Source organism: Neoarius graeffei, chromosome 28 (genome assembly GCF_027579695.1).
Source record: "Neoarius graeffei isolate fNeoGra1 chromosome 28, fNeoGra1.pri, whole genome shotgun sequence".
NCBI classification, from domain to species: Eukaryota; Metazoa; Chordata; class Actinopteri; order Siluriformes; family Ariidae; genus Neoarius; species Neoarius graeffei.
In genome coordinates this window covers 232,606-296,530 of record NC_083596.1, presented here as the reverse complement: position 1 = coordinate 296,530, position 63,925 = coordinate 232,606, and the positions used below count along the sequence as shown (strand labels likewise).

General features: G+C 44.9%; 5 protein-coding genes across 9 annotated transcripts; 1 reads left to right on the top strand and 4 right to left on the bottom strand.

Moving 5' to 3' along the window:
• Positions 1 to 6,469: 6,469 nt before the first annotated feature.
• naa38 (N-alpha-acetyltransferase 38, NatC auxiliary subunit) lies at positions 6,470 to 18,379 on the bottom strand. The gene is made up of 3 exons (XM_060912234.1): positions 18,272 to 18,379; positions 15,052 to 15,220; positions 6,470 to 8,584 (listed from the first exon to the last, which is right to left on the bottom strand). The coding sequence occupies exons 1-3, from the start codon at positions 18,302 to 18,304 to the stop codon at positions 8,475 to 8,477; spliced, it is 312 nt and encodes a 103-aa protein (XP_060768217.1). The 5' UTR covers positions 18,305 to 18,379; the 3' UTR covers positions 6,470 to 8,474.
• A 191-nt stretch (positions 18,380 to 18,570) lies between these two features.
• sat2b (spermidine/spermine N1-acetyltransferase family member 2b) lies at positions 18,571 to 22,081 on the bottom strand. Its single transcript, XM_060912885.1, has 6 exons — positions 21,667 to 22,081; positions 20,179 to 20,230; positions 20,016 to 20,099; positions 19,765 to 19,866; positions 19,626 to 19,666; positions 18,571 to 19,547 (listed from the first exon to the last, which is right to left on the bottom strand). The coding sequence occupies exons 1-6, from the start codon at positions 21,727 to 21,729 to the stop codon at positions 19,374 to 19,376; spliced, it is 516 nt and encodes a 171-aa protein (XP_060768868.1). The 5' UTR covers positions 21,730 to 22,081; the 3' UTR covers positions 18,571 to 19,373.
• Positions 22,082 to 22,256: 175 nt separating this feature from the next.
• LOC132875806 (transmembrane protein 272-like) lies at positions 22,257 to 30,094 on the bottom strand. 5 transcript variants are annotated; one of them, XM_060912881.1, is made up of 6 exons: positions 29,841 to 30,094; positions 29,683 to 29,738; positions 24,297 to 24,445; positions 23,055 to 23,105; positions 22,761 to 22,964; positions 22,257 to 22,663 (listed from the first exon to the last, which is right to left on the bottom strand). In XM_060912881.1, the coding sequence occupies exons 3-6, from the start codon at positions 24,427 to 24,429 to the stop codon at positions 22,452 to 22,454; spliced, it is 600 nt and encodes a 199-aa protein (XP_060768864.1). In that variant the 5' UTR covers positions 24,430 to 24,445; positions 29,683 to 29,738; positions 29,841 to 30,094; the 3' UTR covers positions 22,257 to 22,451. The 5 variants fall into 5 exon arrangements, with proteins under 5 accessions (XP_060768864.1, XP_060768863.1, XP_060768865.1 ...); XM_060912880.1 differs by lacking the exons at positions 29,683 to 29,738; positions 29,841 to 30,094 and adding an exon at positions 28,794 to 29,105; XM_060912882.1 differs by lacking the exons at positions 29,683 to 29,738; positions 29,841 to 30,094 and adding an exon at positions 28,794 to 29,092 and having other exon boundaries at positions 24,366 to 24,445.
• Positions 30,095 to 31,769: 1,675 nt separating this feature from the next.
• Positions 31,770 to 56,175, bottom strand: taf6 (TAF6 RNA polymerase II, TATA box binding protein (TBP)-associated factor). The gene is made up of 15 exons (XM_060912878.1): positions 55,975 to 56,175; positions 55,290 to 55,473; positions 52,945 to 53,031; positions 48,361 to 48,514; positions 48,041 to 48,097; positions 47,805 to 47,924; positions 44,835 to 44,950; positions 44,361 to 44,438; positions 42,024 to 42,125; positions 41,033 to 41,215; positions 40,876 to 40,950; positions 40,653 to 40,778; positions 40,259 to 40,432; positions 39,921 to 40,112; positions 31,770 to 32,304 (listed from the first exon to the last, which is right to left on the bottom strand). The coding sequence occupies exons 2-15, from the start codon at positions 55,443 to 55,445 to the stop codon at positions 32,053 to 32,055; spliced, it is 1,872 nt and encodes a 623-aa protein (XP_060768861.1). The 5' UTR covers positions 55,446 to 55,473; positions 55,975 to 56,175; the 3' UTR covers positions 31,770 to 32,052.
• On the top strand, positions 55,806 to 63,219 carry LOC132875805 (zona pellucida sperm-binding protein 3-like). Its single transcript, XM_060912879.1, has 12 exons — positions 55,806 to 55,829; positions 56,904 to 57,066; positions 57,246 to 57,361; positions 61,415 to 61,518; positions 61,592 to 61,760; positions 61,842 to 61,959; positions 62,036 to 62,112; positions 62,178 to 62,338; positions 62,449 to 62,607; positions 62,680 to 62,745; positions 62,848 to 62,944; positions 63,016 to 63,219. Exons 2-11 carry the CDS (start codon positions 56,914 to 56,916, stop codon positions 62,925 to 62,927), a joined length of 1,203 nt encoding a protein of 400 aa, XP_060768862.1. The 5' UTR covers positions 55,806 to 55,829; positions 56,904 to 56,913; the 3' UTR covers positions 62,928 to 62,944; positions 63,016 to 63,219.
• The last annotated feature ends 706 nt before the right edge of the window (positions 63,220 to 63,925 follow it).

Here is a 63,925-nt window from a genome sequence, read left to right as displayed (position 1 = left end):
ATCTGCGCCACCTCCTAGACCCGACAACAATCCACGGAGAGCCCGGCGGTCTCGCTATGTCATCTGGGATGTTATGCATGAAGATAAAGTTGCTCGAAACAGATACCTGATGTTGGTCACCGATGGCTAAAAGTGTCTGGCGGGTGTACTGGATGTTCGGAGAACTGATGGTGCACAAACAAGCAAGAAAGAAATACAAAAACAAATAAAAAAAAAAGAGCACTGAAAAGGAGAGCCGTAAGCCGCTGCAACCACATGCGCCGCCATCTACATCTACATTCTAAATTATGAAGTTAAATTGAAAATTTTCCCAATAATTTATAACAAGAATTTAAATCTTATTCCTTTTTGGAGTGTTCTTGGCTGTACAAAGATGTTGCAGATTTGACACTAGATATAAAATCACTGCTTGGGTCGCAGTTGTAGCTCCTCATCACACTTCATTTTAATTTGCAGATGTGCAGTTCATGTGTCTGCAGCTGTATTTTTTCTGTCCTCAGGATGAATTTCCCTAACCAATGAAAAAGCCCTCTCACTATCTGCATCGCTCTGTGGGAGGCACAGCAAAGCAGTAAAAAGTTGTTTCAGTGTTGGAAACCTGGCAACACCCAGAGCAGATTTTACATCCAAGACCTTTCCCCAATATACATCTATTATTTTCCTGGTCAATAAAAGAAAACCAGAGCACGGCAAACATGTAGAAGGTGTTAAATTGCTTCCATCCCCTACTACACATTTTAGAGACAGGTTACCAACGGTCGTTACCACCATTACTCTTCATTCAATACTTTCCCAGTTTACTGATGACTGATGGTAGTAATGAGTGTTGGTCATCTGTGTCTATATTATTACAATTATATTTATATTAAAATGTTTAGGGAAGCGAAACCAGAAATAGCCGGGTAACTACAGTTGCGACTCCCAGTATCGCCTCCCTAAATTATCATCATAATGGAGGAAGCTTTCCTACATGCAAACAGTAAAAACTTAAAAAAAAAAAAAAAAGCTTACCTGTGCAGTCTTTGAATCAGGAAACATTTTTTTTGCTAGCTGTGAAAAATGGTTTGCCACAGTTGGGGGGATGTTGTGTTCCACTAGAAATTGGCAGAACATAACTTCTGCAGCCATCACAGAAGTCTGGGCAGTCCGAGCTGATGTACTTAAATGACCGAGAAAACCACGGGCAACTATAAAACCACATAAATCAAAAATAATTCCATTTCATTGGGCATGCGCGTTTGAAAAAATAAATGATGGATGCTAAGAAAATTTTCTCGGAGTAACGGGAAAAATCTCTGATACAAAACATAATTTTCCCGTATGAAAATCAGTGTATGTCGTATTAGCCAAAAAATTGCATTTTCCCATACAAAATACGGGAAAACCGTATAACTTGACATGTATGCAGACTGAACAGAAAAACACAGATCAAAAGATATTAGTGAAAAATAATCCTCTGTGTTTTGCTCCTCAGCAGTTTTGGGCTCTGACAGAATGATAAAGTGCTCAAGTGAAAAGACTAGTTTCCCTCTGTGATGTCACCAGGTTTAACTGGGAAAGACATGAAACTTTATCTGGTTCCTGAACACCTCACAGCAATCTACAACATTACACTGTAGAGATCAGTGGGGCATCGACAAACATCTACCTGCACTGAGCTTCACTCTGAACCAGAGTTCAACACTCGAGTTCAATGAGGCCGATATTGTCACCTACAGAGCATTCATAACATTACACTCCATCTCCTCCACTCCATCTCCTCCACAACCCTAACCTGAACCCTCACCTGAAACAATTACATGAACACAAATTTAGCTTTGTATCAGCTGTTACTATATTACTATAACTCTGAATAAAGCCCTATTCGCACGGGATTAGTATTACCTGTGAACCTCTGGCGATTTGTAATAATTGCAGAGAATGTCTGAGACGTTGGTCCCGTGCGAATGCGCCATGTCTGTAATTTGTAAAGTAATAATTCTGCTGCAAATTACCTACTATATTTTGTCAAACACAGACGTCCAGTGACAATACTAGTCCCGTGCGAATACGCATGTCCGTGTTTGTTATTGTAATTGCACACGTTTTATATCTTTTCCGGTTACTGTGAGTAGGCTAATGGAGGCTACGGTTGAAATTGCAAGTGGTAGTCGTGCCCCATACCACACTACATGGACTCCGCTTCCCAAAAACAGCAAGAAATCCAAGAGGAGAGCTCGGAGATTTTTGACCTGGATGACTTGTGTGGCTGCTTTCGGTAAGGAACATTTTTAATATTTCATAGCTATAGCCAGGCCATATCCTCCTTGGACTAGGGATGCGAAAACTAAAAAAAAATCTTGACCAACCACCGAGCCTCATTAGCCGGTTAAAGTCGGTTAACCTATGAGTTTAAACAGGGATGCAAACGGCGCGCCTTTTTCACGGCTCGTGCAGATCCGATTTTTTTTGGGGGGGGGGGGGGGGGCATTGGAGTGTCTGAATAATTTAATCAGAGTAAATTCTGTATTAAAATTACTACATAAGCAAATGCCTTACAGTCCATGAAAAAGCCGTGAAAAAGTCGGCATCTGCGCCTTTAGTTTGTGTGGAGAGATGTGATCTGCAATAACATGCATTGTTGGCTACAGACCGAAACATACTTTCAGAATGCACTGGCCAAGGCAGGACTAAACTCCATGTGCCTTCTAATAATAATTTAAAAAAAAACAGAATAGTAGCTAATTTGTAAGCTAAAAAGCCTGTGTCTACACTTTTTTCTTTCGCCGAGTGGCAGCGGGAGGGCGGGACATGACTGACTGGGTGTTTCTGATTTGTCAGCTGTCTTTAACTGTGGCGGGAGGGCGGGACATGACTGACTGGGTGTTTCTGATTTGTCAGCTGTCTTTAACTGGGGCGGGAGGGCGGGACATGACTGAATGGGTGTTTCTGAAGTACAGGATGTTACGACATATCCGGTCTTGATGTCTGTAAATTGAGTAAATTACGGACTTTGCTTATCCCGTGCGAATGCAAGGGATTTAACACAGAGGTTGGGTGGGAATTTACAAATTACTATAGGTTCACAGGTAATACTAATCCCGTGCGAATAGGGCTTAACTCTACTTTTTTCCCCTACACTTGTCGTTCTTCAGATAAGGTGGGTCAGACACACTTCTTTGTGAACATCTTATAAGTGACTCTTTCATAACATTTTTGGTGTGTCATGGGTTTGATTGTCGGTCTCTGATGGTTGTGCATTGTCTTGTGTGTATCCTCCATGAACACCTCTATTCTCCTCTGCAACAGAACTCTCAGACACTGCAGGAACTTCAGATGGTTCTACTGGCATACAACCATGATAGGTCTGATCTCAGATAACAACGAGTCAGCCTACAGGGAAGAGGTCAAGAAGCTGGAGTCGAGACAACAACCTCGTCTTGAACTCCAAAAAGACAAAAGAACTCATCGTGGACTCAGGAGAGAGAAGCATGGAGGCCACCACTCCATCAGCATCAGCGGTGAGAATGTGGAGGTAGTCCAGAATTTCTGATTTCTTGGCATACACATCAGCCAGGATCTGTCATGGAACACAAACGCTTCGACACTGGCTAAAGAAGGTCTCCAGAGGCTCCATTGCCTGAGGACCCTGAGGAAAGCACAACTGCCTTAACAGCTGCTGATGAACTTCTACAGGTGCACCATAGAGTCAGTGATCACGTACTGCATCACTGAGTGGTACTCAGGCTGCACCTTGGAGGATAAGACGACCCTGCAGCACATCATAAAAACAGCTCAGCGGATCACAGGCACTACACTTCCATCACTGGAAGAAATCCATCACACCCGGTGCACCCACAGAGCCAAAAACATTATCAAGAACCCAATCCATCCTGGACACGGACTCTTTACCCCTCTGCCATCTGGAAAGCGCTACAGAACTCTGTATGCCCACACAACTCGGCTGAGGAATAGCTTTTACCCCATAGCTATCACACTACTGAACTCACAGCACCCCCACCCACCCCCAATCCGCAGGTCTGAACAGCACACGTCCACTCACTCACTGCTGCTGTTCTACTGTGCAATGCAGCCCATGGCATTTGGCCGGTTCTGTATATTCTGTGCTGTATATTATTATATCAACACTAGTGCAATAACATACTCATGCACTTTATTATATACATAATCTTACTCCTTCATTTGTGCATATTACTTCAATAATTCTGTTCTACCTCAATAATTTTACTGTGTATATTTGTGTTTGTATTACTTTTTTGTTGAAGTACTTTTATACTTTAATAAATTTAACTGAGTATCTGCTGGCTTGTTCTAAACAACATCTCACTGTACTTGTACAGTGACAATAAAAGCATCTTGTGTCTTGTCACTATTAGTGGTTCAGTGATCCCAGGTTCTAACGAGTTCTTGTCATCTGATCGCACCAGGATCTGATCTACATGTCTGCGTATGATATTATCATCCCCTAACATGACCTTTTAGGAAACTGTTCCTGTGACTTTGACAATAAAACCAGGGATCCACTTCGGCCTGGGACAGATGTTTGTTATGGAAACTTTGACCTGGTACTTGATTCTCATGATGTTTCTTTTGGATTCTCTGTTTTTATTTCACCCTTATTCTGAGGTCAGGGTGAACTTGGTCCAGCGTTGATTGGAACCTTCTACTTTGCAAAATTTCAGCAGGAGACATCCCCGTGGATAAAGACTGCCTGCATGTCCTTCATTTAGGATGCTACATCTCTACAGAAACACTCCCATAATAATCACACTTCTTTTTTTAACTCGTTTATGTGGAGTGTCTGCTGGAGTATGTGACATTTCCTCATTACAGGTGTGAATTTTATTTCCTGTATGAATGTGTTTTTATACTCAGCTGGTTTTAAAATTTAAACAAATGATCCATGTCTCAAATCACAGACCCTCATTGTATATTCACAAATATTTAATAATCTTGAAAATCCAGAAGACTCAAAGCAGATCTTTTTGTAGGCGTACACAATTAGTAGGCAAATCACTATTATGATCTGATCATTATTTCTATGCATGTTATCCAATTTTATAACCATATAAAACCTGAATGCTAACTGGATATAATTATTTTCAAGTGAAGTTAATTGTTTAATGAGGGAGGTTGAAGCTCAATTAGATTATCACCATTTTTAAAGGTGCACATAATTATTAGGCAGCTTTTCTACATCAGGAAAATGGGCCAAAAAAGAGATTTAACTGAGACTGAAAAGTCAAAAATTGTCGATGCAGCACACTATCGCCTATTGAGGCATGGCCACTGGCCAATCAAACGCTTTGTTATGAATACTCAACAGGGTCACAAAAACGTTGACTGTAAAAGAATAAACCATGAGATTACCAGGAACCTGTCAGCCACCAGTGCCACCATATTTCAGAACTGCAACCTTCCAGGAGGGTCCAGAAATACAAGGTGTCAAGTACTCAGAGACATGGCTACGCTAAGGAAGGCTGAAACACAACCACCACTGAATAAGACTCTCAGGCTGAAGCATCATGACTGGGCCAAGAAAGACCGAGTTCTCAAAGGTTTTATGGACAGATGAAATGAGAGGTGCTCTAAAGGGACCAGAAGGGTGGGCCACTAGTGGGCACTGAGTAGCAGTTTGAGCAAGCCAACAGAAAGATGGAGAAGGGGTGCAGCTGTGGGCTTGTTGTTAACAACAAGTTCATTGGACCTTTTCAGGTTGAAGACTGAAAATCAACTCCCAAACCTACTGCCAGTTTCTAGAAGACACTTTCTTCAAGCAGTGGTACAAGAGGAAGTCAAGAAGGCCGTGATGTTTATGCAGGACAATGTTCCATGCTGTCCATGATGATGGCTCATCAGCAAAAGCATCAAAGATGACTGAATGATGACCTGCCCCCTTTCTCACCTGAATTAATCCTATTGAGAACTTCTGGGACATTCTGAAGCATGAGGTTTACAGTGAGGGAAGACCATTCAGCTCTCTGAACTGTGGCTCCACGACTAAAACTGATCACGAACAGATCAAGAAACTGACTGATCCAATAGATGGAAGGCTCATAGTGGTTTCTGAAAAGAAAGGTGCCTATAGTCTTCACTGAATAGTTATGAAGAGCCAATTTTTATGTTATTTTCTTTAGTTGTTTGTTAAATAATACCTTACGATGGAAGAATAAATAAGAGAACATTTAAAAATGTATTTACCTGAGAAATACTCATACTAAAAGTTGCCTGATAACTGCATACTAAAAACTTTCTCTGAGAATTTTTTGTTGTTGTTCTGCTTTGATGTGAAAAAAAATTAGGATGAGACCGCTGTATTTGTTCACTAATAAAATTAAGCTGAGAAAAAAAAATTTTGCCTAATAATTGTGCATACAGTGTAAGTTTTTAAAATTCCAACTGTAATAAGAAAATTAATAATGTTAGTACTCCATCATGGTCTAGAATAGTACAAGTGTGCAATTCCAGACACAATGCTAGTTTGTTTATTCAGTTTCAGACACAGTGTTACATGGTGCTATACTGTCTCCACTATTTACAATCCTGTTTCAGAAAAAGTCAGGACTCTGTGTCAATAAAAACAGAATGCGATGATTTGAAAATCATGGAAACTCTATATTTCTCCAAAAATAGAACAAATACAACATAAATGTTGAAACTGAGAATTTATTTATTTATTTTTTAAAGTTCATTTTGAATTTAGTGCCCACAACAATTTAAACAAAAAAGTTGGGACAGGGGCAACAAAAGACCAAAAATGTTGTGTAATGTTGTTAAAAACAAACAAACAAACAAACAAACAAACAAACAAACAAACAAACAAAACAACTAATTTGGTTAATTATTAACAGGTCAGTAAGGTGATTGGGTATAAAAAGGGCATCTCAGAGAGGCGGAGTCTCTCCGAAGTAAAGATGGGGCGGGGTTCACCACTCTGTGAAAGACTGCGTGGGCAAACAGTGCAACAAGTTTAAGAATAACGTTCCTCAATGAAAAACTGCAAAGAATTTGGGGGATCACATCATCTATGGTCCAAAATATCATTAAAAGATTCAGAGAATCTGGAGAAATCTCTGTATGTAAGAGACTGGATGCCTGTGATCTTCAGGCCCTCAGGAGACACTGCATTAAAAGCAGACACGTGTCTGTAGTGGAAATCAGTGTATGGGCTCAGGAACACTTCAGAAAACCATCGTCTGTGAAAACACTTCATTACTGCATCCACAAACGCAAGTTAAAACCAGATATAAACAATATCCAGAAACCCCGCCCCCTTCTCTGGGCCCGAGCTCTTTTACGATGGACTGAGGCAAAGTGGAAAACTGTCCTGAGGTCTGATGGATCAAAAGTAGAAATTCTTTTTAGAAATCATGGACCCCACGTCCTCCAGGCTAAAGAGGAGAGGGACCATCCGGCTTGTTATCAGTGCACAGCTCAAAAGCATTCAGCATCTGTGATGGTATGAGGGGGCGTTAGTGCACATGACATGGGTAGCTTGTACATCTGGGAAGTCATCATTAATGCTGAATGATATAAACACGTTTCAGAGCAATATGCTGCCATCCAGACTAAATCTTTTCCAGGGAAGGCCTTCCTTCTTTCAGCAAGACAACGCCAAACCGCTTTCTGCACATATTACAACTGCATGGCTCCGTAGTAAGAGTCCGGGTGCTAAACTGGCTTGCTGCAGTCCAGACCTGTCTCCCATTTAAAACATTTGGCACATTATGAAGCATAAAATATGACAAAGGAGACTCCGACCTGTTGAGCAACTGAAATTGTATATCAGGCAAGAATGGGACAACATTTCTCTTTCAAAACTACAGCAGTCGGTCTCCTCAGATCCCAAACGTTTACAGTGTTGTTAAAGTAGAGGTGATTCAACACAGTGGTAAACACGCCCCTGTCCCAACTTTTCTGAAACGTGTTACTGGCATCAATTTCAAAATGAGCAAATATTAAAAAAAAAAAAAAATTCTGTTTCAACATATGTTGTTTTTCTACTATTTTCAATGAAATATAGGGTTTCCATGATCTGCATATTATTGCATTCTGTTTTTATTTACAGTTTACACAGCATCACAACTTTTTTGGAATTGGGCTTTTGTACCACATAGACAAGTCATATGGAGTTCTGAAGATTTGTAGAAAGCAATGTGCCAAATAATCATAGATAACGCCCATTATACATGCTAACACATTACTACTCCAGGAACTGCAGCTTCACACTAACGATGTTAATACGTGCGCACGCGTGTGTGTGAATAACGTCACAATATATCTGTACATCTACCACTGTTTTACACACACACACACACACACACACACACTTACTCTTATTGGGGTTTATTAACACACACACACACGACTGAGTGTGAATATGAGCCCCGTGTCTCTTGTAAGTGTCCACGTGTCCTCACACACATTTGACTCTGCACACAGAGAGTAAAATTCCATTTCCCATGATGCCCTGCTCAGAGGCCTTGACTCTGTAAACTCTCCGTCTCCACTTCAATTGACACCACATGATGACCAGGAATCATCGCCAACCCCAAAACACGTGGCTCGGCCTGAGAGAACGAGTCTGAAAGAGAGAGAGAGAGAGAGAGAGAGAGAGAGAGAGAGAGAGACACACACACGACACAGGGGAGAGGCATACAGGAGAGAGAGAGGACAGATACAGGAGCAAGAGATGGAGAGAGTTAAGGGATACATTCAAACACAGAAAGGTTGTTTGTGTTTATGTACATTGCACAAGTGTGTGTGTGTGTACTGTGTGTTTGTGTATGCAGTGTGTATTGTGCTTGTCAAGTTTATTTGTATCGTGCTTTTAACAATAAACATTGTCGCAAAGCAGCTTTACAGAATTTGAACGATGTAAAACATGAGCTAATTTTATCCCTAATCTATCCCCAATGATGAAGCCTGTGGCGACGGTGGCAAGGAAAAACTCCCTCAGACGACATGAGGAAGAAACCTCGAGAGGAACCAGACTCAAAAGGGAACCCATCCCCATCTGGGCAACAACAGACAACATGACTATAACATTAACAGTCCTAACAAAGTCAGCTTCGTTGATGCTATAAACCCCACACCAACGGAAACCCGATCGCAAAACCGTTCACAACAACCGCAGTCCCAAAGTCGGCAAGTCAACTGCAGTCCCCAGCCACAAAAGCACCACTGCAAGAGTCCAGAGCGTCCTCCAGGCGCGACCACCAACTGTCCACATGGGGCCGTCCTTCACAGGAGCGATGTGATGAGACTCCAACCAGACACAGGGCACCAGGATGGATCAGGCAGGTCCGAGGAGCAGAAGAGGTTCAGCATCTCGATCCCGGGACCAACATGTAACTCAGAGGGACACAGTTTGTGTATGCAGTGTGTATTGTGTGTACAGTCAGAGAGACAGAGATTGTGTGTGCAGTGTGTGTACAATGTGTGTGTACTGTGTGTATATGTACAGCATGTGTACAGCCAGAGAGAGAGCAAGAAAGTGTGTATAGAGTGTGTACAGTGTGTGTAGTTCGTACATACCGTGTATACAGTGTGTGTAGTGTGCGTATAACGTGTATACACTGTGTAGCATGTATAGTGTGTGTAGACAGTATGTGTAGTGTGTATGGTTCAAGTTCAAGTTCACTTTATTGTCAATAATGCCATCTGTGCAGGACATACAGAGAATTGAAATTGCGTTTCCCTCTTATCCACAGTGCAAACAGTAATAAACATGAAATATAAAATATAGGTACAAGATATAAACTATAAAAAGAGGAAGAAAAAAAACCCGGGGGGGGGGGGGGGGGGGGGGGGGGCGTTATTTACACACACAAGCTAAAGCTATCTAAGAAAAGACAAGACGGTGGCAACCCAGAAAGTGCAAACGTGGCAGTGTGAACAGAATTAACGATATAAATTTAAATGTGACAAACAACAATATAAACAGAATGAGCAATGTAAACGGGAACAGCAGTCTGACAGTATAGTAATTATCAGTATTAATATAAATAAATAAATGGCAGTATGAGCAAAATTTTCAGTGTAAGTATAAATATGGCAGATATGTATAAAGTGTAAACAGTGTTCTAAACAGTTTTTATATAGTGCAATTAACTTTAAAAAAAAAAAAAAACAGACCCCGTGTAGACAGTATTGTAAACAGTTTGAACGTAGTGCAATTTAATTCCGTTACAGTTCGTTAAAGTGGCTGGTGGCATTTGGTTTGTGTATTAAGGGAAGGGGGTACTGGCCTGGGAGGGAGTTCAGCATCCTGACGGCTTGGTGGATGAAGCTGTCTCTCAGTCTGCTGGTTCTCGCCCAGAGGCTTCTCATTCTCCTCCCAGAAGGCAGGAGGCTGAAGAAGTGGTGGTTGGGATGGGTGGAGTCGCCCGCAATGCTGAGTGCTCTGCGGGCCAGGCATGTGTTGTAAATATCCTGAAGGGAGGGTAGGGGGACACCTTATGAGCACCTGATGATGATCTCAGCTGCTCTCACTATGCGCTGCAGGGTCTTCCGGCAGGATGCAGTACAGCCGCCATACCACACAGTGATGCAGCAGGTCAGGATGCTCTCGATGGTTCCGCGGTAGAAGGTCTACATGATAGTGGCTGGTGCTCTAGCTCTTTTCAGTCTGCGGAGGAAGTAGAGGCACTGCTGAGCTTTCCTGGCCAGCGATACAGTGTTGCTGCTCCAGGAGAGATCCTCAGTGAGGTACACACCCAGGAACTTGGTGCTGCTCACTCTCTCCACAGCAGCACCATTGATGGTCAGTGGAGGATGCTGGGTGGAGGCTCTCCGATAGTCGACAACCATCTCCTTCGTCTTCTCCACATTAAGAGAGAGATTGTTGTCTCTGCACCACGCAGCCAGTTGGTTCACCTCGTCCCTGTAGTATGACTCATCATTGTTGTTAATGAGTCCCATCACAGTCTTGTCATCCGCAAACTTGATGAAGAGGTTGCTGTTGTGTGTTGGTGTGCAGTCGTGGGTCAGCAGGGTGAAGAGAAGGGGGCTGAGCACACATCCTTGAGGGGCCCCTGTGTTCAGTATGATGGTGCTGGATGTGTTGCTGCCGACCTGGACTGCCTGTGGTCTTCCGGTCAGGAAGTCCAGCAACCAGTTGCAGAAGGAGGTGTTTAGTCCTAGACAGTCCAGTTTCTGTATCAGCTGCTGGGGGATGATTGTGTTAAATGCTGAACTAAAGTCTGAGAACAGCATCTGCATGCAAGAGTCCTTAGTGTCCAGGTGAGTGAGAGCTGAGTGGAGAGCGGTGGAGATTGCATCATCAGTGGACCGATTGGCCCGATATGAAAATTGGTACGGGTCCATGGAGGGAGGGAGGATAGATTTGATGTGCTGCATGACTAACCACTTGAAGCACTTCATAATGATGGGGGCCAGTGCCACAGGGCGGTAGTCATTGAAGCAGGATGGAGAGGCCTTCTTTGGAACAGGGATGATGGTGGTGCTCTTGAAGCAGGTGGGGACAACAGCTTGGCTCAGGGAGGTGTTGAAGATGTCTGTGAGCACTTCTGTGAGCTCCTCTGCACAGTCCTTTAGCACACAACCTGGAATGTTGTCAGGTCCTACAGCTTTGCGGGTGTTGATCCTGGAGAGGGATCTCCTCACACTGGCTGGAGACAGGGACAGCACCTGGTCATCCGGAAGGAGTGGTGTCTTCTGTGCAGGCATGCTGTTGTTGGCTTCAAACCGTCCAAAGAAGTTGTTTAGACTGTTCAGCAGAGTGATGTCCTTGTCACAGGTCTGTGGTTGAGGTTTATAGTCCGTGATGGTCTGTATCCCCTGCCACAGGCTCCTTGTGTCTCTGCTGTCAGTGAAATGATGGGCTATCCTGCTACTGTACTGCTTCTTTGCTAGTCTGATGCTACGGGACAAGTTGGCTCTTGCTGATCTCAGACCAGCCTCATCACCTGCTCAGAAAGCAGCGTTCCGGACTTTCAGTAACTGATAGACTTCCCCCGTCAGCCATGGTTTCTGGTTGGCCTGTACTGTGATGGTCTTAGTGTCCGTGACATCATCAGTGCATTTACTAATGTAGGCTGTAACAGTGTCTGAATACTCCTGGATGTTGATCTGGTGGTTGTAAGTGGCTGCCTGCTTAAACATGTCCCAGTCTGTGATGTTAAAGCAGTCCTGAAGTGCTGAGGAAGCACCCTCTGGCCACACCCGTACCTGCTTCTGGACCGGTCTGGTGACTTTGACCTTCGGCCTGTATGCTGGCATTAGCATAACAGTGATGTGGTCTGAAGCACCAAGATGGGGGAGGGGTGAGGCCTTGTATGCTCTTCTCAGTGTAGTGTAAACCTGGTCCAGGGTGTTGTTTCCCCGTGTTGCAAAGTCAATGTGTTGATGTAACTGAGGAAACACTGTTTTGAGATTTGCGTGGTTGAAATCCCCAGCTACGATGAGAAGGCTGAAAACATATCTGTTTAGTCAAGCCTTTTGTTAATGGTGTTTATGAGGTAAAGGAGTAGATCTGGAGGATCCTCAGACAGAGTGTTTTGGTAAACTGGGATGTATGGATGCTGTCAGTCCCCACTCGCTTGCTCACTCGAGTTTGTTGACGGTGCAGTGGCTGGCTGCTTTATGTCCCGGGGCTCCCTCATGCCTGTGTTACCGTCTGGCTCTCTCCTTTTAGTTATGCTGTCATAGTTAGTTGCCGGAGTCCCTGCTTGTACTCGGTGCAATATGTATACTGTTCCTACTTATTCAGGTGACATTGGGCATACCTAACCACCTGTGTTTTCTTTCTCTCCCCCCCCACTCCAAATCTGTCCCTCTGAGTTACATGGAGTCAACAGGAAATCTTTTGGTGGAGACGGTGGGGACCTCGACTGGCTATCGTAGCCTGCAGGGAATCGGCCGTCAGACATTCTGTCGCATGTCCCAGACCCGGTGAAATGTAACTGAATTGTCTTGGCCAGGCCTAAGGGTCCCAGCTGCATCTCATCATTGCTGAGGAGTGTGCTCCCATCACCCAATCAAGCATCCAGCCAGAGCAGGTCATGATATATTTTTTACCATATTAACATGCCATTGTGTGTCATGCCTGATGTAAAGACTCTCGTCTCTGCGAGCCTACCACACAGATTTAATACTTGTCATTTTTAGGGCATACCTAACAACGTGTTTTCTTTCTCTCTCTCCCCCCCCCCCCCCCATCTGTCCCTCTGAGTTACATGTTGATCCTGGGATTGAGATGCTGGCCTCTTCTGCCCCTCGGACCTGCTTGATCCATCCTGGTGCCCTGTGTCTGGTCGGAGTTTTATCGCCCCACTCCTGTGAAGGACGGCCCCATGAGGACAGTTGAGGGTTATACCTGTTAAAACTGTTAATATTATAGTCAGGCTGTCTGTTGTTGCCCAAATGAGGATGGGTTCCCTTTTGAGTCTGGTTCCTCTCGAGGTTTCTTCCTCATGTCGTCTGAGGGAGTTTTTCCTTGCCACCGTCGCCACAGGCTTGCTCATTGGGGATAGATTAGGGATAAAATTAGCTCATGTTTTAAGTCGTTCAAATTCTGTAAAGCTGCTTTGCGACAATGTTTATTGTTAAAAGCGCGATACAAATAAACTTGAAACTTGAAACTTGAGAAGTCCCTCTGGATGGGCTGTCTGTTGGTCGCTGATGGCGCAGTACAGTTCACTCAGTGTCTTGTCCCTATCGTTGTTGTTGCAGCTGGGAGGAATGTAAACTGCAACAAGCAGGATGGCAGAAAACTCCCTCGGTAGATAGAAGGGCCGGCACTTGATGATCATAAACTCCACAAGGGGTGAACAGTGTCTGCAAACTACCACAGCGTCCTGACACCAAGCATCCCTGATGTAAACACAGACCCCGCCGCTGCGGGTCTTACCTCCTTCAATGAGGGCTCTGTCTGCTCGATAACATGTTAGCCGGTCAAGCTGGATGGCGGAGTCCAGTATGCTGTCGTTGAGCCATGTTTCCGTGAACACAAAAACACAGCACTCTCTCACAGCCTGCTGGGTCGTTCTCAAAAGGTGAATATAATCCAGTTTGTTATCCAAGGAGCGTACATTGGCGAGTACGATGGACGGTATAGCCGGCTTGTGTGGATTAGCCATTAGCCTGGCTCGGATACCCCCGCGCTTTCCCCGCTTCTGCTTCCTCTCGCACCGCCTATGGCGCTTCCTCTGCGGGTGTGCAGCAGTAATGGAGGTCGATGTCAAAGCGGGCCGCCAGAGTAGGCCGAGGTCATAGCTCCGTAGCTCCTTAGCGTGCGCCGGGTTTAACTTACAGAAAAAAGTGTTGCCAATGTCAAAAAGAGTCCTATGGCTGTATGTGCGCCTCGGGACGGACAAACGCAACGAAAACATACAATCACTCGAGCACACCGACGAAGACAAACATGTAAACACCACATTATCGAGACAGAGAGGAGCCGCTGTGTCCGCATGCGCCGCCGCCATTTTAGAAAAAAGCGTGTATACAGTGTGTGTAGTGTGTGCGTAGCGTGTATACAGTGTGTGTAGCGTGTATATAGTGTGTGTATGTGTAGTGTGTGTAGCATGTATAGTGTGCATAGTGTGTGTACAGTGTGTAGACAGTATGTGTAGTGTGCGTAGTGTGTAGACAGTGTGTGTAGCAGGGCGGCAAGGTGGTGTAGTGGTTAGCGCTGTCGCCTCACAGCAAGAAGGTCCGGGTTCGAGCCCCGTGGCCGGCGAGGGCCTTTCTGTGTGGAGTTTGCATGTTCTCCCCGTGTCCGCGTGGGTTTCCTCCGGGTGCTCCGGTTTCCCCCACAGTCCAAAGACATGCAGGTTAGGTTAACTGGTGACTCTAAATTGAGCGTAGGTGTGAATGTGAGTGTGAATGGTTGTCTGTGTCTATGTGTCAGCCCTGTGATGACCTGGCGACTTGTCCAGGGTGAACCCCACCTTTCGCCCGTAGTCAGCTGGGATAGGCTCCAGCTCGCCTGCGACCCTGTAGAACAGGATAAAGCGGCTACAGATAATGGATGGATGGACAGTGTGTGTAGCGTGTGTAGTGTGTATACAGTGTGTGTATAGTGTGTACCGGTGGTCCTCAGGAACTCTTGAGCAGAACCCAGAATGACGTTACAGTCTCGGTCAGTGCAGAGGAAAAGGCCAAGCAGCGTTCTCCCGTCTGTCATACGGATTTTCATGCTCTTATTCAGCAGATTCTCCAGCTTCTGTCTTGCACACATATAGAGACACTGCTCCGACTGACACACACACACACACACACACATACAGTCACATTGATGTTCATAAATACACCTGAGTGCAAAGAACAAATCAGTGTTACTCCACACTGCTGTTTAGTTCTGGACTCTGATTGGTCAGAAGGTGTTGATTAATTCTCTCTACAATAGCAGCTGTGACAGTGCTGCAGGTTTATATTAATGCGCTCATTATAAATGTTATTGTTTCTACAGTAACAGCTCATTTACAGAGACACAGAGCAGATGGTGCACTGATAATAAATGTTAAAAAACGTGTAACTCATGGGCGCCGCCACCATTGAATGTGAAGGGGGCGTGTCCCCCTCACATTTCATAATTCTTCGTTTGGACCCCCCACATTTAACATAAAATATTAGTTCACCCAGCGCCATTTCTATTGCTTCGTGAAAGAATCCATTCCACTTGATCAATAAGAGAATACACAGACCACTGAAAATCCACTCCGGGTTTTCCAGGCGCTCCCTACAACAACTCACCGCGCGCGAGTGAAGTGAATCTCAGCGCGAGCAGAGAAATGTTGGTGCAGCTGCTCAAAAGTGGAGGAGGTGACGTCAGCCCCATTGCAACCTCACAATGTCTAGCTTTTGCTAAAACCTTATTCTTTTGTTACATGCCCTCAAAATTAACCCTAGGCCTCGTTAAATTAATGTTCAACTAAACAAAGAAATAAACTTAGCCTAATGGGGTGTTCCATTATGCTGGTTGTTATTCCAGGTGGATTGTGAAGGAAAGGGGGATAAAAGTTATGAAGTGGTAGAAATTGTGGTGACACCAATGTAAGAAGGAGTTCTATCTATAAATCTATTTGTTATATTAATATGTAAACGTTACTGTAGTACCGCCATTGCATGTAGGTTGACAAAACTGCATGTTCATTGTGTGAAGTTCTCTTTTATGTGTCATTGCTTGACACAGTGTGATTGTGTGTTATGAAGACTGCATGATGCCATGCCATTTTTGTTATAAGCATCACTAAATTGGAAAAAAGTAAAATGCACCCACTAAAGTCACTGTTGGTCATGAACAAACCTGCACCTGTCCATTGTGTGAAGTTATTTTTTATGTGTCACCGTTGCTTGACAGTGTGATTGTGTGTTATGAAGTTTGCATGATGCCATGTCATGCCTGGTCATTGTGTGAAATTATGAATATTCTTATTTTTAAACATACAGTTGATTGTCACTATTGCTTGGCCCAGTGGCATGTTGTGTTACATCTAAAACTAAATAAAAAAGGAAACGCAAAATAAAAAGTAAAATGCACCCATAAAGTCATTGTTGGTGATAAATTGTGTCACGTTCATCTCATTATCTTCGGCAGAGCAGTGGGTTTAAAAACAGGCTGATGAATATATGGACGAGTTGAATGAGGACTTATTGTTGAGTCTCTAAAATAGTCATTGAATTAAGTGACTTTTGTAGGTAAAATTAGGTGTTTAACAACCTGTTAAAAATACACCAGAATGCAGGAAATGGCATCTAATTAATTAAAAATTTTCTAGACGAGGACCCCCAGACCCTCCACCAGTAAAAATGTTTCTGACGCCTCTGGTGTAATTGTTGAGATGTTGAAGTTTTCTCGAAGGAGTTGTGTGTGTCAGCGCTTTGTGACAGTCAGGCAACACAGACGCAAATTCCCTTAGTCATCCATCACCATGGGAAAGAAAAGAGACACACAAACCCAAAGAGGGAGAAGTGTATCGACCTTCATAAGTCAGGGAATGGCTATATATATATAAAAAAACAAAACAAAACTCCTCGCCTGAAAATGTCCATTTCTTCTGTTAGGGCAGTAATAATAAAGTGGACACCAACTGGAACTGTTCCACACTCACCAGGAAGCGGAGCCGAGTTTATTTTACCCCACGGACAGTGAGGAGGGTAAGAGAGGCAAAAAAATCCCTAAGGGTCACTGCTGGTGAATTACAAGAAAAAGTCAAATTTTGGGGTTTCTGAAATCTCCAAAACCCCCATCAGACTCCACCTCCATGCCAACAGATTATTTGGAAGGTTCCAGAAAAAAGTCTTTTCTGTCATTTAACCCCAAATGTGAGCGCCTGAAGTTTGTGAAACGCTACGACAACTTTGACTGCAACTGTGTTCTCTGGTCTGATGGAACAAAAATGGAGCTTTTTGGCAACAAACACTTGCAGTGGGTTTGGAGTACAAAGAAGGATAGCTATAATGAAAAGAACCCGATCCCAACTGTAAAATATGGTGAAAGTTCTGAGATGTTTTGGGATTGTTTTTCCTCCAAAGGCCCTGAACCCTTGTTAGGGTCCATGGCGTCATGGACTCCATGAAAACACCAGGACATTTTAAATCAGAATCTGGCTCTTCTGACAGGAAACTAAAACTGGGCCCTCATTGGATCTTCCAGCAGGACAATGATCCAAAGTCCAAATCAACACTAAAATGGTTCACTGAAAATCACAGAATCGAGCTTCTGCCCTGAACATCTCAGTCCCCTGAGCTGAACCCCAGTGAAAACCTGTGGGCGGAGCTGAAGAGGAGAGAGAGAGAGAGAGAGAGCACAAGAGAGGGTCGAGGCCCCTGGATGATCTGAAGAGACTGTGTAAAGAGGAACGGGCTCAATGCCCCGCTCTGGATCTCCGACATTATAAAACGTTATAGGAGACTCAGCGCTGTTTTACTAGTAAAGGGGGTTGGACAGAGTATTAAATGCAGGGGTGCCAATAATAATAGCACTTTTTTTAGAAACAGAGGTAGTTATTTCTTGATAGCGTATTCGTTTTTCTCTGAATAAATGTATTTTAATTAAAGGTTGGATTTTTCCTCTTTGTTTTTTTTCTCCAGTGTGAGATGAAGCCACTTCCCCTAACCCTTTTTAAGAGGGGTGCCAATAATTATGCAGAACACCGCGTGTGTGTGATCAAGCCCTTTAGCTGTATTTTTTTAAACAGTCAGATCTTTCTTATCTATTAATGCTATCATGCTAACGCTAGCAGGTTCACATGCAGCACATCTTTTATTGAAACTAATATTCTCTGAACCGCGTGTGTGTCTGTACCTCAGTCTGCATGTCTGCGCCGTTCTCCGCCATCGGAAAAACACCCGCAATGAAACCTTCAAACGCGCACCGCCATTACTGCGAACCCAGCTCAACACACTGCGCATGCGCACGCCGGCTCACGGTCACTAACGCGCATGTGCAGAAATGACGCATGATGTTAATCTCACATTACACACGTGACAGGAAGATGGCCGTGTTGCAGTTTATTCAGACCGTGTGTGAATAAACTACTACAATCTACTCATGATTGATATAAAAGTCACTTTTTAATCATCATCAATTCATGAAAACGAAAAGCAGAACAGTAAATAAATCAAATGACAATCATTAAAATGCAGTAAATGACCCCTAACATCACAAAAACAGCTATGATTGTCATGAACAAAACAGTAATATTCAGACTAAATTTGATCATTTTTAAAGAAAGAAATGTCCTTAATTATTACACCACCATGACTACCATATGAAGATCTGTTTAAACTCCTTTCATTGTAACTGCAGTTTCATTCATCTCAAGCTTCGTCCTGCTCTCAGTGATGGAGAACGACCCCAGGATTCATCAGGCAGGAGATTGTGCGTGGAGGTCCGTGGAGCCGCCAGTTTATTTTCAGCGACTACACCACAAAGACACCAGCCCACATGCACTGGAGGTCCATCGCACCCTGCAGCTGTACAGTTCATCTTTAAAACAATATAAAGACAATCAAATGTGCAATAATTTGTGGAGAAAAATGCTAATCTACTGTGTGTGTGTGTGGAACTCATCCTCCAAGTGGACTAGAAAGTAGAATAATGACACTATTAACCATTGCACAGCACACTGCACATTAACACTTGGGTTTTAGGATGGATGACATATTCAAAAAATCATGTCTAGAGCAAGCAAAGATTACTGATCATGTTGATGGTTGTGGTGCTGATTCTTCAGATGGAATTGGTGTTGCCATTGATTGTGTTAATTGCAGTGATGGTATGTGGCGGATTGTGGTGTTGGTGCAGGTTACAGTGAATGTGTTGATCCCATTTATATTGATGGTATTGATGCTGGTTGTGGTGATGTTGATTAAGGTGATGGTCCATTTGGTTCCTGTGTTGGTTGTCATGGCGCCTCGTGTGCGAGTTTCTCAAGTGCTGCTCCTTGAACACGCAGGACGTGCCACCCCTCCACCATCGTCAGATCCTCTGCTCCTTTACTCATGTAGAAGTCCAGAGACGATTTATTCCAACCCAACACAGAAAACTGCAGATGCATGCACTGCTGTTCTACACACACCTACACACACACACACACACACACACTGCAGTCACCTGAACACAATTACATCAGGAAAGAAACTGAATTAAAACTCACTCGAGCTACAGACGCCATCAGTGCTTTTCCAACACCTTTACCTGTGAGGAGGGGAGGAGGAGAGACCTGAAACACTGTTCAGAGGGGGAAAAAAAAAGAGGAGGGACAAAAAACAAACAAACAAACAAAAAACACACACCTCTGAACTCAGGCATAACATACAGATCCTCCATGTAGATGCGCCTCCCTTTCCATGTGCTGTAGGTGTAGAAATAGATCACATAGCCAATTGTGGTGTGTCCTACACACACACACACACACACACACAGTAAGTCAGTGTTCAGTTGCTTGCATGACATTAAGCTGAATCAGTAATCTTGTGAGTGAGACTTTGCCCCAGTGTGAGCTTGATTACACTCTCAACTATTATTAATCAACACCATCACCCACCTTCATCAGATTTCAGATCCTCAGGCACCTCAGCTATCAGACACTGATAAAACGGATTTGGACCGAATCCGTCTCTCTGCAGCTCTGCAGTCCAGGACACAATGTGTTTACACTCTGAACCTGAGCAGCTCTGATCACTGATTAATACTGAACTGAACTCTACCTTCATGTGAGATCTTCACCTGGTCAGCCATCTTCTCATACACTGCCAACTCCTGCAGATATATTTATACCAGCATTCATACATCAGACCCTCTAGGATTTCACGATGTTGCAATTTGCAACATCAACGCAAATTCAACCAATATTAACATGTTAACAGCTAGCATACTAACACCCCATCCATTTGAATGGGGCCAAAAATCAATGGAAGCCTATAGACGGAAAAAAGGATGTGTGAAAACCGAGAAAAAGATGAGTGCAGGTCTCAGATGAGGGGACGGATATGTGTGGGGACTTGCCCTGAGGCATCATATGAAGTCTCTTATAGTTTGGTCACTCATGTTAGCTAGCTGTGAATGTGTGACTTGCTATGATGCTACAATGCTATGATCACGTGTGTGTTTGAGACAGCAGCCCCTCCCCTCTCTGGTGCTGCTGCCATGGTAACGGTGCTCTCACAGGTGCACTTAGTCTCAAAATCTTGTCAGTTTTTTGCTGATTTTTGCTCAGGAGCAGGCCTCGAACAACGGCGATTTACTCGAAAACTAAAGGAGGTATTCACAAAATTCTTTCACGTTGAGCGCAACAAGGGTCTCATGAACACACTGATGTAATTTTTTTGTCCCTAGTGTAAAAAATGTGGACAATAGAGCGAGTTGAAAACAACTGACATTTCTGATTTTCTGCTTGAAACCTTTGCTGGATTATAATGGGATCCTATTGAGAAGTTCGCAGGTCCTCTCGTTACTTTCAGGCTTCTCATTCAAAAACTGTAAATCCTATTGTTTAGGTAGACACATTGTGTGAATCAAGACAAGTGTGACTACTACTTTTGAGAAAATTCTGTGTAGAGTTAAATTTGTGGCTGAAAACAGTTTTAATGAGAAATGTCGAGCATTTTTTAAAAGCTGTGTACACTAACTTGCTCACCTCCACTCTAAGCTCACCCCATTGACACACATTATAAAGTCTGAATTTCTCCAGAATTGATCATGGTGATTGATCTGTGACTGATCAAAAAGTATAGAACCGAGCAAAAAAAGTTGAACGCCAGATCCACACAGGAGAAGTTTGTCTCCGTTTTAAACTTTGAATCATGTCTGTAGGTGAAAGCATGCCAGAGCAGCGGATGTTTGAAAAACGTTGAAAACGTGCACTTTTTCTTCATTTATTCCCACAGAAATGAATGGGAAATTTTGCGTGATTTTAAAATCGTAGAACAATGAACAAAGTAATAGCACACCGAGTCCGATCGAGCCGCACGTTCTGATGTATTGTCTGTGTGCGATGTACGGTTATTGGGTTATTCGAAATTTGTACAGAACATGAATATGTTTATTAATAATAATAATAATAATAATAATAAACACGTAGAAGAACAAGAGTTTGCTGTGCTTTGCACTGCAAACTATTGACTCACATATATGGGAGTCAGTAGTTTGCAATGCATAAAAAGGCCCGTGAAATCCGGGGGGGCTGATACACACACCATGATCATTCTCTGGAGGTCTCTGCAGTCCTCCTCTCGCGCTGCTCGGATCCTGAAGTTCATGCTGAAGTTCTTCTTAATCCCGCAAATTCTGAGCAATCCAAGAGTTCCCGAATTTAGTCAGTGTTGCCAAATTATCCAAGGTTTCCTGCAAATCGTCCTGGCTGTATGGTGTACACCAATTTGAAAACATCAACGTACTTCTTTCAATCTGGCAACCTAGAAAACGGCATTCATGCGCATCATGCGGCGCGGATTTTGCGCAGCTACGCCTCTCCCGCCCTCTGGTGGCTGATCTGCAGTATAGCTCCTAATGCTACATGCGTGTCAGTGGGCAGTTCCAGGGAGACAGCCACTGCAGCTTCGTGGCCCTTCAGCTCCAATTCCTCTCCTCTCTAATATTATTCTTTATGATAAAATGCGGTTTATAGAAGTTACTGCATTGTAATTACAAGCTCTGATAATTTTTCTATCCTTTTAATCACTAGTAGTTAACCTTTTTTCACCACATCACTGCCTCATACATCGTGTCCACCAAACAAACCCACACACCCCCTCCATCACTGTTGCACGTTTAAAAAAAAAAAAAGTTATACAACATTTTTTTTTATTATGTTCAGAATTACACGTTAATTATAAACCAGAAGTATATGAATATATATCAATCAGTCTGAATACACACATGATTAAGCACAAAGAAAAAAAAATATCACGTGACCCGTTCCTGTCTCAGGCTCAGTACAACTGTGTACAAGATATGCGGGTGTAATGAAATGTCTGGTGTGTCAGACGTCATCAGTAAGACCGCTGGAGATTCCTGCTCGACTGCACAAACACATGCATACCATGATACAACAACCAGCTGTGATGATCAGGCCAATGATAATGTAGACAAGTGTGACAGTCCAAAACGCGAAAAGGTAGAGCGTCTTCGCACAGTATTGCACTGTGTGTTGGTCATAACTTGGCTCATAGATGGAATAAATCCACACGTTACCTACAACACACACACACACACACACACACACACACAATCAACAACTTCACACTTCAGGTTTATCACTAGAGATTGTGCACGTGTGTGTCCCCCCCACCTGCAATAAACCAGCAGAACAGGAACAGTGTAACGAGGGAATTCCAGGTGGTGCACAAGGTGCTGATGGCTCCACCCCCATTCTCCCCCTCCTGAGTACAGGGGAGACACGACAACATGACCAGCATGATTGCAAACACACCCGAGACCAAAAGGTAGATCGGGATAAGGGGCTGACAAGGACATTCTTCCAGGTACAGCACGCCTGAATGTGTGGGTGTGAGAGGGAGAAAAATTCAGTTCATTAAAACACCTGAAGAAAGAGGAAATTATATTAAGATGTAAATTTACGCACCAATGACAAGCTGAGCAACAGGTAAAGCAATGGCCATCAGTTTGGAGATTACTGAAAACAGAGCAGACAGAGAAGGACTAAGTGTGTGTTAGTACTTTTCCACTAAACAGTGCAGCTCCGCTCATCACTTGATTCCTTTTCTTACCCAAGTACCATGTGAGCTGAGCAACAATGTGTGGGTGGAGCTAAATCTAGTGCATTATTGAATGGGGAAACAATCAGAGAGGTTTGTACTGATTAACATTTCTGACCCAAGTCACGTCCCTAGCAGAACGTCTTCAGCGGTGGGTGTAGTGGCATGGAACCTTTATTTGGTGATGAAGTGCTCTAACAGAATTAAAGGAGTACGCCACCCCCAGGTGAAATTGAGTCAGTCCCTGCAGTCCCTAGAGTTGGATGAGTGAGCCAAAGCGTTTTGTAGCCGACCCAGCCATTGCCCTGATCTGGAAACGCCCCGGTTAGCTTTAGCTTAGCGTAGTCGCTGTAATCCGGCGTGTCCAGCTAGCATGTCGTTGCAAAAGTGAATCAAATAACTCAAGATTTTTTATAATTATTTCTCATGACCTGTACATTCACATCGAGTACACATATCAATGCAAATTAACACGAAGGGATTTACTAGACAAATAGTTCCAGATATAAATTGGTCTAGTAAATCCCTTCGTGTTAATTTGCATTGATATGTGTACTCGATGTGAATGTACAGGTCATGAGAAATAATTATAAAAAATCTTGAGTTATTTGATTCACTTTTGCAACGACATGCTAGCTGGACACGCCGGATTACAGCGACTACGCTAAGCTAAAGCTAACCGGGGCGTTTCCAGATCAGGGCAATGGCTGGGTCGGCTACAAAACGCTTTGGCTCACTCATCCAACTCTAGGGACTGCAGGGACTGACTCAATTTCACCTGGGGGTGGCGTACTCCTTTAAACAGTAGCTCCGATCCTGACAGTGGCAACAGCACCACCTGGTGTTCACGCTTCACATTACACCACTCAATGAGTCCCAGTGGGCACGTTTACTTTTACACAATCTAATAACTGAAAAAACACTGTTTTAAAAAAAAAAAAAAAAAGGCTTTGGCAAAAATTCAGATCCACACATTTACTTTAATAAAGTCAAACTGTAAGCGTGAAGAATAATTTTTTACTCACACACAAAATGGTATGTAACTAATGGCCCTGCCCCCTAACAGTTTCTTCCTTCTTTCTGGTGTCTTTATGTGAAAACTGACTTACTAAATAGTGAGGAAGGTGTAGGGAGTAATAAAGAGTGAGACCGGTGTACAAACTGTAGGTAAGACGCACTCAGAACTGGGAGACTCGGTTTAGGAGTCTGTCTGATATTGTGCAGCAGGGCTCGATCCTCCATTTCTCATACACTCATCCTGTAGACAGAGAGAGACAGACTGTTACATCGACACTGGAACCAGGGGAAGAAAGAACCAGATATCAGCAGCACTGTGGTGACAAATCTCACGTGTTTACACAGGAAATGTTGTGAAAACTCATCATGAAATTTTTCCCCCTCTCTAGTAGATAGAATCTATTACATAACCTAACCTTTACCCTGCTCTGTATTCTTGCTTGTCACAAATAAAAACGCACAGTTTCATAGAGACGATTGTTTTTTCATACTCTGGAGCTCTCACACACCTGGCTAAGTCGCACACCTTTGGTGTGTCTAAATTGTAATAAGCTCCTCCCACAGAGGCAGGAAAGTGTCCCATCATGGTTTAATGGTGTGCGCGCATGTCATGCCCCGTGAGGTACTGGTGTCAGATCCCAGGTGAATTTTCCCCATCTTGCACACAGTTTCCCAGAGACCAACTCCAGAGCCACTGTGACTCTGATGAGGATCAAGCGCTTATCGAAGAGGAAGATGCTACATCAGTTATGAAAAGCCAGAGGTGGACAAAGAACCCAACTTCATTACTTAAGTCAGAGTCCAGATCCCACTGGTCAAATGTGACTCTGATACAAGTGAAAGTTGTCCAGTCAAATTTTTACTTAAGTACTGAAGTACTTGCTTTTAAAAATACTTAAGTGTTAAAAGTACATTTTCAGTCAATGCATTGTTGTATTATTGCCACAATGTTTACAAAACCTAACACCGTTACCAAAGACAGAAGTGTGAATTCACAAAATGAACACATGCTGTGCCATCATGGTGGTTTAACGTTAAGCTAGCTAGTCAGTGAAGCTCCACCTGACATGCTAGCAAACTCTTCAAACTCAATCATACTTGATAGCTAATGCTACTAGAAAAGAAAGATTTCTACATTCTGTTTATTTGGCAAGATTATGCTAAAACATTTCTGAAAGGACTTCAGATATGTTATTCATGTTAGCGTGACTCCATTTTTACATGCTAAGTAACAGTGTCCAAGTTAACTACCTATATGTAAACGTTAGCTGTGGACAAGGCGATGGCAACTTGGCAGGCAAATCCATAGAAAAAGTCATTTGACTAACCAGACTGCATAACTATGGCAATGTTATCGCTAACTCTAAAAGCACAGACAACTTCATTGCAAGCTTTCTCTTGTTATAAAACGTTTATATCCCTCAATATGCTTCCACAGGTCGGACGGCAAGTTTTTGTAGGCTGTGATGTGGTTTGTTTTCGGCAAACATTTAAAACGGAATTAATCAGTAATCCTTTCAGAAAACTGAAACATGGGTTCATGGGCCATGGGTGCATGCATTCTCCAGAAAAATCGCCTCCTTTCATTCTGCCATCAACTGATCGTGTTCAAATAACGCTGCTGAGAAATCAGTGATCATGATTTTATCCAGTATATGGACGTGCCCCGAGTGATTACTGATTGGTTTTTTCACAGGTGACACAGACAGCCTGTCACGTTTTAGAAAACATCATCCACTTTCAAAACCACTTCATAGTAACGAGGACCTTGACAGAAATGTAGTGGAGTGAAAAGTACAATACGTCTTTCAAATGTAATAAAGTTTCCAAAAAAACCCTCAAGCAAAGTACAGATACTCAAAGTGTACTTAAGTACAGCACTCAAGTAAACGTACTTTGTGACTGTCCACCTCAGTGAAAATTATCTCCATCAGCAGCATTTCTTTACTCCACTGAGCTGAACACTGTCTTCAGGATAACAAACAGCACATCTGCCTCATTCAACATATGGAGCTCGGAGACAGTACAGGCCATGTATTTATTACGTGGATATGCGGATTGTTAAAGAAGATAAAATTCAACTTTAGGCCCTTTTCCACTACCCTTTTTCAGCTCACTTCAGCTCGCTTCAGCTCACTTCAGCCCGACACGGCTCGCGTTTCGACTACCAAAAACCAGCACGACTCAGCTCGTTTCAGCCCTGCTTAGCCCCTAAAACTCGCACCATTTTGGAGTGGGGCTGAAGCGAGCCAAACCGTGCCGACTGAGGCTGGGGGCGTGAGCAGACACTCCCCTGTGCACTGATTGGTGAGGAGGAGTGTCCTCACATGCCCACACACGCCCCGCGAGCGCGCTGGGATCTGTAAACACCGCAAACCCGGAAGGAGAATAATTACGAGGATTTCTGAAGCCTTATGCGCCTCGCCTCATCTATACGCTCTTGCCAGTATCTGTCCGCGTTGTCGGTGACAACAAGCCACAGCACCAAGACCAGCAACACTAACGACTCCATGTCCATTGTTTACTATCCGGGTCGTGAGACTACCGCTTAAAAGCTCACTGAATCAGTGACATACAGAGCATCGTGGATGAGTTCGCGGAGCGCAAGGCTCGTCGTATGCCCTTCAAATAATGCGCGCAGTAGGCTATTGATGTTTTATTATGAGCCATGTACAGTATGTCGCCTAATGTTTTTTTGTTTGAGTTACATGTTCGTTTGAAGGACTTAATGTACAAAATAACATAGTTGCACCCCGTAGTGTTGAAATTGGTAAACACAGTGCATTCAGTGAGGTTTGCACCGCCCTCCTTTTATTTCTGACTCTTCCTGTCACCGTTGCAACCTCTGAGCGCTCATTCGTATGCCCTTCAAATAATGTGCGCAGTATAGGCTATTGATGTTTTATTATGAGCCATGTACAGTATCCTAATGTTTTTTGTTTCTGAGTTACATGTTCGTTTGAAGGACTTCGTTTTTGTAGCCTAAAATGATGTTATGATAAGCTTTAATAAAGGGCCCGGTCATTTGCCCCGCCCCGGCTCTGACTTGTTCCGCCACTGTCACTGATGTCACTGTTTGCGCTGCTTAACGACATCACGTGACGTCCACCCACTTTCGCTAACTCCACCCAATGTGTCCACCCACTTCCAGCCAGCACGGTTCAGCGCGGTTGTAGTCAAAATGCAACTCCAACAGCCCCGCTCAGCTCGACTCAGCTCGACTCGGCACGGCACGGCTCAGCCGCGTTTGTAGTGGAAAAGCGGCATTTGTCATTGGCTTTGTACCTGGACTCTGCACAATGAGATGCAATTGTGTGCTCTGCTCCATGCCCCCAGGACAATGCACAGGAAACATTCGCATGTGTGTGGTAGGTCAGTGTCTCCGACCCCTCACCCCGCCTCTCCAATCCCATCCCGACCCCTCACCCCGCCTCTCCAATCCCATCCCGACCCCTCACCCCGCCTCTCCAATCCCATCCCGACCCCTCACCCCGCCTCTCCAATCCCATCCCGACCCCTCACCACGCCTCTCCAATCCCATCCCGACCCCTCACCACGCCTCTCCAATCCAATCCCGACCCCTCACCACGCCTCTCCAATCCCATCCCGACCCCTCACCCCGCCTCTCTAATTAATAACCACAGGTCAGAAACGCAGAGTGAAGGCCAATTTATGCTGACAACCCAGTCCTCGCAGACAGCGTTGCAGACAGTGTCTGCGTAGCCCCCCCACCTTCGCAGACGCTCTGCGCGCACCTCCCAAAAATTGTGACCACCGCAGAAGCCTCGCTGACAGCGTCGCAGACAAGAGGGCTCTGATTGGTCCACTCTACATCCGCTGTACACGCACTTCCGCTTCCCTACTTTCCCGGTTTGGTTTGTTTTCATGACCGGCATTTTTAAAAACACGAGCGAAGATGGAGCAGCACGAAGAGCGGTTGATTGAGTTAGTACGTACATCTATACGACTCCAGTTCTAGTCATTATATAAAAAAAAAAAGTTCTAGTCATTATAAGTAACCGGAGGATAAACACTCCACTAACCACACCCACCAACTACTCCTAGCGACTTCGCGCCCCCTTGCGTTGTGCCGGTGAATAACATCGCGCACGCCTATTATCCCCGCTCAACAATAAATCACAACTGTCTGCGAAAGCCTTGTCGCGCGAGCATGCAGAGGCCCTGACCTGTGAGGGGGCGGGGCCTCACACCACACAAAGGAACAGAACCAACAGCACCGAACGGGACCTGCACAGACAGGAAACACACACGACTGTTTTTCTACAATTATTGCACAACTTGACCCAAAACCGGAGTGTGAAAGAGTTTAACACGGTTCTTGCAACAGGGCGCGCGCACACACCCCCACACCCCCCCAGCTAAAGTCACTGTGTGAACTGAACAGTTTCATTTCGGAGTGAAGAGCGCGAGCTGTTAAACAGACAGTGTTTATTACGGCACAAAGTTAAAGGGCTTCCTTCCGTCCTTCCTTCCTTCCGTCTCAATCACACAAAGTTGTACAACCACTAAATTTATATAAAACACATCGCAGTATTTCATTTCCACTGAGAGTTTAAACTTTAACTCACCGAATCGCAGACAGAAGGTTGTGTGTTCGTTTCCCAGCAGAGGAAAAGAGAAAGTGAAGCACACAATCCGCTGAACTCACTCCGTCTATGTGCGCATGCGCGTTTCAGAGCGTTTCCCTGAACGGGTTTTTAAAGTCAGAAGCATTGAGATTTTTAATCTGATATTAATTATATTAAAATATAATCTCTCCAGCTTTATATATTTACAATTCGATTCTGCTTTTTGTACAGAAGAGTGAAAATTCAGTGTGTGTGTTTAAATAACTTTAGGAATACTCAGGAACTGGAGAGCTGGGGTTGATTAATTTACACCCCGCACAGCTTCCTGTCACATGTCCATCATATGACCACACTGGACTCCGCGTGACCTAACCTCCCCTGTGTGTTAGAGGGGGTGGAGAGAGGGGCGGAGTCACCGCAGTGAAACCGGACAGCTCCTCCTCCAGCCTGCCACTGATGGACCAGCGGATCTCACCGCACTGTGCGCTTTGTTGTTGTTTACAGTTGAAATTAGGGTTGCCACCTGTGTCTGACAAAAATCCTGGACATTTCGACCTTTTTGCTTGTAAGCAACGGCGCCCTTCACACATCTAACCCAAGACAAAAATCGCCCTTCTACGCTGAAATTGTATTGCTCTAATTAGTAAAAATGACGCTTTTGCTAGTTATTTGTTTAGTTAATTGCTTTACATAATATAGCAGGTCTTCATTATTTTGGTTTATTTCCAACAGTTTTTGGTTGTGGACACCTGGGGGCAGTAGTGGGCACAGGTAAAAGGGGAATACATAATTGTTTGTTTGCTTATGTGGAATATAAATAATCTAATTTTTCATTGTATCTAAGAATACCTGAATGTAACAATGTAAGGTGTAGTGTCAAACAGTTTACCTGATTGCTTAGAGTGTGGTGTGTGCTTTGCTTGTCTGTGCCTCTGCTGCTCTTGGCTAAACAAATACATAGGAGGACATATAACTGGGCACATACAGTACATACAGGAGTAGGCAGATAAGACTATTTGGATTTCATTTAATTCACCAAAACCTTACCTAATCTTCCATTTATATTTGGTGTTTTTCTTTGCTGCTGCTGCTGTGAGTCCTGGCTGATTTTCAATGAATGTCTTGAACTCAGTACAGGACAACTGAAAGTTTAGCCTGACTTGAAGCTCAGTCTTCACCATTGCAACAGAGAGTCTGTTTCTTTTATCAGTCCAAGCATCCTCCATTGCCCCTTTTCCACCAAAGCAGTTCCAGGGCTGGTTCGGGGCCAGTGCTTAGTTTGGAACCGGGTTTTCTGTTTCCACTGACAAAGAACTGGCTCTGGGGCCAGAAAAACCAGTTCCAGGCTAGCACCAACTCTCTGCTGGGCCAGAGGAAAGAACCGCTTACGTCAGCGGGGAGGCGGAGTTGTTAAGACCGACAACAATAACAAGGCCGCGAAAGATCGCCATTTTTAAGCGGCGAGAAGCAGCAGCTGTACAAACGCGAAGTCATCCATTATTATTATTGTTGTTGCTGCTGCTTCTTCCGTGTTTTTGCTTTGATATTCGCGCCAAGGTTTATGCAAACGTAGCGCCGTAACCGACGTAATGACGTATTCAGCGACGTAATGACGTGGCTCCGCTTAGCACGGCGAGCTCGGAAAAGCAAACTGGTTCTCAGCTGGCTCGCAAGTTGAAATACACATTTTGCCCATTATGTACAAAAAACCGGGACATTCAGTGTCCCGGATTTTTATTTTTCGGGACAGACCATGAAAATCCGGGACAATCAGGAAAAACCGGGACAGGTGGCAACACTAGGAAATCCCACTTTTCCTTTTCATTAAACTGACCATGATAAATTACAAAATAAATAATCGTGTTCATTTAATAAATTGTTTTTGGGATATAGTCACATTAATTCAGTGTTGTGGTTTCCACACATTTTTATCAATCAGCCTCCACAATAGCATAAAATAAGCCATAAAAGGTTTTCAGTGCCACTGTTGCAGAAATGTCTTAAAATTCAAAAGTATTCGGCTATTCCAGCATCAGAAAAAAACCCGTCATGTTTGTCGTTGGAGATTCCAGCCAATGAGCAACGGATGTTCTGACATCACCATGCCATGTTGTAGCTCATGCAGAGACTGACTCAGTAAGCCGTCCGACGCCAGCAAGGTTTTAATGTACTGTGGCACAGTGCCGGTCCACAGTGCCGGTGAAAGTCAGACCACAGGGGTGTTGGAAATGAGGAAACTGCTGCCTCAGGAGGAGTCCAACAACACAGCGGTATCAATTCCGTTCTGTTCAGAGCAAGCTGGTCTATATGGAAGACGCCTTCAAACTGCCCTCAGCTGAAGAGAACATGGGTGTGGCGTTGATGCTGCCTGTTACCCATAAATCTGTGCAGCAGCTCCATCAAGCAAAAGGAAAAAGGACGGCAGACCGAACCTCAGAGAAAAGTGATTTTGCATACCAATATAAGATTTTGGGCAAGAAATAAAGTGTACTCTCTTATAACCCGGTGACTGTAAGAACAAAAACTTGTTTATATGATTTGTGAGGCATCTGCTGGCCAATTAGCTGACTCTCTGGTTAAGTTAAATGGCGTGCTGACATCACACGTTACCATAAACTCCATTCTAAAGGGTTGTTCAAAACAAACATCCTTAGAAGATGACTTCAGTCAGAAGTCTTGCCTTATGAGACACCTGTCGATTATAACAGCGAGGCAACAACCTTGTTTTGAACGCAGCTATACTTCTAACCAGCATGCGTTGTTTTCAGCCCATCATGCATCACGTTAAGTCAGCAGTGTGTCACACCGGATCGAAGTCAAACACACCTACAGGCACCACAGGAGAATAAAACCTGCTGTGGCCCAAATAGTTCCTTCATACCCTGTGGTCCTCCTACAAGTGTGCAGTCTGATGATCTCACCAAGGCGGTGAATACTGCAGGCCAGAATATGCAGGAAATAAATGATGTGACTGGATTAAAAACAAACAAAAAACCCACATTTATTACAGGATATTAAAAACCAACTCCAACCATGAAAGCAGGCATTTTAATGAAACCTTTAACCTCTAAACCCTGCGAGAGAAACACACCACCACAATACTCTTCTCACTCACTCACTCACTCACCACATTATCACAGCATCAGTACAGTTAACAATGAGACACGAAACACCACCTCATCCTGGTCACTCCACAGTATGTGTGTGCTGTGCGCATGTTCAACACACATGTGCATGTTGCATGCATGTGTGTGTGTGTTCAACCCGTCATGTGTGTGTCTGTGTGTTCAGGTTTGCTCTCGGTGCTGATTGGTGATGTACTGCTCTTCTCCAGCGACGATGATGATGATGAAGGCAAAGACACTACTATGTACTTCTGTACAGGTCGTGACCCTGAGACTGAGCCCGTGACCCCTGGCTCCAGTTTAACAAGTGGCTGCAGGGGGGCAGAGCCACTAGGCACTGTGCTGGTGACAGTAGAGCTGGACTGGGAGGAGCTTAGAGTAATCACCTGTGGAACACACACACACACACACACAATGTACAATAACAAAAACACTACATAATTGACCACTTATTAAATGAGTCATGTTGTGGAAAACTGTATTTTGTCGTTGTTTTTGAAACAAGAGGCTGTGCCTTGGGGACGTACTGTGGCCTTTCACACTGGACTGTTACCTTCCCAGTCTGTAACGACTACCGAAAGGAAACAGGTGCAGTGAACAGGTGAGTTATAAAAGTGCATGCTTTATTTTGATGCCTCTCAGTTTGATCTCATCTTGATGCCCTACTTCTGGCTAGAGTTCTCATCACTTCACTCCTGCTGATGATGGCCCCATGAGGACAGCCTAAAGATACATTTTAAGTGAAGAAGTGTATTGGCTTTGGACTACAATTGCTCCTCAGTCTTTCTGCAACTGCAGTCCTAAAATCACAGCAATTCAAGTCAAGTCAAGTTTATTTCTATAGTGCTTTTAACAACAGACATTGTAGCAAAGCAGCTTTACAGAATTTTAATGACTTTAAACATGAGCTCATTTTATCCCTAATCTATCCCCAATGATGAAGCCTGTGGCGATGGTGGCAAGGAAAAACTCCCTCAGACAACACGAGGAAGAAACTTCGAGAGGAACCAGACTCAAAAGGGAACCCATCCTCATTTGGGTGATAACAAATAGTGTGATTATAACATTTTTAACAGTTTTAACATGAAGCCTGTTTTGTTGAAGTTATAAACTCTTCACTGATGGAGACTTGAGTGCAAAACTCTTCATGACAACTGCAGTCCTAAAGTTAGCAAGTCAACTGTAGTCCTCAGCCATAAAAGCATTACTGTAAGAGTCTAGAGCGTCTTCCAAGTGCGACTTTCAACTGTCCACATGGGGCCGTCCTCCACAGGAGCGATGCGATGAGACTCCAGCCAGACATAGGGCATTGGGATGGATCAGGCAGGTCAGAGGAGCAGAAGAGGTTCAGCATCTCGATCTCAGACTTGCTTATTATGGATAAACTTATAAACATTTGTAAAATATGTATATTTAACATATTTCTGTAAATCTGCTTTGTGACAAAGTCTCTTGTTAAAAACACTATACAAATAAAATTGAATGGAATTTTTTATGGTACAACTCCTCATTGACATGTTGCCCACAGCAATCTGAAATGAAGAAGATGGAGCCATCTACCTCATTCTTCAGCAAACACGTGCAAGTAACAAGCAGAGATGTTGGGAGAAAGTGCAAGTGTGCCGTTTCAGGATGCACAAAAGAAATCCTGAGTCTGGAAATTATTCCAAAGCATCCAGAGCTCTCGATGGCCCTTGAAAATCAGGGGAGGGGGTGTAAATCTGGTGCCCAGCTATAACCATATCTGTAGCAGGTCTCAAAGATGAGCCTCTGTATTCTTCGTTTTGGCACTGGTTCGATGTCGACTTCACTTTACCCTTCTGACTCGGGTTCATACGTATTAGGCTGTAATCTTGGTGCCGAATCCATTGCTTACCTCTCAAGAGTTTGACTAGAATTCCTTACGTGTTGGTGGAGAGGGTGTGGCTGACAAAGTTCTTGTCAGAGCAAAGCTAATTACATATTTAATATTTAAAAGCACGGCTGGGGAGGAGGTCTGGCCCCCTTGATGTGCGGCATGCATGGCCCATCCCTATGGTGGAACACGCCCTGGTGCCCACAAACCAAACCCCCAGCTATGGGCAAATAGCACCATTGCCTTGTGGTTGTCATGGGAGTGAACAAGGCTAAGGGAGACAACCCCGACAGAAAAATTCGGAGTGGAGCCCCGAAGGCAGATGGTCATCACACTGCGTCACCATCCAGCAACTCCTGCAGCTGTGCTGGCGCCATCCGTATCGGCTCGTCTTTTCTGTTGGAGACTGCCAGCAAAGCCGAGAGGGGGATCCTGACGACTGGGTATCCCAGGATCTCCATATAATCACCCAGGCCTGCGGCCTGGAGAGGTCACTCCAGTGCCGCTACCAGCAGCAGCAACAACAGGGGAAGACAGCAGTTATGAGTTCAAAGCCTTGAGCGGATTGGCGTAAGCTCACGGCGCTAGGGGTTGTATTACGATGGTGGGAGGGATCATCGCGTCCCACTGGCCAGCTACCGTCCGCCTCAAGCTGGGCAGCCCCCAGCCAGTAAGATGTTGGCCCGCCACAGTCCGCCCACTTCAATAGGTGCTTGGAGAGTAGGCCAAAAGCTGAAAGACGGACTGTAATCACTGCACCAAGCAAGAAAGAAAACAGAGACAAAGACGCCAACCTTGAGGCTGGCAACCTGGAATGTCAGAACAATGTGTCCTGGCCTCTCCGACGACCTCCAGCAAATTAACGATGCCAGGAAGACAGCAATCATACAACCCTGATTCCAAAGAAGTTGGGACAAAGTACAAATTGCAAATAAAAATGGAATGCAATAATTTACAAATCTCAAAAACTGATATTGTATTCACAATAGAACATAGACAACATAAAAAAATGTCGAAAGTGAGACATTTTGAAATTTCATGACAGCAACACATCTCAAAAAAGTTGGGACAGGGGCAATAAGAGGCTGGAAAAGTTAAAGGTACAAAAAAGGAACAGCTGGAGGACCAAATTGCAACTCATTAGGTCAATTGGCAATAGGTCATTAACATGACTGGGTATAAAAAGAGCATCTTGGAGTGGCAGCGGCTCTCAGAAGTAAAGATGGGAAGAGGATCACCAATCCCCCTAATTCTGCACCGACAAATAGTGGAGCAATATCAGAAAGGAGTTCGACAGTGTAAAATTGCAAAGAGTTTGAACATATCATCATCTACAGTGCATAATATCATCAAAAGATTCAGAGAATCTGGAAGAATCTCTGTGCGTAAGGGTCAAGACCGAAAAACCATACTGGGTGCCCGTGATCTTCGGGCCCTTAGACGGCACTGCATCACATACGGGCATGCTTCTGTATTGGAAATCACAAAATGGGCTCAGGAATATTTCCAGAGAACATTATCTGTGAACACAATTCACCGTGCCATCCGCTGTTGCCAGCTAAAACTCTATAGTTCAAAGAAGAAGCCATATCTAAACATGATCCAGAAGCGCAGACGTCTTCTCTGGGCCAAGGCTCATTTAAAATGGACTGTGGCAAAGTGGAAAACTGTTCTATGGTCAGATGAATCAAAATTTGAAGTTCTTTATGGAAATCAGGGACGCCGTGTCATTCGGACTAAAGAGGAGAAGGACGACCCAAGTTGTTATCGGCGCTCAGTTCAGAAGCCTGCATCTCTGATGGTATGGGGTTGCATTAGTGCGTGTGGCATGGGCAGCTTACACATCTGGAAAGACACCATCAATGCTGAAAGGTATATCCAGGTTCTAGAGCAACATATGCTCCCATCCAGACGACGTCTCTTTCAGGGAAGACCTTGCATTTTCCAACATGACAATGCCAAACCACATACTGCATCAATTACAGCATCATGGCTGCGTAGAAGAAGGGTCCGGGTACTGAACTGGCCAGCCTGTAGTCCAGATCTTTCACTCATAGAAAACATTTGGCGCATCATAAAACGGAAGATACGACAAAAAAGACCTAAGACAGTTGAGCAACTAGAATCCTACATTAGACAAAAATGGGTTAACATTCCTATCCCTAAACTTGAGCAACTTGTCTCCTCAGTCCCCAGACGTTTACAGACTGTTGTAAAGAGAAAAGGGGATGTCTCACAGTGGGAAACATGGCCTTGTCCCAACTTTTTTGAGATGTGTTGTTGTCATGAAATTTAAAATTACCTAATTTTTCTCTTTAAATGATACATTTTCTCAGTTTAAACATTTGATATGTCATCTATGTTTTATTCTGAATAAAATATGGAATTTTGAAATTTCCACATCATTGCATTCCGTTTTTATTTACAATTTGTACTTTGTCCCAACTTTTTTGGAATCGGGGTTGTAGATCGGGAGCTACAGAGACTCAACATCGACATTGCTGCACTGCAGGAGACGAGGCTCCCCTCCAATGGTAGCCTCAAGGAGAAGAATTACACATTCTTCTGGCAGGAGCAGGAGCCACACAAGCACTGACTCTACGGTGTAGGTTTTGCAGTGCGAAACTCGCTCCTGTCCTCAATCGAACCACCTTCTGCAGGATCAGCACGAATCCTCTCCCTCCGCCTCGCAACCTCCTCTGGACCAGTGAACATCCTTAGCGTCTATGCCCCCACACTTTGCTCTACAGCTGAGGCTAAGGATGCATTCCATGAGGAGCTTGAGGCCAGGATTCAAAAGATTCCCACAAAGGAGCATCTGTTCCTGCTCGGCGACTTCAATTCCTGAGCGGGTGCAGACCACAGCTCCTGGCCCCGCTGCATTGGTCGCTTTGGCATCGGCAAGCTCAACGAGAACAGCCAGCGACTGCTTGAGTTCTGCTCCTGCCACAACCTCTGCCCCACCAACACCTTCTTCTCCACCAAGCCTCACCACAGGGTGTCCTGGAGGCACCCCAGGTCCCGTCACTGGCACCAGGTAGAACCAGAACAGGTGGGTGGAGCACAGAAGCATGGCAGGCCAGAGCGGAGTTCTCAGAAACTCTTTTATTTTTAATGATATGTGTGGCTTTTCAGCTCATTCACTCTCTCACACATGCATTCGGGTCGGGAGAGAGCTCCCTTTCTCTGCTCTCTCTTTCCTTTTATAGGGCGCGTTCACTGGGGAAGACACACAAACACAGGTTAACTCACATCAGGTGCAGTAATTCTGCCACTTACCTTCCCTGACTCCGCCCTCCATTCACAGACCGACACTTGACCACACCCCCGCTGCCACACACCAGTTGGACTTCGTCATCACCAGAAGATCCCTACTTTGTCACACGCAGCTACCACAGTGCCGACTGCGACACCGACCACTCCCTGGTTGTCAGCAAGGTACGTCTTCGCCCCAGACGAATCCACCGCTCCAAGCAGAAGGGTCGTCCCCGTATCAATACTGCCAGGACGTCAATGCCTGAACTGCATGAGCGCTTCACCAGAGTCACCGACGGTGCCCTCGAGGATTGCCCCACTGACAGTGCCACATCGTGGTGGAACTACATCTGCGACACTGTGTACCGGTCTGCCACGGACACCTTTGGGAAGAGAGAGAGGAAGAATGAGGACTGGTTTGAGGCAGGGATTGTCGAGATGGAGCCTGCCATTGCCGCCAAGTGAGCCGCTCTCCTCGCTTACAATAGAGAGCCCTCAGCAAAGACGCTTGCTGCTTTACGCACAGCCCGAAGTAACACCCAGGAGACCACCAGGAGATGCGCCAACCAGTACTGGCTTAAGTTGTGCCAGGACATCCAGGTATCGACAGACCTTGGCAACACCCAAGCCATGTACGATGGCATGAAGAAAGCTTTCGGTCCAAGCATTATCAAGACTGCTCCCCTCAAATCTGCCTCTGGGCAAGTCATTACTGACCGCAGCAAACAGATGGAGAGGTGGGCGGAGCATTACCAGGAGCTCTACTCCAGGGAGAACACCGTCACACGCATGGCCATCGAAGAGACCACCCCACTGTCCATCATGGAGGAGCTGGACACCCCACCCACCATCGACTCGCTAGCCTGTGGTAAAGCTCCAGGTAGCGACGGCATCCCGCCTGAAGTCATCAAAGCCAGCAAGGAACGCTCCCTCTTGGGCCACCTACACGAGCTTCTGCTACAGTGCTGGGAGGAAGGGACAGTACCTCAGGACATGCGTGATGCCAAGATCACCACGCTGTACAAGAACAAAGGGGACCATGGCGATTGCAACAACTATCGCGGTATCTCGCTCCTCAGCATCGTCGGCAAAGCCTTCGCCCGCGTTGTCCTCAACAGACTGCAGCTCCTCGCCGAGCGAGTGTACCCAGAGGCACAGCGCGGCTTTAGAACGGCCAGATCGACCATCGACATGGTTTTCTCCCTGAGACAGCTACAGAAGAAGTGCCGTGAGCAGAGACGACCCTTGCTCATCGCCTTCATCAACCTGACCAAGGCGTTCGACTTGGACAGCAGAGAAGGACTCTTCACCCTCCTACACCGGATTGGATGTCCCCCCAAGCTCCTGAGGATGATCACGTCCTTCCATAATAACATGAGCGGCACTGTTCAGTACGACGGCTCATCCTCGGACCCCTTCCCAATCAAGAGTGGTGTCAAGCAGGGGTGCGTCCTCGCTCCGATTCTCTTCGGCATGTTCTTCTCCCTGCTGTTGCGCCACGCCTTCTGACAGTCCGAAGACAGCATCTTCCTCCACACCAGGAGTGACGGGGGCCTCTTCAACTTGGCATGCCTCCGAGCAAAGACGCAGGTGCGGAAGGTCCTCATCAGAGAGATGCTCTTCGCAGATGATGCCGCCCTCATCGCCCACACCGAGGGAGCGCTACAGCGACTCATCACCCGCTTCGCAGACGCCTGCAATGAGTTCGGGCTCACTATAAGCCTGAAGAAGACCAACATCATGGGCCAGGATGTCAGCAGAGCTCCCCACATCACCACTGGCAACCACACCCTCGAAGTGGTGGATAGGTTCACCTATCTGGGCTCCACCATCTCCAGCAACCTCTCTCTCGACACCGAGCTGAGCGTGAGGATCGGCAAAGCAGTAACAGCAATGGGTCGTCTTGCAAAGAGTCTGGGACAACACCATGCTCACGACCAACACCAAAATGAGAGTGTATCAGGCCTGCATGCTGAGCACTCTCCTCTATGGAAGCGAAGCATGGACCCTCTACTTCCGCCAAGAATGCAGACTGAACGCTTTCCACATGCGCTGTCTCAGAAGACTTCTGGGCATCACCTGGCAGGACCATGTCACCAACACCAATGTCCTGGCCGAGGCAGGGATGCCCAGCATGTTTGCCATGCTGACCCAGAGATGCCTGCACTGGCTAGGCCACATCAGCCGCATGGACGACGGCCGCATCCCAAAGGACGTGCTGTATGGTGAGCTGGCCACAGGCTCCAGACCCACAGGACGACCCGCACTACGCTACAAGGACGTGTGCAAGCGCAACCTGAGGGCAGGCGGCTTCAACCCTGCAGACCTGGAGACGGCTGCCTCAGACAGCGCCGGCTGGCAGTCCACCACCAAGGCCGTCGTTGGGGAAGCCGAGGAAAGGAGATAGACCCGGTGGGGGGAGAGGAGGCTCCAACGACAGCGGAGACTGCAGACGGCATCAACAGACACCCGACCAAGCAATTTCAGCTGCAGCAACTGTAGCAGACCGTGCGGCTCACGCATCGGCCTATACAGTCATACTAGGCGCTGCAACTCGACAACTGATGGATGACCCCTGGAGCAGATCACCATGATCTTTCAAGATCGAAGGAGCCAACATTTAAAAGCACGGCTACAAAATCAGCCCATCTGATCCTACAGGGCTTTCATACCATCATAATACAACATGAGGGGAAAAAACAAAAAAAACTCAAACTTTACAAAAACATTTCAGGTACCAGTGTAAAATAACTGAAATGTGTATGACACGTCTCTTTTAATTAAATGCAGTGTAATTGCATGGCACACATTCATGACTGAACGTACTAACAAATGTGTGTGTGTTTCCCATGATGGAGAAACACTGAGTTACGGTGAGATGCTCCACATTACCTGCTGCGTGGAGGCGGGGCCTGCGCTGGTGGCCATGACAATGTATTTGGTTGCTGGGGGCGATGGCTGAGTGGGCGTAGCCGGCCGAGTGGACATGAGTGTGAGAGAGCTGGGCACTTTAATTATGCTAGGAGTCCGAGATCCACTCACATTGTTCACGTTACTCTGAGAAACAGACAGGGACGGTCTGGACTGCAGACACAGACAGACAGACAGACAGACAGACAGAGGTAATGAAGTGTAAATATCATTAAATGGCTGATGTAAAGAGTTTCCACTAGGCCAGTGTACTCAGATCTAAACAGAACCTGTGTGTGTGTGTGTGTGTGTGTGTGTACCTGTGTGATGGTCAGTGTGGTTCTGTTCACACTCTGACTCTGCAGGACGTTCTGCGCTCGAGCTTTAATGACATGTGAACACAGCATTGGACCCAAATACCCGTAATCAGCTCGGTACTGATCCACTACATCAGGAGCTGAACGCAGCTTACAGATCACACTCGCACAGTGCTTCTACACACACACACACACACACACACACACACACACACACACACACACACAATATGAGAACTATCATCATCATCATCTTGTGGTTTGAGACACAGCACACAGAACACCTGGATAATGGGCTGAGATTAGCTGCGTATAAAACTCTCTCTCTCGGTGCACACACACACACACACACACACACACACACACACACACACACACACATCTTCAGTGATGTTACCAGCAGTAAACTCTGGACGTGATCAGCACCGATCTTATCAATGTTGGACACAACAGGTCCCTCCATCACTGCCTTAATTCGAGCACCTTCCACTGATAAACGAGGGATTATCAATGTCTTTATCACCTGCACACACACACACACACACACACAAACACACACACACAGTCAGTATGAACACAGCAGGAGGTCTGCAAAACTCAATTAGCAGTGAGGGACTCACATCAGGGCCGAGCTCTGACAGACCAGCAATACAACCGTAACGAGTCGTCCACTGGGTCTTATCATCTAACCATGCCTGAGAGAAAGAGATCAGTGATTGAGTATAAACACTTAATTGGGCCATGCGCGCGCACACACACACACACACACACACACACCTTGCTGAAGGTCTTAGTGATGCGGGACTGGATGTTGTTGGTGGTGGTGCTGAAGGTTTTGCAGCTCTGTGCCATGAGACGTGCCGCAAAGTCCCTGAGAGCCCAGTGATTATCCACATCTGGCCTCAGACACAGCTGTTTACTCACTATACACGTCATAACCGCAGGGAGAAGCTCATGCAGCTACACACACACACACGACAGGTTATTTAACTTAATTACCTAATTAACTGACTTATATTCACTGGAACGTGTTCATATTTTATTAATGAACGTGTTGGACTACGGGCGGCACAGTGGTGTAGCAGTTTAGCACTGTTGCCTCACAGCAAGAAGGTCCTGGGTTCGAGCCCCGTGGCCGGCGAGGGCCTTTCTGTGTGGAGTTTGCATGTTCTCCCCGTGTCCGCGTGGGTTTCCTCCGGGTGCTCCGGTTTCCCCCACAGTCCAAAGACATGCAGGTTAGGTTAACTGGTGACTCTAAATTGAGCGTAGGTGTGAATGTGAGTGTGAATGGTTGTCTGTGTCTATGTGTCAGCCCTGTGATGACCTGGCGACTTGTCCAGGGTGAACCCCGCCTTTCACCCGTAGTCAGCTGGGATAGGATCCAGCTTGCCCATGACCCTGTACAGGATAAGCGGCTACAGATAATGGATGGATGGATGGATGTTGGACTACAGTTCATCCCACTGAAACTACACATGACCTCACTTCCTCAATTGCATGGACCAGAAGGTGAACTAATCAGCACTGCACATGCAAAATACTGAAAAATCAGTATTACAGCTGCTCAACCCAAGAGTTCCTGTGGCTCAATAGTCAAGATTCTTAACCAGTCTGAGGTTCAAACACCAAGCTGTCACAGTTGGGCTCTTGAGCAAGGCCCTTAAAAATTTCACTAATTATGGACACATTGCATGTATTAAGGTTCTCTATTAGAGTGCTGGATTACTCAGGACGAGGGCAGAAGTGCACATTTCAGACTGAGACGTACATATTTCTCCAGGTAAAGGGTTGGGTTATCCATCAGAGCCTTCATCATCCTCATCAGGTAAATCAACAATGCCAGATTATTCTGAACCACATTCACACGCACCTGAGAGAAAGAGAGAGAGATTCATATTAGTCTGTTTCTGTCCTTTTTTGATGTAATTACATGGATATTGGATAAAACAGCATCAGACACTAATCCCATAAATATTCTGTGTTCTCTGTCTGGGTTCCTTAGTGAAACAGACTACAGGGATGAGAATGAAAAATATTTAAAAAGTCTGAAAAAACCAGGGCGGGGCCCATGGCCCAGGGGCTAATGATTTTTGGCTATTTATTTATTTATTTTTATTTATTATTAGACAGGGAGATTCTTTTGTGTAATCTGAGCTGAAGTGGGTTTTGTACTGTACTTTGGTTTTTTGGGGCGCACGCGCGCTCTCTGCCATGCCGATCCTGTAGGCTGGACTGACTCAGGCGCCGTTTACGCATACCCGGGTATTTTTAAAAACGCAGACCTTTGCCTTCGTTTGTGCCTTTCGTTTATATACAAACGGAGTTTTTTCCTCTGAAAACAATTCTTTCTAAAAACCCCAGCAAAAGTGGAGATTTTTTGAAAACTCCGTTTTGCGTTTGTGTGTAAAGAGACCAAAACGGAGTTTTAGGCAATCTTCACGCCACAAAAGAGCGACCATATGACAAGCATGGAAACACTCAAGAGTAGCAGCATTTCTGTTATTAAGAGCTATATTCACCTGTTTGCTTCTCTCTCTCTCTCTCTCTCTCTCTCTCTCTCATCAATACATACACACACACTCTTTCTCTCACACTCCTCTCCCTCACACACACACTTTGTCTCTGTCTCTCACCCCCTCTCTCCGGCCAGGTCCCGGAAGTGACAGTGCTGCCCTAAACTGTGTTAAATGGAACAGGGGGTCGGGCCTTTCCTCCTCGTTAGATTATTCCGGTTATCTATGGAATCAATTTTGTGCCAAAATGTTCATACAATACTTTTGAAATATCAAAAAAAAACGACAAACGAGGAGGAAAGGCCCGACCCCCTGTTCCATTTAACACAGTTTAGGGCAGCACTGTCACTTCCGGGACCTGGCCGGAGAGAGGGGGTGAGAGACAGAGAGAAAGTGTGTGTGTGAGGGAGAGGAGTGTGAGAGAGGGAGAGAAAGAGTGTGTGTGTATGAAGGAGGGAGAGAGAGAGAGAGAGTGTGTGTGTATGTATTGATGAGAGAGAGAGAGTTTAACAGCTCTTGACAGCGTATTTATGCGGATCAATATAAACGTAATTTTTAAAAAAACGCAGCTGTGTGCACGAAGTTATTTTGGAAAACAGAGTTTAGAAAATATTCGTTTTTAAAAATGCCCGGGTATGTGTAAACGGCGCATCAGAGATAAAAGCCCACCCACACTGAAAGCTGATTGGCTTATTTTGCTGAGTAACCCAATCAGGATGCTCTTTGTCTGGCATGCGCTACATGAACAAGCACAGTCTCCCTCGCGCGCGCACATTCTAAGATGCGTGATGCAGACCTTAATGTTGCGCGCCCACGCTCAAAAATGATCATTTTGGTCTGAAAAAGTCGGAAATCCGCCGATCGGCGGAAAATTCTCATCCCTGAGACTAGATCTGAGGGAAACTCTCCTGGTGAAAGAACAGAGACTGATGCACACTCACTGGCCACTTTATTAGGAACACCCCGACATCCACATGCTGTTTGATGCAGTTCTCTAATCAGCCAATCCCTTGACAGCAGCACAATGCATCAAATCATGCAGATACAAATCAAGAGCTTCATTTAATGTTCCCTTCAAACATCAGAATGGGAAACACTGATCTCTGTGACTTTCACTGTGGTATGGGTGTTGGTTTGAGTCAGATGGACTGGTTTGAGTATTTCAGAAGCTGCTGATCTGGGGTTTTCACACACAACAGTCTCTAGCGTTTACACAGAATGGTGCGCAAAACAAAAAAACACTGAGTGAGTGACAGTTCTGTGGGTGGAAACAAACACCTTGTTGATGAGAGAGGGTCAGAGGGAAATGGATAGATTGGTTTGAGCTGCCAGGAAGGATATAGTAACTCATATAATCACTCTTTACAACCGTGGTGAGCAGAAAAGCATCTCAGCATGCAACAGTAGAAGAACACATTGGGTTCCACTCCTGCAGCCAAGAACAGGGATCTTAGCATCAACAAGTTCCTATTAAAGTGGCCGGGGAGTTTATTTCCCTCAGTGTACAGGAAGATATACTGTGAGTGTGGGCACAGTGTGTACAACATAGTGAGGTTTTCATACTCTCTCTCTCTCACACACACCAGACTTACCCCCTCAGAGATGAAGGTGCTGAAACGGGGCAGCATCTGGTACAGACCCGGGTCTGTGGCTATACTTTGCAGCGCCTCCTACAGGACACACACACACACACACACACACACACACGACACAGTGTGTGCAAAACAGTAATGCTGTAATAAACACTAGTTCAGTAATTACACTACAGTTAGTCACATTACTACACACACTAACACTATTTAACTTGCAGCAGCTTCACCATGGTTTAAATGCTGTATGTAATCATGTAAGTAAATGCGTGTGTGCTGCTGTTAAAATGAAATACTAAGTGATGAAGCAGTGAATATAACTGTGTGTAACTGCTCTGTAGAGGATTAGACACACAGATCTGATCTCAATTACAAGTACCCTAACAGCTAATATAAGCTTCTCTACATAATACAACTTAGCTAATGTCTCTCTCCCACATAGTGTACACACACACACACACACACACACGCACGTACAGCTCTCTTGGCCTCGCAAGACCCCACACAGGCCTCAGTGATCTCTTTATAATAGAGCTGCTGTTCCACAGAGAGCTCATGTGTACTGCGGGGCTTCAGTCGCAACTTCTCCTTTCCTAAAAAATAATTAACACACAATAATCATGTTAATAAACCACACCCCTCCATCAGTGCACCGTGTTAATAAACCACACCCCTCCATCAGTGCACCGTGTTAATAAACCACACCCCTCCATCACTGCACCGCGTTAATAAACCACACCCCTCCATCATTGCACTGCGTTAATAAACAACACCTCTCCATCACTGCACATTAACACAACTTTCTCATGACCTGTGATTGAAACGATCAGAGCTTTCTCATCTCATCTCATTATCTGTAGCCGCTTTATCTTGTTCTAAATCAAATCAAATCAAGTTTATTTGTATAGCGCTTTTAACAATAAACATTGTCGCAAAGCAGCTTTACAGAATTTCTACAGGGTCGCAGGCGAGCTGGATCCTATCCCAGCTGACTACGGGCGAAAGGCGGGGTTCACCCTGGACAAGTCGCCAGGTCATCACAGGGCTGACACATAGACACAGACAACCATTCACACTCACATTCACACCTACGCTCAATTTAGAGTCACCAGTTAACCTAACCTGCATGTCTTTGGACTGTGGGGGAAACCGGAGCACCCGGAGGAAACCCACGCGGACACGGGGAGAACATGCAAACTCCACACAGAAAGGCCCTCGCTGGCCACGGGGCTCGAACCTGGACCTTCTTGCTGTGAGGTGACAGCGCTAACCACTACACCACCGTACCGCCCCCAGAGCTTTCTACAGGGTTCTTACACTTTTTCACCAGTTTTTTTCCATGACTTTTCCAAAACCTTTTACTGAATTTCCATGACCATCGCTAGTTCATCACTGCTCATCGCATTTATAGCACAGCCCCCAACACTAGTTTACATAGCAGCCCCCTCATGCACAATCACATCATACACATACCTATTTCACGTCACCATTCACAACACTGTTGCCCCCTTTCTTCACACACACATAGACAACTACAGTACTGTACCTCATGCCCCTTCACATCACATATGCAAGTACACACCCACAATCCATGTTTCCCCAAATATCCAGTCCATCTGTCCCAAACCCATAGCCCATGCTCTCAGCAACCCACCCCCTGCCCAGGCCCATAACTTTGTAATTTGTGCATTACAAGCATTTTGGGGCGGCACGGTGGTGTAGTGGTTAGCGCTGTCGCCTCACAGCAAGAAGGTCCTGGGTTCGAGCCCCGGGGCCGGCGAGGGCCTTTCTGTGTGGAGTTTGCATGTTCTCCCCGTGTCCGCGTGGGTTTCCTCCGGGTGCTCCGGTTTCCCCCACAGTCCAAAGACATGCAGGTTAGGTTAACTGGTGACTCTAAATTGAGCGTAGGTGTGAATGTGAGTGTGAATGGTTGTCTGTGTCTATGTGTCAGCCCTGTGATGACCTGGCGACTTGTCCAGGGTGTACCCCGCCTTTCGCCCGTAGTCAGCTGGGATAGGATCCAGCTCGCCTGCGACCCTGTAGAAGGATAAAGCGGCTAGAGATAATGAGATGAGATGAGACAAGCATTTTGGTACTTTGGCACTATGACGCCCCCCCCATATGCACACAGGCAGACTACTGAAATTTACAGGTGCTTTCACAATAGGCCTATATTGTAATTTAACCATTGCCTAAATGATATCGTAAATGCGGAAATGAAGAGTTACAATTTGAAGACAACATTGAATGTCTATTTATTTCTGTCTTCAATCAGTTTAATCAACAACATTTACATCCAAATCCAGCAAGGTCCTCAGGGCCCTACACTGAATATTAAGCATCGCCTAAATGGCATCATAAAAAAATGAAAATAGAGGGTGAAAATCTGAAAAAAGTGGAATGTCTATTTCCATCCCTTTCCTATAAATTTAAGCAAAATAAAATCAATTGTGACATCCAAATTCAGAGAATACACAAGATTAAGAAATGGCTAGGCTAATATGGCTTCACCTATTACAAATTAAGTCTTTTTATCCTTTAAAACGCAAAACTCTCAAGAGTCATAAAACTGAGGATATTATCCAACCCAATATCTTATTTACCATCTGTACACGCAAAAAAAAAAAAACATCAAACATCAAACGAGAGCTCCAGGGCTCCAGCATCGTAATTCGCCCCGAGGCGCGCCGCGGCGCTCCGCTTAGGTTTCGTTTCTATCCCGGGCTCCAGCCTGACTTTACACACCCGTAGCTCGGGCAGGGGAGGTCCCAGCTGCCCCAAACTTGACAGCCAGAGTCCTCTGCCCTCCCCCCAAAGAACCAGTGTGGGCAGGGCGCACTAGCCCCGCGCCTCAGGATGTAATTCGCCGCGGCGCTCCGCTTAGGTTTCGTTTCTATCCCGGGCTCCAGCCCGACTTTGGACGCTTGTAGCTCGGGCAGGGGAGGTCCCAGCATCCCCAAACTTGACGCACCACACCTAGCACACTACAACTACTAGCACGTTGCACGTTACGAGGAGGGTGTGGCCAGGGTTGCCAGATGTGACTGATGATTTCCAGCCCAAAAAATGCTCAAAAACCGCCTGGAGGCACTAAAACCTGCCTAATTTGAAAACCGCCCAATCTGGCAACACTGGGTGTGGCAGTCAACAGGCATAGCCAGTAGGCTACGCAGACTGCGCTAGACAACATTTCCAAGACAACTCGTGGCGATTTACATTTTATTACGGCACATCAATTTCCATGACTTTTCCAAAACTTCTGAACAAAATACTTTTTTCCATAACTTTTCCAGGGCCTGGAAATTTAATTTTAAAATTCCAAAACTTTTCCAGGTTTTTCATGACCGTACGAACCCTGTTTCTAATATTATAATTATAATAATAAGAATAGTTTAAACACAAGCACTTGAGGCACACCTGTAATGTAACAGTGAACCTGACACTGACCTTTGACCTCTGCAGAGGCAGTGCCCTGAGCCTTATTCTGAATGGAGCCGTCCTCCTCCTGACCGGGTTTAACCGCCTTCAGAGGCTCAGACGACTCCGACTTCTGCTGCTCCTTAGATACTAAGAAACAGACAGACAGACAGACAGTTTATTTAAACAATAACTTTTTCAGAGTGTGTGTGTGTGTGTGTGTGTGTGTGTGAGTGAGAGAGAGAAAGAAAGATTTGTTCTCTTACCTGGAGGTGGATTTTCTGGGATTGCAGGTTGAACACCATCAATACTCAACCAGTGAGCTGCATGCGCACACGCACACACACACACACACACACACACAATCAGAACTGTTTGAAACACACTACATATATTCTGTATGTACACACAGACAGGTAACAAATTAATGTTAAAGTCAGCATGGTGTATGTTACTGGAGCGATGGAGAACCATTCTTCTTCCCTCAGTTGGTGTTGTGATAATGGATGTGGAAAGCACATTATTCAACACATCATTCAGGTGTTCAGTTGGGTTGAGGTGTGGTGTGTGTGTATATAAGTGTTACCCTTGAGTGAGACATCGAGGGGCACGCGGGGAAGGGGTGTGTTGATGATGTCACTCAGGTCCACCTCCTTCTCCTCATAAAAGTGAAGCTCACGCCCTCCACCACTCGCAAAACGAAACGGAATAAACTCCTGAGTCTGAAACCCGTACAGAGGCTGTATACACACACACAGACACACAGAGTTACATTTATGGCATTTAGCAGACACCCTTATCCAGAGTGACTTACAGAAGTGCTTTGGAGAGCACAGCCTCATTAGGTCGAGGACTAAGAGTCCCATCACAGGGCTTTCCCCAAAGCGCAGATACACGGCACTCCGCCAGGCTGTGAGACGTCAGCGCCGCGCTGTCACTTACACAACCAAAAAAACAACCAAAAAACAAAACCCGATACCATAAATTGAACAATGCAGAGTACTTTCCATACCTAAATATCTCCTATTCCCCTCTGAAAATGAGCAGTAACTACAGAAATAGGAAGATATTGTAATATATAGGTCTAGACTATCTTGGTACTCGACCCAGAAGTGAAAATAAAGGGTTTCGCTGCGTGCACTGACTGCCATTCACAACCATACATAAAACCACATTCTAGGCGCTGGTCACTCGATGGCGTTGCTGTATGATTTGAGCTGGATTCTGTTCCTCTTCTCATCTCATTATCTCTAGCCGCTTTATCCTGTTCTACAGGGTCGCAGGCGAGCTGGATCCTATCCCAGCTGACTACGGGCGAAAGGCGGGGTTCACCCTGGACAAGTCGCCAGGTCATCACAGGGCTGACACATAGACACAGACAACCATTCACACTCACATTCACACCTACGCTCAATTTAGAGTCACCAGTTACAGTGGTGCTTGAAAATTTGTGAACCCTATAGAATTTTCTATATTTCTGCATAAATATGACCTAAAACATCATCAGATTTTCACACAAGTCCCAAAAGTAGATAAAGAGAGCCCAGTTAAACAAATTAGACAAAAATATTATACTTGGTCATTTATTTATTGAGGAAAATGATCCAATATTATAGATCTGTGAGTGGCAAAAGTATGTGAACCTCTAGGATTAGCAGTTAATTTGAAGGTGAAATTAGAGTCAGGTGTTTTCAATCAATGGGATGACAATCAGGTGTGAGTGGGCACCCTGTTTTATTTAAAGAACAGGGATCTATCAAAGTCTGATCTTCACAACACGTTTGTGGAAGTGTATCATGGCACGAACAAAGGAGATTTCTGAGGACCTCAGAAAAAGTGCTGTTGATGCTCATCATGCTGGAAAAGGTTACAAAACCATCTCTAAAGAGTTTGGACTCCACCAATCCACAGTCAGACAGATTGTGTACAAATGGAGGAAATTTAAGACCATTGTTACCCTCCCCAGGAGTGGTCGACCAACAAAGATCACTCCAAGAGCAAGGCGTGTAATAGTCGGCGAGGTCACAAAGGACCCCAGGGTAACTTATAAGCAACTGAAGGTCTCTCTCACATTGGCTAATGTTAATGTTCATGAGTCCACCATCAGGAAAACACTGAACAACAATGGTGTGCATGGCAGGGTTGCAAGGAGAAAACCACTGCTCTCCAAAAAGAACATTGCTGCTCATCTGCAGTTTGCTAAAGATCACGTGGACAAGCCAGAAGGCTATTGGAAAAATGTTTTGTGGACGGATGAGACCAAAATAGAACTTTTTGGTTTAAATGAGAAGCGTTATGTTTGGAGAAAGGAAAACACTGCATTCCAGCATAAGAACCTTATCCCATCTGTGAAACATGGTGGTGGTAGTATCATGGTTTGGGCCTGTTTTGCTGCATCTGGGCCAGGACGGCTTGCCATCATTGATGGAACCATGAATTCTGAATTATACCAGCAAATTCTAAAGGAAAATGTCAGGACATCTGTCCATGAACTGAATCTCAAGAGAAGGTGGGTCATGCAGCAAGACAACGACCCTAAGCACACAACTTGGTCTACCAAAGAATGGTTAAAGAAGAATAAAGTTAATGTTTTGGAATGGCCAAGTTAAAGTCCTGACCTTAATCCAATGGAAATGTTGTGGAAGGACCTCAAGCGAGCAGTTCATGTGAGGAAACCCACCAACATCCCAGAGTTGAAGCTGTTCTGTACGGAGGAACGGGCTAAAATTCCTCCAAGCCGGTGTGCAGGACTGATCAACAGTTACCGCAAACGTTTAGTTGCAGTTATTGCTGCACAAGGGGGTCACACCAGATACTGAAAGCAAAGGTTCACATACTTTTGCCACTCACAGATATGTAACATTGGCTCATTTTCCTCAATAAATAAATGACCAAGTATAATATTTTTTGTGTCATTTGTTTAACTGGGTTCTCTTTATCTACTTTTAGGACTTGTGTGAAAATCTGATGATGTTTTAGGTCATATTTATGCAGAAATATAGAAAATTCTAAAGGGTTCACAAACTTTCAAGCACCACTGTAACCTAACCTGCATGTCTTTGGACTGTGGGGGAAACCAGAGCACCCGGAGGAAACCCACGCGGACAACATGCAAACTCCGCACAGAAAAGCCCTTGCTGGCCACGCGGCTCGAACCCGGACCTTCTTGCTGTGAGGCGACAGCGCTAACCACTACACCACCGTGCCGCCCCTGGATTCTGTTCCTGGCATCAGAAAATGAAGAGGCGTGCTATGAAATATTTTCATTTCAAATCTAACTTTGCGGGCGGCACGGTGGTGTAGTGGTTAGCGCTGTCGCCTCACAGCAAGAAGGTCCTGGGTTCGAGCCCCGGGGCCGGCGAGGGCCTTTCTGTGCGGAGTTTGCATGTTCTCCCCGTGTCCGCGTGGGTTTCCTCCGGGTGCTCCGGTTTCCCCCACAGTCCAAAGACATGCAGGTTAGGTTAACTGGTGACTCTAAATTGAGCGTAGGTGTGAATGTGAGTGTGAATGGTTGTCTGTGTCTATGTGTCAGCCCTGTGATGACCTGGCGACTTGTCCAGGGTGAACCCCGCCTTTCGCCTGTAGTCAGCTGGGATAGGATCCAGCTCGCACGCCTCTTCATTTGCCCCTTGCATATTTGACAAGGTAAAAAACAGCAAATTTAATAATGTTGAATTGTGCCTAAATCAGCCCTAGATGCCACCAGAGTGCACCATTTGAAGTCTCTAATTTCAAAAATTTCTGGGGGAGCACGCCCCCAGACCCCCCAGCAGCCTTCAGGGCCCTCCAGGCCGGGCCAACCCTTACAGGCTGTGCTCCATATCAGTAGCACCGCTCTGATTTTTTTTTTCTGGGGAAGCCTTGTATCAAACCCTGCTGGGGAACAATAAATAAAAAAAAAATCACCAAAGGGCTTGGTGAAGAGGTAGGTCTTTAGTCTTTCTTTGAAAACAGTCAGTGACTCAGCTGTTCTCCTGCCAGGGGACGTTTGTTCACCACCTGAGTGCAGGACAGAGAAGCGTCTTGATGCAGATGTTCCTTGTACTCTGAGAGATGGTGGGACGAGTTGAGCAGTGCTTGAGGCTCAAGGCCAATTTATGCTGACAACCCAGTCCTCGCAGACGGTGTCGCAGATAGCGTTTGCGTAGCCCCCCCCACCTTCGCAGACGCTCTGCGCGCACCTCCCAAAAATTGTGACCACCGCAGAAGCCTCGCAGACAAGAGGGCTCTGATTGGTCCACTCTACATCCGCTGTACACGCACTTCCGCTTCCCTACTTTCCCGGTTTGGTTTGTTTTCACGACCGGCATTTTTAAAAACACGAGCGAAGATGGAGCAGCACGAAGAGCGGTTGATTGAGGAAGTACGTACATCTATACGACTCCAGTTCTAGTCATTATATAAAAAAAAAAGTTCTAGTCATTATAAGTAACCGGAGGATAAACACTCCACTAACCACACCCACCAACTACTCCTAGCGACTTCGCGCCCCCTTGCGTTGTGCCGGTGAATAACATCGCGCACGCCTATTATCCCCGCTCAACAATAAATCACAACTGTCTGCGAAAAGCTGTCTGCGAAAGCCTTGTCGCACGAGCATGCGGAGGCCTTCAGGGCGAGCAGGGTGCAGTGTAGGGGTGTGAGAAGATCTTTAAGGTAGGGGGAAGCTGGCCCATTAATTGGCTCTGTAAGTGAGCATCAGTGTTTTATATCTAATGCAGCAGCTATAGGAAGCCAGTGGAAAAAGCATAGCAACGGGTGGTGTGGAGGAACTTAGGAAGGTTAAACACAAATCATGCAGCTGCATTCTGGAGTCTGTGTTCTTCAGAGGTTGGAAAGCATGGAGCTTTTAAGTGATGGCCATGAGGGCAGTTTTTGTGGAGTGTGTTGACTTGAAGCCAGACTGATTCAGATCTACAGCTGGGTGAGACAGTGTGTTCAAGAACTTTAAAAAGAAAAGAGAGTGAAACAGGTTGGTAATTTCTGATGTCTGAGGCATCCCAAGTGGGTTTTTTCATGATGTGAATAATTCTTACTCTCTTAAGTGCAGTCAGAACATGACCAGATGCTATACCATATATCACACACACACACACACACGCTCAAACAGTGAGTGAGGATATATGTATATGTGGGTACATGTGTGTGTGTGTGTATACGCACATCTCACCTCCACATTTTTCAGTTTGAGGGCATGGTCGATGTCACTTGTTGTCAGTTTGCGTCGTTTGCCATGGTGCATGAACTTCACTGCATCCTATCACACACACACACACACACACACACACACACACACACACATACAGAGTCCTCTCAGGCTGAAGTGTAACTCCAATCAATCAGTGCGTTTACATGCACATAGAGAAAATCGAATTTCTGCCGTTGCTCGTCTGAAATCGAAGTTCTAAATGGCATGTAAACACCTTAGCTCGGCTGAAATTGAACCGAACTTGATTTCTCGCAATCGAGCTACACGACCTAGATTATGCGATTTCTGCCGAGCTACTTAGTGCATGTAACCCTATCGAGCTACGTATTCGATCTACTTACTTCAGCACTGCCCCTTCCGGAAGTGACGAGTGACGAGACCACAAGCGGGAAACACAACAGCCTCGGTCGGCATGACACTTCACCTTAGCCGCCCACTTTATTAGGAACACTTCTGTTCGAACATACAAACTACAAACACTCTTCTTAGAGTTTAGAGTTTATTTTATTTTTAAAAGGGACAGTGCACAAATTAAACATTATCCTTGTGGTAAGGACAGATGTCTGTCCCAGGTTATAGCAGTACATGCTAATTTCCACCTGTAGTCCCTTTGTTTATGGACCCTTTTCACGTGACGTCACGACAAACGCGGCCGCCATTTTGGACATGTACTACCAGTAGTTTACCACAGCCAGCATTGAGGAACGGCAGCAAAGAAAGTGTTTATTTTCAGCAAGACTTCCATCATGCCACTATATTGTTGTGCACCTGGATGTAGTAACCATCAACAAACAAGGCAAGGGTTATCATTTTATCAGATCCCGGTAGATGCTGACCGACGGAGAAGATGGATAGCGGCACACCAACGCTTGTGCAGTGACCACTTTGTTGGAGGTAAGACGAATAAAATTAGCCAGAAAAGGCATTACATTGCTGTTAACATTCTGTGGCGGCGAGTGTGTAACCAAATAGGCTAAAATAACCCATTGTAACCTCTTTGTTCTTCTGTAGTAGCTATTAGTTAGCGTTGTGTTTCTTTGCTGTTGGTAGACTGTAGGACAGATCAGAGGCAGTGTCCTACAAACAGCGCTTAATTTGAGGGGGAGCAAGCCGGAGCGCGCTCCGGAACCTCGGGCGTTGGCTCCGGCAGCTATTTACACTGGATCCGGTGATCCGACACCTCTTTTGACTATGTAACAAAATAATAATAATAATAATAATTAAATAAAAAAATGCAAGTTTATTTAGTGTTAATGTCTGATTTTGATATCTGTCTTGTTGGTGATTTCTCTCATGAAACGACATCCACAAAATATCTGCAGATGAACTTAATTTGCAGTGTTATTACAAAACATGCCCAGAAGCGCAGCGCCGCGCCCCGCCCCTCTCCTCTTTTTTTCCGCACCGGAGCCGCTCATCCTCTGCGCTCCGGGACCTCCCACTTTACAAATTAAGCACTGCCTACAAATAAGTGTTCAAAATAAGAGGAACATGTATTTGTCTCTTAAATCCAGGCCGTTCCCTGTAATCTGTAACAACGGTTGGAGAAAGTAATGGCAACTAGTGAGTGCACAAACCATAGAAGGTAAACTGTACACAGCGCCAGGGCAGTGTGATGGTATGTCTACTTTTAGATTGTGTTAGCTTATCAATGAACACACTCGTCACTCGACGAGTTTCACGTCTTTACGACGGATACTTAAATGTGTGTTAGGTATTATTGTTGCAGTCTAAGCAGTCATTGTAGCAGCTAGATGAGCGAGAACCGAAAGGGTCTGTGCCATAAACCGTTATTTCTGTACGGCGTTGCTAATGTGTCGTTACTGTTGTTATTTCTCCCTCTGCTCGCCCTGTAAATGCCCTACGATGCTGGATAGTGAAGGTGTTTTCTGCATCTCGCTCCTTTTTCTTGTATGTTCTCCGTTTGTCGCCTTCCTCGCATTCAAACCAATTCGAGCTGAAGTCCGCTACATGTCCAAAATGGTGGTCGCGTTTACGAAGGTCACGTGACTGAAAAGGGTCTTGAATAGCTCTTCTTCATGACGACAACCGGAAGTGTACCAACACGATAGGGCGTGTAGCGCCACCTGTGGCTCGGGTGCACAATGCACCTCACTCAATAGCTCGATTTCACAGTATGCATGTAGGATTGGATTTCTCTGGCATCCCTGCTGGGACCCTTTGCTCGATTACCGACAGCAGCTCGATTTGGATGTGCATGTAAACGCACTGACTGTGTGTGTTTATCTACAGCACCAGTCATATACACTACATAAAACAGATTTGGGCTGTGTGTGTGTGTGTACCTGAGTAATCTCTTTTATCCTGTAGCTGATCTCCTCACTGAGGGCTACACAGCTCTCCTCCTGCAGCTGGGACACACCAACACATTCCGCCATCACCTTCATAGACTCAGTGGAAAACAGCACCGAACAAGCCTTCTGCCTACGCTCCTCTGCCATCGCTCGATCATACACAAACACACACAACCTGAGAGACAAAACGCACACACACACGGCAGTGTGATGGTTATAAATGGCATCAAGGCTGTCAGGTCTGATGTCTGCTGTGGAACTGCACAAAAATATGTATTTAACACCACAAAAGGACTATTTATGGAAACTACACTTAGTTTAACACACAAATATACTTGGTCTAACTTTACTATTTATATATTAGAACACATTTAATAACGATGACCATAATGCCAAAATCAGCAGGTTTTGAGTTCGTGACTTTCTTTGGACTGGGATGCTTTGGATGCGAAGATCTGGCAACCCAGAATCCTCCTCACATACACACACCAAAACCCCCCACTAGAACACATGCTCATTTAACGGCCATCGGTATAATAGTCATAATTTTCTTTGTCTTTTCCCTCCGTAGATCGCAGCAGTGTTGTAGTGTTGGTGTTTAAACCTCAGTGTTAAAGTGTGAGTGTTTTTGTGGTGCTTTTAGCCGCCGCTTGTTGCTAAGCTGCTCTGTTCTTACCTTTTAACCACAAAGCTGATATTCTAACAGCGCGCAGCGAAATCTCTATAAAAACACTAACATGAAACACACAGTAGCCACGTTACGAACGACTTTATATTTATGTGCTTAAATATTCACTGTATTTTTTTAATATTTGTTTTTTTCTTCAAAGCTCCGAGCCGTTTTTCTGAAAATCCGCCATTTTGAGTTTGAGCTGCAGGTCCTGACCGGACGCACAAAACCTCCTCACAACAGCGAGCTAAACTAAACTAAAGAGAAAATAAATTATTTACCCCGTTTAATTTAATTTAACATTTAATGCAGTCTTTTACACTTTTTTAATCCGAAGGTCAATATAAAAGCGATGACAAATTAAATACTCGGCCATTCTTACAGGTACATTTTATACACCTTCCAGGACCTGTTCATTTCTATTCTCGCAATGACTTGTTCCGAAATAATTCAAATTTTAAATTAGGATTGTAGTGTATTTCATGGCATATTTCGTTAAAAATAACACCAAAATCTTAAAGAAATAAATTAAATGAAGGAGGGAAGGAACAGAGATGCCATGATTGCTGTAGTCTGCGGGGCGGAGCCTCACGTTAACCTTCCAGCTGTCAGGTGTTAATATTAATTAATTGGGTTCCGAAAGGAATACAAATAGCAGAGGAAGGTCCCCGAGCCTTTAACTGGGGTTGACTTTAGTTTATGTGTTAAATTAACTGAGGGTCACCGGTTGGGTTAGTGAGAATGTGGGGTGTGGCGCTGTGTGTATTGTGTGTGCAGTTTGGAAGAGTTTTCATGAACGTCACTCAGCATGTAGAAGATGCTGAAGCTTCTCAGGTCTTTAATCCTCTGGTGGAGGAGCATGTTTCTGTGACGGGACAACTGGAGTCCTCCAGATGTCCTGGTCTTGTTCTTAAGACGGTTTCTGTGATCTGTAGTCCCTCTGCCATGGAAGTGCACGTTAAAGCTGACTTGTTTGACCTTGGAGTTCCTGTTAATCCTGAGCATCTGACCTTGGGAGAACGCTGTGGGGTCACTGAAAACTCCTCTGAAGAGTTCATTCTCCATGCTGCTCTCATGGACTGTGGCACACGCTATTTGGTAGAACACCCACTACTATATATTTAGTAGTTAATGTGGACATCTTCTAGTCCTCTATTCCTTGGTCACTGTGCTAGTGTCTATAAATGCTGTGGTAATGATGATCTCTGGTAGTGCTGGGATTTGAACGGTCAGTAGCACATGAAGCTTTAAACTTTGTAATTTCTTGTGTTGTCTAGCTAACAGCTGATGCCCTCATTTACACTAATGTCCTCGTGTATACTCCTGTTCCCTCTGTCCATGGAGTGTCACGATACGAGAAGACATCTGTCCCTGTGGAATGTGTTTACAGGAGGTATGTGATCAAGGTTGGGGGAGCTGGCTAACAAGTAGGACTTATTCTATTCCTTTGGTTTAATGCAACTGGTTGGTCCAAGATCAGTGAGTTCAGGGATGTTCTATATATAGTGCTGGAGTTGAGGTTCATGAGTGTTTACATTAATCAGCTTTATCAGTGCAGTGAAATATTGATATGACAATGAATAAGATGAGTGAGAGCTGCTCTACTCACTCCAGCTGAATAAGTTATGAGGAGATTAAAACATTATTGCAAAGAATACTTTAGCAATTAGAAAGCTTGTGATGCAGCATGATTACTTCTCCAAGAAAACAAACTGGACCAAGTGGTGTGAGAATATCAGCTGTTTCTGAAACTCAAACCAACCCTTCTGGCGTCAACAACCATGCCACAGTTCAAGTCAGGTTGCATGTTTTTGTTCTGATGTTTCATGTGAACATTAACTGAACCTCTTGATCGGTGTGATTTTGTTGTGCTGCTGCCATATGATGGTCTGATTTTTAGATAAATGAAGATTCTTCAGAGGTGGACAAAGTACCCAATTCCATTACTTCAAAGTACAGCTCCCACTGGTCAAATGTTACTCTAATACAAGTGACAGTTGTACAGTCAAGTTTAATATACTGAAGTGCATACTTGAGTATTAAAAGTACAACTTGTCAATGCATTGTATTGCCACAATGCTTGCGAAACCTAATGCCTTTGAGGCAACTTGCTGGATTTACTGACTAGCTTGTAGAACCTGTAAACTGTTACAAAATGAAACACAACTGAACTGAAAAAGAACCCCCCCCCTTTTTTTTTTTTAAATATTATAACACTTCCCACCCCCACAAAGCAGCATGGTAGGGTTCTGACCCAGCTCTGTCTTAATCAGGAAGACAATGGAATAGCTGTAAATGCAGCTTGCTCAGAAAATTGACTATCCAACCTGCTTAAAACCTGGGTCCACACCTCTAGCTTAACTGCCCAACAGCAACACTGCTTTAAGCAAGACAAAAAAACCTCCCATCTGACAGCAAAACGATTACAATTTGTGACTGACTAGTACAATACTGTCCATCTTGCAGGTCTTGTGCACATCTCGCAGGTATGTATTCATGCACATGAATCTGCCTGTGGAATCATGGTGACCTTAATGTTAAGCTAAATAGTTGAAGCTGTGACGTTAACTGAAGTTGGTGAAGTGTCCAAGTTAACTAGCTATGTGTTAATGTTGGCTGTGGACAAGGCTATGGCAACTTGGGGGGCAAATTCATAGAAGGTCATTTGACTAACCAGACTGCATAGCTATTGCAACGTCACTAGCTCTAAAAGCAGACAACTTCATTGCAAGCTTCCTCTTGGAATAAAATGTTTACGTACTTCAATATGCTTCTGCAGGTTGGATGGCAAGTTTTTGTAGGCGTGATTGTGCTCTGTTTTAGGCAAGCACTTAAAATGAAGTGACTTCTTCCTTTCAGAAAACTGAAACATGGGTTCTCACATAGCCATGGGTGTATACATTCCCCAAAATAACTGCTTTCTTCCATTCTGCCATCAACAGTGTTAAATAATGCTGCAGAGAAATCCTTGAACTTGATTTTATACAGCCTATGGACATGGCCTGACCCTAGTGATGGGCTGTTTCAGTGTCTCCTGTGGGGTGGGGGGGAGCTTTTTAGAAGGGGGGGGGGGGGGGAACATCCCCTTTCAAAGCCCTTTCAGAGTAACAGGACTTTGATAGAAATGTAGTGGAGTAAAGTATGTCTTTTCAAATGTAGTGAAGTTGGTCATAACAGGGATGAAAGGCTTCTAGATTTACCTGGAAATCTGGATATTTGACAACTCTTGAAAATCTCCAGTTTTCCAAATGGAGACTTGTTTTTGGATTTTTCACGTTCCTAGATGCAGCATAATACTTTTGCATTGTCCTTGCATGGGCCTGGTCCTTAAATAGCCCAAACATAGTACATTGATTAAAGACAGGTGTTTGTTAATGGCGCGCCTGTGGACAGGTTTGTTAATGGCCTGTGCCTAGGCGCACAAGACTGACCCTGTTTTGCGCAACACAATCGCACTAGAAAGCATGTTCAAGCTGCCAGTGTAGCTGCAGTCTAGTTGTGAATTACAAGTATTTCCTCTTGTTAATAATTCGCCATGTCAAAACAAGCAAGACTTTCCTCCTTTTGATATGGAGAGGTAAGCAATTTATATATTTTTTTTTTTCCATCAAAGTTGCATTTTGTGGCTTTGAAGCTAAGTTTTAGTGCTGTTTCTAGAACACATTAAGAAAACATGGAAGAAACAGCAATAATGGAAGAGCTGGTTTCTAAACTACCTAAAACTAGCAATGGGAATTATTTTGTTACATAATGCACTCAGGCTGCCAGTGTGTCCGACCCCAAAAAAAAAATCCTAGCTATGCCCCTGACCTTGCATGAGAAATTTGGTGTTTAAATTTAGACAATATGAACTAATGTCAACAATTGGCTTCAACTCGCATAAATATGAATTGGAAATTTGGTTCACTTTAGCTTATGCAAATGCACAACTCTGATAAACGAGACTCAATGTCCCCAACATGGAAACCTGAAAGCTTTAGAAACTCTAACAGACCTTTACTTTTTAACAGTACTGTTAAGATTTTGCTGAGTTTACCTTCAACTGTCTGATCTTTTTTTTTTCAAAGTAATGAACTGTGTAGCCAGGAAAATCACTGCATTTTTCTAAATGCACTCCTGAAAATTACTCATTAACTAGGGGAATTAAACTTGAGATTTTTGACATGTTAATCATTAATGTACATGAGAGGCTTAAGTTGTAACTTGTTTTAGTGAAAAGTACTAGACTGCATGTTATGTTTAAAATATTTTTGGGGCATGTTGTGCCCCCCCCCCCCCCCCCCCCCCCCCCCCAAATCTTAGTTTGACTTTCAAAAGTTCAGGCTCTTTTTTTTTTTATTTTTTTTTTTTTCTTTGCTCCACTTTCATCTCTATCATAAGCTGCCAAAAAAAGAATGGGTACTTGGTGTACTTAAGTACATTACTCAAGTAAATGTGTTGCATTACTGCCTACATCTGGTATTCTTAAAGTGGTGGGGGTATATTCTCTTAAATCTGTTCAGTGTGAACTACAGTGGAGCAATTGTTCCTGCCTGAAGGAACATGAAAGTGCAAGGATTAGCCAATAGAATTAAGGCTAAACTCCACGACTAACTGGACAGAGCTTGGGGTGTTCCAGAAAGTGGGTTTAGTAAGTTGTGTGGTGGCTTAAATTTTATTTAATAAACCCTGAGATGAGTGGAACCTCTAGTCTTTCCTGTCCAGAAAGACCAGTAATGCAAACTGGGTCAGTTGCTACAGTAACTGACTGTAAACTAAAGCTGTTCACCGGCAGGCTTTCTTTAACAAGCCCATTTGTCTTCCCTCCTGGCCCCTGAAGCAGCTATTGGCTATGGAGTGCCTTTCCTCTAACCTGATGTTGAAGCAGAGTTGATTCCCATCCTGATCTCAAGAGAACTGAGACCCTGGTTAGATGTGCTAGCTGATCATTAGCCTAAAGTTTGTTTACTGTCGTCTGATGTATAGACTTGTTACAATCTTGGTACTATTTAAATTCATGCGAATTCAAACCCACTTCAGGTTTCCCCTGATTGCCATGGTGAATTGTAGTATGGGAGCACTCCTCTTTGGCAAAGCATGTGCTTGGCTTGGCATGAACAAACTGGCTTGACTGAACTTGGATCAGCAGTTCTGGAATGGAAGATGCAAAGTTTCCCCATCTCAGGTTTCATAAATTGAGTTTAGGGTTAGGCCTGGAGTTTAAGCCTGTTGACTAGAAACCCCCCCAGGTTTACCCAAAAGTGCTATAGTAATTCAGCATGGCCTACAGCTCCCTTTGTTTGGAGCTGAATTTGATGGAAATTAGCCAGGCATGTTGAAACAAGGCTGGCTTAGAGTGGGGTCACTTCATGAAATAACTTCTAATGCCTAAAGACACACTGAAAATGAAGGCCTCACTCCAGTTGACTAAATACTACTTGGGCATGTTCCCTTTGCTGTGTTTCAGGAGGGTTGGTGTTGATGGTGTCTCTGTTGTCCCCATGTGGCTCCCTCACTTGAGTTCACATGCTGCTGAACACTCCCTGCGCTTCACTCTGCAGCTGATGACTAGTGAGTGGAAAAATGTGTGGTGTGTGGCTTATACTGAACTCTCCATTATGTAACTTCCTGTTGGTTTGTGCAGCTGATTGGCTGGCAGTGCGAAGTGGCGTATACTACCTGGGGGATATGATAAACATCGAGGCATCGGTGTTTGTACCCTTGCTGGAGCTGCAAGTGTTTGTTCAAGATTGTGTTGCTACGATGACCCCTGATGCAAATTCAGTCCCCAGATACAAGTTTATACAAGACGGGTCACATTAACTATTATACACTCACTCTCTCAATGGTTCAGAAGGAAAAGGGCACCATTTGAATTTGTCATGCATGTGCAGGTGTTTTACAGATGGACAGCAGATGGGCTCCATGTCTCACTTCCTTGCTAGAACTCAGCCTGATAAACTCCATCTTCAGCTCCAGACCTTCATCTTCAGGCAGGTGCACAGTGCACAGGTACACTGACAACACACCAACACTAGTGGTGGTGTTGTGGTTTGTTTCTCTTCTCAGTTTTTGTTCCATGTCCCAGATCTTTATTAGCTGCAGTCTGAAGGCTGATCTCCGAAGTTCCTCCTCCAGCAGAGCATGCTCCTACATCCGTGGGAGGTATGTATATGTAATAAATTGTGCATGCAGTCAGACTGCTGCTGCTTCATGGTTGGTTGTGTTAGTTGGAGGTCTGCAGATGGGGAGGATGCTGTGTGTGAAAGCTGTCAGATGCTTGAGCAGTTCAGACAGAAGCAGAAAGTTGGTGAGGGACAAAATGAGGCACAGGCTGCTTCTGTGCAGATGGAACTTGGGGAACCAGAGCTCAGAACATCTGGATCTATGTGTAAGAACCTAGAACTTTCAGACTTGTGCAGGATTAACTTGTTTAAACAGCCTCAGTGAGCTGTTGCTCTGTGAGGGTGAGTAATCCTCAGGGTTGCATGTGATCCTCAGCATTGCTGCAGGATGTCCAAGTTGGCCCACTTGCACTATCATCATTGAGTGATGCATCACCCCCTGCAGTGCTGGAGGGAGTACACATCTCTCGTGTTCCTTTACTTGAAGCCAAGCGGCTGATGGCACGCATGCTGCAGGGAAACCTCTCCATGCTGGGTATGTAAACTTAAATGGAAGGTAATTGAACACCTTTTTCTGCATCACTAACTGTTTAGACTACTTTCACAGGTTCAGAATACGACACTGCCATCACTGAGAAAGATGAGCAGGAGAGCCATGTATCTGCAGAGCAAGGTACACTACCACTGACGTATACAGCAGACTGGGTTGCCAGCTCCTGTTATCCTAACAATGCTAGAGACTAAAGTGCATGATGTTATGACCATTAAACCACAGAGATGGGTGTGTCCTTGATGCCTGAACTTCAGCTCACTGTGACACCACTGACTATACCTGAAAAAAGCAACGGAGTCTGACCCACAGTTGGCAGCAGGTAAAAGTGAACTCATCTGTCTGCAGCTTCATTTATAAAACTCTTGGGTCCTAACCACAATCTCTCCCCAGCATCTCCTGATCCAGCAGTTTTTCTCTGATCCTGCCACTTATGAGGTTCTTGATGGTGACTACTTGCAGAGCACAGAGCTGCCCTCCACAGTGGGAGGACCTGATGTGGAGCAGGGGTGGGGATGTAGGGGATGCCTTCTTGAGACTGTGCACTGCTGTGATGTAATGGCCTGATGGTTTGAGAAATAAACCTTCCAAATGGAATGGGTTTTTTTTTTTTTTTTAACATGTGTACATCTCAATGAGACCATGGCTTAATTTAAGGTGTATGGGGGTTTTAAGGCTAATTTTTCTCCATAAAACTGCAGGAATTAAGACTTCTAGCAGGGCTGTGGTGATCATTCCCTTAGCGCACCCCCCCAAAATCTCATTAATTCACCTGACGCTCACCCATTGGAGATGGCCCTACATCGGGGTGGGCAATTATTTATTTATTTTTTCCATGGGGCCACATGAGAAACAGAATTTTGGAGGGTCAGACCAAAAGGCTGAACTAAATTCTGCATAATTGTATTTCTTTATATAAAGCAGTAAATAACATTATTTTTACAAGCTGATAAGAGTATGGGGGGGGGGGGAATGAGGCTGCCTTACAAAGTCATTTATTCAATCAAATTTCCCAAAACAATGGTTAACAAAATATGAACTTTTTTAGTCACATTCACCCCAAAATACAAAGACATCACAATATTCTTTCTACTCCAAATATCAAGCAGGATACATCATATAATGCCCACATTTGTAGTCTAATCACCTCATTTGGTCTTTTTTGGATGTGCTCTCTGCAAACTAAACACGGCTTTATCTCTGACTTAAGTAAATAAATACTTAGCAGTCCATGTTTTGTTGAAAGCCCTGCATTCGGCATCTACCTTTTTGGGGGCTAAAGTCTTCTTGTGACCTGCTTGCA

Excerpts from the sequence above, each read along its gene's own strand:
- LOC132875806 (XM_060912881.1), bottom strand. The coding sequence starts at position 24,429 with ATGGAGGATCGAGCCCTGCTGCACAATATCAGACAGACTCCTAAACCG. Across the intron at positions 22,965-23,054 it reads TGTTGCTCAGCTTGTCATTG|GCGTGCTGTACCTGGAAGAA; the intron begins GTGCGTAAATTT and ends CCACACATTCAG. Across the intron at positions 22,664-22,760 it reads GTTCTGCTGGTTTATTGCAG|GTAACGTGTGGATTTATTCC; the intron begins GTGGGGGGGACA and ends TGTGTGTTGTAG.
- naa38 (XM_060912234.1), bottom strand. The coding sequence starts at position 18,304 with ATGGCGGAGAACGGCGCAGACATGCAGACTGAG. Across the intron at positions 15,221-18,271 it reads GCGCAGACATGCAGACTGAG|TCGGAGCAGTGTCTCTATAT; the intron begins GTACAGACACAC and ends TGTGTGTGTCAG. Across the intron at positions 8,585-15,051 it reads AGAGTTCCTGAGGACCACCG|ACTCGTTCTCTCAGGCCGAG; the intron begins GTACACACTATA and ends TCTCTCTTTCAG.
- taf6 (XM_060912878.1), bottom strand. The coding sequence starts at position 55,445 with ATGGCAGAGGAGCGTAGGCAGAAGGCTTGTTCGGTGCTGTTTTCCACT. Across the intron at positions 42,126-44,360 it reads GCACCTTCATCTCTGAGGGG|GTGCGTGTGAATGTGGTTCA; the intron begins GTAAGTCTGGTG and ends TCTTTCTCTCAG. Across the intron at positions 40,113-40,258 it reads CCACACTGACCATCACACAG|TCCAGACCGTCCCTGTCTGT; the intron begins GTACACACACAC and ends CTGTGTCTGCAG.
- sat2b (XM_060912885.1), bottom strand. The coding sequence starts at position 21,729 with ATGAACTTCAGGATCCGAGCAGCGCGAGAGGAGGACTGCAGAGACCTC. Across the intron at positions 20,100-20,178 it reads GGTGAAGATCTCACATGAAG|AGCTGCAGAGAGACGGATTC; the intron begins GTAGAGTTCAGT and ends CCTGGACTGCAG. Across the intron at positions 19,867-20,015 it reads GGATCTGAAATCTGATGAAG|GACACACCACAATTGGCTAT; the intron begins GTGGGTGATGGT and ends GTGTGTGTGTAG.
- LOC132875805 (XM_060912879.1), top strand. The coding sequence starts at position 56,914 with ATGGAAGTGCACGTTAAAGCTGACTTGTTTGACCTTGGAGTTCCTGTT. Across the intron at positions 57,067-57,245 it reads ACTGTGGCACACGCTATTTG|CTAACAGCTGATGCCCTCAT; the intron begins GTAGAACACCCA and ends TGTGTTGTCTAG. Across the intron at positions 61,519-61,591 it reads CACTCTGCAGCTGATGACTA|CTGATTGGCTGGCAGTGCGA; the intron begins GTGAGTGGAAAA and ends TGGTTTGTGCAG.